This window comes from Triturus cristatus, chromosome 1_1, assembly GCF_964204655.1.
Source record: "Triturus cristatus chromosome 1_1, aTriCri1.1, whole genome shotgun sequence".
Lineage (NCBI taxonomy): Eukaryota > Metazoa > Chordata > Amphibia > Caudata > Salamandridae > Triturus > Triturus cristatus.
The window spans coordinates 890,917,336-890,984,029 of NC_140579.1; positions in this window are offsets into that span (position 1 = coordinate 890,917,336).

Here is a 66,694-nt window from a genome sequence, read left to right on the forward strand (position 1 = left end):
TTGGGTAGTGAAAGGGGTCATGCTGGGGGTAGTGTTTTAGGGTAGTGCAGTGGTGTTTGTGAAGTGTAGGTGGTAGTGTTTTACGGTTTATGGTAGTGCAGTGGTATTTGTATAGTGAAGGGGTCGTGCTGGGGGTAGTGTTTTAGGGTTTAGGGTACTGCAGCAGTGTTTGTGTAGTGTAGGGGGTCGTGTTTTAGGGTTTAGGGTAGTGCAGTGGTCTTTGGGTAGTGTAGGGGGTCATGCGGGGGTAGTGTTTTAGGGTTTAGGGTAGTGCAGTGGTGTTTGGGTAGTGTAGGGGGTCGTGATGGGTGTGATGTTTTATGGATTAGGCTAGTGCAGTGGTGTTTGTGTAGTGTAGGGGTTCGTGCCGGGGGTGGTGTTTTAGTGTTTAGGGCAGTGCAGTGGTATTCGTGCAGTGTAGGAGGTCATGTGGGGGTGGTGTTTCACGGTTTAGGGCAGTGCAGTGGTGTTCGGGCAATGTAGGGGGTCATGCTGGGGTAGTGTTGTAGGGTTTAGGGCAGTGATGTTTGTGTAGTTTAGGGGGTCGTGCTGGGGGTGGTGTTTTAGGGTTTAGGGCAGTGCAGTGGTGTTTGTGTAGTGTTGGGGGTCATGCTGGGGGTAGTGTTTTAGGGTTTAGGGTAGTGTAGTGGTGTTTGGGTAGTGTAGGGGGTCCTGCTGGGGGCAGTGTTTTAGGGTTTACGGTAGTGCACTGGTGTTTGGGTACTGTAGGGGGTCATGCGGGGGTTATGTTTTAGGGCTTAGGGTAGTGCAGTGGTGTTGGTGTAGTGTAGGGGGTCGTGCTGGGGGTAGTGTTTTACGGTTTAGGGTAGTGCAGTGGTGTTTGGGTAGTGCAGGGGGTCGTGCTGAGGGTAGATTTAGGGGTTACTTTAGTGCAGTGGTGTTTGGGTAGTGTAGCGGGTCGTGATGGGGTAGATTTAGGGTTTAGGGTTGTGCAGTGGTGTTTGGGTAGTGTAGGGGGTCATGCTGGGGGTAGATTTAGGGTTTAGGGTAGTGCAGAGGTGTTTGGGTAGTGTAGGGAGTCATGCTGGGGGAGTGTTTTAGGGTTTAGGGTACTGCAGCAGGGTTTGGGTAGTGTAGGGGATCGTGCTGGGGTATTGATTTAGGGTTTAGGGGAGTGCAGTGGTGTTTGGGTAGTGTAGGGGGTCGTGATGGGGTAGATTTAGGGTTTAGGGTAGTGCAGTGGTGTTTGGGTAGTGTAGGGTGTCGTGCTGGGGTAGATGTTTGGTTTAGGGTAGTGCAGTGGTGTTTGGGTAGTGTAGGGAGTCATGATGGGGGAGTGTTTTAGGGTTTAGGGTAGTGCAGCTGGGTTTGGGTAGTGTAGGAAATCATGCTCGTGTAGTGGTTTAGGGTTTAGGGGAGTGCAGTGGTATATTGGTAGTGTAGGGGGTACTGCTGGGGTAGTGTTTTAGGGTTTAGAGTAGTGCAATGGTGTTTGGGTAGTATAGGCGGTACTGCTGGGGGTAGTGTTTTAGAGTTTAGGGCAGTGCGGTGGTGTTTGGGTAGTGTAGGGAGTACTGCTTGGGATAGTGTTTTAGGGTTTAGGGTAGTGCAGTGGTGTTTGGGTAGAGAAGGGGGTCATGCTGGAGGTAGTGATTTAGGGTTTAGGGTAGTGCAGTGGTTTTTGTGAAGTGTAGGGGGTAGTGTTTTAGGGTTTAGGGTAGCGCAGTGGTATTTGTGTAGTGAAGGGGGTCGTGCTGGGGTAGTGTTTTAGGGTTTAGGGTACTGCAGTGGTGTTTGTGTAGTGTAGGGGGCCGTGTTTTAGGGTTTAGGGTAGTGCAGTCGTCTTTGGGTAGTGTAGGAGGTCGTGCGGGGGTAGTGTTTTAGGGTTTAGGATAGTGCAGTGGTGTTTGGGTAGTGTAGGGGGTCATGCTGGGTGTGGTGTTTTAGGGTTTCGGGTATTGCAGTGGTGTTTGGGTAGTGTAGGGGGTCGTGCTGGGGGTAGATTTAGGGTTTAGGGTAGTGCAGTGGTGTTTGGGTAGTGTAGGGGGTCCTGCTGGGGGCAGTGTTTTAGGGTTTACGGTAGTGCACTGGTGTTTGGGTACTGTAGGGATCATGCGGGGTTGTGTTTTAGGGTTTAGGGTAGTGCAGTGGTGTTGGTGTAGTGCAGGGGGTTGTGCTGGGGGTAGTGTTTTAGGGTTTAGGGTAGTGCAGTGGTGTTTGGGTAGTGCAGGGGGTCGTGCTGAGGGTAAATTTAGTGGTTACGGTAGTGCAGTGGTGTTTGGGTAGTGTAGTGGGTCGTGATGGGGTAGATTTAGGATTTAGGGTTGTGCAGGGGTGTTTGGGTAGTGTAGGGGTCGTGCTGGGGGTGTTGTTTTAGGGTTTAGGGTAGTGTAGTGGTGTTTGGGTAGTGTAGGGGGTCCTGCTGGGGGCAGTGTTTTAGGGTTTACGGTAGTGCACTGGTGTTTGGGTACTGTAGGGGTCATGCGGGGTTGTGTTTTAGGGTTTAGGGTAGTGCAGTGGTGTTTGGGTAGTGCAGGGGGTCGTGCTGAGGGTAGATTTAGTGGTTACGGTAGTGCAGTGGTGTTTGGGTAGTGTAGTGGGTCGTGATGGGGTAGATTTAGGGTTTAGGGTAGTGCAGTGGTATTTGGGTAGTGTAGGGGGTCGTGCTGGGGGTAGATTTAGGCCTTAGGGTAGTGCAGTGGTGTTTGGATAGTGTAGTGGGTCGTGATGGGGTTGATTTAGGGTTTAGGGTAGTGCAGTGGTGTTTGGGTAGTGTAGGGGGTCGTGCTGGGGAGTGTTTTAGGGTTTAGGGTCGTGCAGCATTGTTTGGGGGTAGTGTAGAGGATCATGCTGGGGTAGTGATTTAGGGTTTAGGGTAGTGCAGTGGTGTTTGGGTAGTGTAGGGGTCGTGATGGGGTAGATTTAATGTTCAGGGTAGTACAGTGGTGTTTGGGTAGTGTAGGGGGTCATGCTGGGTGTAGTGGTTTAGGGTTAAGGGGAGTGCAATGGTGTATGGTTAGTGTAGGGGGTGCTGCTGGGGGTAGTGTTTTAGGGTTCAGGGTAGCGCAATGGTGTTTGTGTAGTATAGGGGTTACTGCTGGGGCAGTGTTTTAGGGTTTAGGGTAGTGCGGTGGTGTTTGGGTAGTGTAGGGGGTTCTGCTTGGGGTATTGTTTTAGGGTTTAGGGGGTGCAGTGGTATTTGGGTAGTGAAAGGGGTCATGCTGGGGGTAGTGTTTTATGGTTTAGGGTAGTGCAGTGGTGTTTGTGAAGTGTAGGTGGTAGTGTTTTACGGTTTATGGTAGTGCAGTGGTATTTGTATAGTGAAGGGGTCGTGCTGGGGGTAGTGTTTTAGGGTTTAGGGTACTGCAGCAGTGTTTGTGTAGTGTAGGGGATCGTGTTTTAGGGTTTAGGGTAGTGCAGTGGTCTTTGGGTAGTGTAGGGGGTCGTGCCGGGGGTGGTGTTTTAGTGTTTAGGGCAGTGCAGTGGTATTCGTGCAGTGTAGGAGGTCGTGTGGGGGTGGTGTTTCACGGTTTATGGCAGTTCAGTGGTGTTCGGGCAATGTAGGGGGTCATGCTGGGGTAGTGTTGTAGGGTTTAGGGCAGTGATGTTTGTGTAGTGTAGGGGGTCGTGCTGGGGGTGGTGTTTTAGGGTTTAGGGCAGTGCAGTGGTGTTTGTGTAGTGTTGGGGGTCATGCTGGGGGTAGTGTTTTAGGGTTTAGGGTAGTGTAGTGGTGTTTGGGTAGTGTAGGGGGTCCTGCTGGGGGCAGTGTTTTAGGGTTTACGGTAGTGCACTGGTGTTTGGGTACTGTAGGGGGTCATGCGGGGGTTATGTTTTAGGGTTTAGGGTAGTGCAGTGGTGTTGGTGTAGTGTAGGGGGTCGTGCTGGGGGTAGTGTTTTACGGTTTAGGGTAGTGCAGTGGTGTTTGGGTAGTGCAGGGGGTCGTGCTGAGGGTAGATTTAGGGGTTACTTTAGTGCAGTGGTGTTTGAGTAGTGTAGCGGGTCGTGATGGGGTAGATTTAGGGTTTAGGGTTGTGCAGTGGTGTTTGGGTAGTGTAGGGGGTCATGCTGGGGGTAGATTTAGGGTTTAGGGTAGTGCAGAGGTGTTTGGGTAGTGTAGGGAGTCATGCTGGGGGAGTGTTTTAGGGTTTAGGGTACTGCAGCAGGGTTTGGGTAGTGTAGGGGATCGTGCTGGGGTATTGATTTAGGGTTTAGGGGAGTGCAGTGGTGTTTGGGTAGTGTAGGGGGTCGTGATGGGGTAGATTTAGGGTTTAGGGTAGTGCAGTGGTGTTTGGGTAGTGTAGGGTGTCGTGCTGGGGTAGATGTTTGGTTTAGGGTAGTGCAGTGGTGTTTGGGTAGTGTAGGGAGTCATGATGGGGGAGTGTTTTAGGGTTTAGGGTAGTGCAGCTGGGTTTGGGTAGTGTAGGAAATCATGCTCGTGTAGTGGTTTAGGGGAGTGCAGTGGTGTTTGGGTAGTGTAGGGGGTCATGCTGGGTGTAGTGGTTTAGGGTTAAGGGGAGTGCAATGGTGTATGGTTAGTGTAGGGGGTGCTGCTGGGGGTAGTGTTTTAGGGTTCAGGGTAGCGCAATGGTGTTTGTGTAGTATAGGGGTTACTGCTGGGGCAGTGTTTTAGGGTTTAGGGTAGTGCGGTGGTGTTTGGGTAGTGTAGGGGGTTCTGCTTGGGGTATTGTTTTAGGGTTTAGGGGGGTGCAGTGGTATTTGGGTAGTGAAAGGGGTCATGCTGGGGGTAGTGTTTTATGGTTTAGGGTAGTGCAGTGGTGTTTGTGAAGTGTAGGTGGTAGTGTTTTACGGTTTATGGTAGTGCAGTGGTATTTGTATAGTGAAGGGGTCATGCTGGGGGTAGTGTTTTAGGGTTTAGGGTACTGCAGCAGTGTTTGTGTAGTGTAGGGGGTCGTGTTTTAGGGTTTAGGGTAGTGCAGTGGTCTTTGGGTAGTGTAGGGGGTCATGCGGGGGTAGTGTTTTAGGGTTTAGGGTAGTGCAGTTGTGTTTGGGTAGTGTAGGGGGTCGTGATGGGTGTGATGTTTTATGGATTAGGCTAGTGCAGTGGTGTTTGTGTAGTGTAGGGGGTCGTGCCGGGGGTGGTGTTTTAGTGTTTAGGGCAGTGCAGTGGTATTCGTGCAGTGTAGGAGGTCGTGTGGGGGTGGTGTTTCACGGTTTATGGCAGTTCAGTGGTGTTCGGGCAATGTAGGGGGTCATGCTGGGGTAGTGTTGTAGGGTTTAGGGCAGTGATGTTTGTGTAGTGTAGGGGGTCGTGCTGGGGGTGGTGTTTTAGGGTTTAGGGCAGTGCAGTGGTGTTTGTGTAGTGTTGAGGGTCATGCTGGGGGTAGTGTTTTAGGGTTTAGGGTAGTGTAGTGGTGTTTGGGTAGTGTAGGGGGTCCTGCTGGGGGCAATGTTTTAGGGTTTACGGTAGTGCACTGGTGTTTGGGTACTGTAGGGGGTCATGCGGGGGTTATGTTTTAGGGTTTAGGGTAGTGCAGTGGTGTTGGTGTAGTGTTGAAAGTCGTGCTGGGGGTAGTGTTTTACGGTTTAGGGTAGTGCAGTGGTGTTTGGGTAGTGCAGGGGGTCGTGCTGATGGTAGATTTAGGGGTTACTTTAGTGCAGTGGTGTTTGGGTAGTGTAGCGGGTCGTGATGGGGTAGATTTAGGGTTTAGGGTTGTGCAGTGGTGTTTGGGTAGTGTAGGGGGTCGTGCTGGGGGTAGATTTAGGGTTTAGGGTAGTGCAGAGGTGTTTGGGTAGTGTAGGGAGTCGTGCTGGGGGAGTGTTTTAGGGTTTAGGGTAGTGCAGCAGGGTTTGGTTAGTGTAGGGGATCATGCTGGGGTATTGATTTAGGGTTTAGGGTAGTGCAGTGGTGTTTGGGTAGTGTAGGGGGTCGTGCTGGGGTAGATTTAGAGTTTAGGGTAGTGCAGTGGTGTTTGGGTAGTGTAGGGTGTCGTGCTGGGGGTAGATGTTTGGTTTAGGGTAGTGCAGTGGTGTTTGGGTAGTGTAGGGAGTCATGATGGGGGAGTGTTTTAGGGTTTAGGGTAGTGCAGCTGGGTTTGGGTAGTGTAGGAAATCATGCTTGTGTAGTGGTTTAGGGTTTAGGGGAGTGCAGTGGTGTATTGGTAGTGTAGGGGGTACTGCTGGGGTAGTGTTTTAGGGTTTAGAGTAGTGCAATGGTGTTTGGGTAGTGTAGGGGATCATGCTGGGTGTGGTGTTTTAGGGTTTCGGGTATTGCAGTGGTGTTTGGGTAGTGTAGGGGGTCGTGCTGGGGGTAGATTTAGGGTTTAGGGTAGTGCAGTGGTGTTTGGGTCGTGTAGGGAGTCGTGCTGGGGGAGTGTTTTAGGGTTTAGGGTAGTGCAGCAGGGTATGGGTAGTGTAGGGGATCGTGCTGGGGTAGTGATTTAGGGTTTAGGGTAGTGCAGTGGTGTTTGGGTAGTGTAGGGGTCGTGATGGGGTAGATTTAGGGTTTAGGGTAGTGCAGTGGTGTTTGGGTAGTGTAGGGGGTCATGCTGGGGGTAGATTTATTGTTTAGGGTAGTGCAGCGGTGTTTGGGTAGTGTAGCGGGTCGTGATGGGGTAGATTTAGGGTTTAGGGTAGTGCAGTTGTGTTTGGGTAGTGTAGGGGGTCATGCCGGGGGTGGTATTTTAGTGTTTAGGGCAGTGCAGTGGAATTCGTGCAGTGTAGGGGGTTGTGTGGGGGTGGTGTTTCACGGTTTAGGGCAGTGCAGTGGTGTTTGGGCAGCGTAGGGGGTCATGCTGGGGTAGTGTTGTAAGGTTTAGGGCAGTGCAGTGATGTTTGTGTAGTGTTGGGGGTCGTGCTGGGGCTAGTGTTTTAGGGTTTAGGGTAGTGTAGTGGTGTTTGGGTAGTGTAGGGGGTCCTGCTGGGGGCAGTGTTTTAGGGTTTACGGTAGTGCACTGGTGTTTGGGTACTGTAGGGATCATGCGGGGTTGTGTTTTAGGGTTTAGGGTAGTGCAGTGGTGTTGGTGTAGTGCAGGGGGTTGTGCTGGGGGTAGTGTTTTAGGGTTTAGGGTAGTGCAGTGGTGTTTGGGTAGTGCAGGGGGTCGTGCTGAGGGTAGATTTAGTGGTTACAGTAGTGCAGTCGTGTTTGGGTAGTGTAGTGGGTCGGGATGGGGTAGATTTAGGATTTAGGGTTGTGCAGTGGTGTTTGGGTAGTGTAGGGGTCATGCTGGGGGTGTTGTTTTAGGGTTTAGGGTAGTGTAGTGGTGTTTGGGTAGTGTAGGGGGTCCTGCTGGGGGCAGTGTTTTAGGGTTTACGGTAGTGCACTGGTGTTTGGGTACTGTAGGGGTCATGCGGGGTTGTGTTTTAGGGTTTAGGGTAGTGCAGTGGTGTTTGGGTAGTGCAGGGGGTCGTGCTGAGGGTAGATTTAGTGGTTACGGTAGTGCAGTTGTGTTTGGGTAGTGTAGTGGGTCGTGATGGGGTAGATTTAGGGTTTAGGGTAGTGCAGTGGTATTTGGGTAGTGTAGGGGGTCGTGCTGGGGGTAGATTTAGGGCTTAGGGTAGTGCAGTGGTGTTTGGGTAGTGTAGTGGGTCGTGATGGGGTTGATTTAGGGTTTAGGGTAGTGCAGTGGTGTTTGGGTAGTGTAGGGGGTCGTGCTGGGGGTAGATTTAGGGTTTAGGGTAGTGCAGCGGTGTTTGGGTAGTGTAGCGGGTCGTGATGGGGTAGATTTAGGGTTTAGGGTAGTGCAGTTGTGTTTGGGTAGCGTAGGGGGTCGTGCCGGGGGTGGTGTTTTAGTGTTTAGGGCAGTGCAGTGGAATTCGTGCAGTGTAGGGGGTTGTGTGGGGGTGGTGTTTCACGGTTTAGGGCAGTGCAGTCGTGTTCGGGCAGCGTAGGGGGTCATGCTGGGGTAGTGTTGTAGGGTTTAGGGCAGTGCAGTGATGTTTGTGTTGTGTTGGGGTCGTTCTGGGGCTAGTGTTTTAGGGTTTAGGGTAGTGTAGTGGTGTTTGGGTAGTGTAGGGGGTCCTGCTGGGGGCAGTGTTTTAGGGTTTACGGTAGTGCACTGGTGTTTGGGTACTGTAGGGATCATGTGGGGTTGTGTTTTAGGGTTTAGGGTAGTGCAGTGGTGTTGGTGTAGTGCAGGGGGTTGTGCTGGGGGTAGTGTTTTAGGGTTTAGGGTAGTGCAGTGGTGTTTGGGTAGTGCAGGGGGTCGTGCTGAGGGTAGATTTAGTGGTTACGGTAGTGCAGTGGTGTTTGGGTAGTGTAGTGGGTCGTGATGGGGTAGATTTAGGATTTAGGGTTGTGCAGTGGTGTTTGGGTAGTGTAGGGGTCATGCTGGGGGTGTTGTTTTAGGGTTTAGGGTAGTGTAGTGGTGTTTGGGTAGTGTAGGGGGTCCTGCTGGGGGCAGTGTTTTAGGGTTTACGGTAGTGCACTGGTGTTTGGGTACTGTAGGGTCATGCGGGGTTGTGTTTTAGGGTTTAGGGTAGTGCAGTGGTGTTTGGGTAGTGTAGTGGGTCGTGATGGGGTAGATTTAGGGTTTAGGGTAGTGCAGTGGTATTTGGGTAGTGTAGGGGGTCGTGCTGGGGGTAGATTTAGGGCTTAGGGTAGTGCAGTGGTGTTTGGGTAGTGTAGTGGGTCGTGATGGGGTTGATTTAGGGTTTAGGGTAGTGCAGTGGTGTTTGGGTAGTGTAGGGGGTCGTGCTGGGGGTAGATTTAGGGTTTAGGGTAGTGCAGTGATGTTTGGGTAGTGTAGTGAGTCATGCTGTGGAGTGTTTTAGGGTTTACGGTCGTGCAGCAGGGTTTGGGGGTAGTGTAGAGGATCATGCTGGGGTAGTGATTTAGGGTTTAGGGTAGTGCAGTAGTGTTTGGGTTGTGTAGGGGGTCGTGCCGGGGGTGGTGTTTTAGTGTTTAGGGCAGTGCAGTGGAATTCGTGCAGTGTAGGGGGTTGTGTGGGGGTGGTGTTTCACGGTTTAGGGCAGTGCAGTGGTGTTCGGGCAGCGTAGGGGGTCATGCTGGGGTAGTGTTGTAGGGTTTAGGGCAGTGCAGTGATGTTTGTGTAGTGTTGGGGGTCGTGCTGGGGCTAGTGTTTTAGGGTTTAGGGTAGTGTAGTGGTGTTTGGGTAGTGTAGGGGGTCCTGCTGGGGGCAGTGTTTTAGGGTTTACGGTAGTGCACTGGTGTTTGGGTACTGTAGGGATCATGCGGGGTTGTGTTTTAGGGTTTAGGGTAGTGCAGTGGTGTTGGTGTAGAGCAGGGGGTTGTGCTGGGGGTAGTGTTTTAGGGTTTAGGGTAGTGCAGTGGTGTTTGGGTAGTGCAGGGGGTCGTGCTGAGGGTAGATTTAGTGGTTACGGTAGTGCAGTGGTGTTTGGGTAGTGTAGTGGGTCGTGATGGGGTAGATTTAGGATTTAGGGTTGTGCAGTGGTGTTTGGGTAGTGTAGGGGTCATGCTGGGGGTGTTGTTTTAGGGTTTAGGGTAGTGTAGTGGTGTTTGAGTAGTGTAGGGGGTCCTGCTGGGGGCAGTGTTTTAGGGTTTACGGTAGTGCACTGGTGTTTGGGTACTGTAGGGGTCATGCGGGGTTGTGTTATAGGGTTTAGGGTAGTGCAGTGGTGTTTGGGTAGTGCAGGGGGTCGTGCTGAGGGTAGATTTAGTGGTTACGGTAGTGCAGTGGTGTTTGGGTAGTGTAGTGGGTCGTGATGGGGTAGATTTAGGGTTTAGGGTAGTGCAGTGGTATTTGGGTAGTGTAGGGGGTCGTGCTGGGGGTAGTGTTTTAGGGTTCAGGGTAGCGCAATGGTGTTTGTGTAGTATAGGGGTTACTGCTGGGGCAGTGTTTTAGGGTTTAGGGTAGTGCGGTGGTGTTTGGGTAGTGTAGGGGGTTCTGCTTGGGGTATTGTTTTAGGGTTTAGGGGGTGCAGTGGTATTTGGGTAGTGAAAGGGGTCATGCTGGGGGTAGTGTTTTATGGTTTAGGGTAGTGCAGTGGTGTTTGTGAAGTGTAGGTGGTAGTGTTTTACGGTTTATGGTAGTGCAGTGGTATTTGTATAGTGAAGGGGTCGTGCTGGGGGTAGTGTTTTAGGGTTTAGGGTACTGCAGCAGTGTTTGTGTAGTGTAGGGGATCGTGTTTTAGGGTTTAGGGTAGTGCAGTGGTCTTTGGGTAGTGTAGGGGGTCGTGCCGGGGGTGGTGTTTTAGTGTTTAGGGCAGTGCAGTGGTATTCGTGCAGTGTAGGAGGTCGTGTGGGGGTGGTGTTTCACGGTTTATGGCAGTTCAGTGGTGTTCGGGCAATGTAGGGGGTCATGCTGGGGTAGTGTTGTAGGGTTTAGGGCAGTGATGTTTGTGTAGTGTAGGGGGTCGTGCTGGGGGTGGTGTTTTAGGGTTTAGGGCAGTGCAGTGGTGTTTGTGTAGTGTTGGGGGTCATGCTGGGGGTAGTGTTTTAGGGTTTAGGGTAGTGTAGTGGTGTTTGGGTAGTGTAGGGGGTCCTGCTGGGGGCAGTGTTTTAGGGTTTACGGTAGTGCACTGGTGTTTGGGTACTGTAGGGGGTCATGCTGGGGGTTATGTTTTAGGGTTTAGGGTAGTGCAGTGGTGTTGGTGTAGTGTAGGGGGTCGTGCTGGGGGTAGTGTTTTACGGTTTAGGGTAGTGCAGTGGTGTTTGGGTAGTGCAGGGGGTCGTGCTGAGGGTAGATTTAGGGGTTACTTTAGTGCAGTGGTGTTTGAGTAGTGTAGCGGGTCGTGATGGGGTAGATTTAGGGTTTAGGGTTGTGCAGTGGTGTTTGGGTAGTGTAGGGGGTCATGCTGGGGGTAGATTTAGGGTTTAGGGTAGTGCAGAGGTGTTTGGGTAGTGTAGGGAGTCATGCTGGGGGAGTGTTTTAGGGTTTAGGGTACTGCAGCAGGGTTTGGGTAGTGTAGGGGATCGTGCTGGGGTATTGATTTAGGGATTAGGGGAGTGCAGTGGTGTTTGGGTAGTGTAGGGGGTCGTGATGGGGTAGATTTAGGGTTTAGGGTAGTGCAGTGGTGTTTGGGTAGTGTAGGGTGTCGTGCTGGGGTAGATGTTTGGTTTAGGGTAGTGCAGTGGTGTTTGGGTAGTGTAGGGAGTCATGATGGGGGAGTGTTTTAGGGTTTAGGGTAGTGCAGCTGGGTTTGGGTAGTGTAGGAAATCATGCTCGTGTAGTGGTTTAGGGGAGTGCAGTGGTGTTTGGGTAGTGTAGGGGGTCATGCTGGGTGTAGTGGTTTAGGGTTAAGGGGAGTGCAATGGTGTATGGTTAGTGTAGGGGGTGCTGCTGGGGGTAGTGTTTTAGGGTTCAGGGTAGCGCAATGGTGTTTGTGTAGTATAGGGGTTACTGCTGGGGCAGTGTTTTAGGGTTTAGGGTAGTGCGGTGGTGTTTGGGTAGTGTAGGGGGTTCTGCTTGGGGTATTGTTTTAGGGTTTAGGGGGGTGCAGTGGTATTTGGGTAGTGAAAGGGGTCATGCTGGGGGTAGTGTTTTATGGTTTAGGGTAGTGCAGTGGTGTTTGTGAAGTGTAGGTGGTAGTGTTTTACGGTTTATGGTAGTGCAGTGGTATTTGTATAGTGAAGGGGTCATGCTGGGGGTAGTGTTTTAGGGTTTAGGGTACTGCAGCAGTGTTTGTGTAGTGTAGGGGGTCGTGTTTTAGGGTTTAGGGTAGTGCAGTGGTCTTTGGGTAGTGTAGGGGGTCATGCGGGGGTAGTGTTTTAGGGTTTAGGGTAGTGCAGTTGTGTTTGGGTAGTGTAGGGGGTCGTGATGGGTGTGATGTTTTATGGATTAGGCTAGTGCAGTGGTGTTTGTGTAGTGTAGGGGGTCGTGCCGGGGGTGGTGTTTTAGTGTTTAGGGCAGTGCAGTGGTATTCGTGCAGTGTAGGAGGTCGTGTGGGGGTGGTGTTTCACGGTTTATGGCAGTTCAGTGGTGTTCGGGCAATGTAGGGGGTCATGCTGGGGTAGTGTTGTAGGGTTTAGGGCAGTGATGTTTGTGTAGTGTAGGGGGTCGTGCTGGGGGTGGTGTTTTAGGGTTTAGGGCAGTGCAGTGGTGTTTGTGTAGTGTTGAGGGTCATGCTGGGGGTAGTGTTTTAGGGTTTAGGGTAGTGTAGTGGTGTTTGGGTAGTGTAGGGGGTCCTGCTGGGGGCAATGTTTTAGGGTTTACGGTAGTGCACTGGTGTTTGGGTACTGTAGGGGGTCATGCGGGGGTTATGTTTTAGGGTTTAGGGTAGTGCAGTGGTGTTGGTGTAGTGTTGAAAGTCGTGCTGGGGGTAGTGTTTTACGGTTTAGGGTAGTGCAGTGGTGTTTGGGTAGTGCAGGGGGTCGTGCTGATGGTAGATTTAGGGGTTACTTTAGTGCAGTGGTGTTTGGGTAGTGTAGCGGGTCGTGATGGGGTAGATTTAGGGTTTAGGGTTGTGCAGTGGTGTTTGGGTAGTGTAGGGGGTCGTGCTGGGGGTAGATTTAGGGTTTAGGGTAGTGCAGAGGTGTTTGGGTAGTGTAGGGAGTCGTGCTGGGGGAGTGTTTTAGGGTTTAGGGTAGTGCAGCAGGGTTTGGTTAGTGTAGGGGATCATGCTGGGGTATTGATTTAGGGTTTAGGGTAGTGCAGTGGTGTTTGGGTAGTGTAGGGGGTCGTGCTGGGGTAGATTTAGAGTTTAGGGTAGTGCAGTGGTGTTTGGGTAGTGTAGGGTGTCGTGCTGGGGGTAGATGTTTGGTTTAGGGTAGTGCAGTGGTGTTTGGGTAGTGTAGGGAGTCATGATGGGGGAGTGTTTTAGGGTTTAGGGTAGTGCAGCTGGGTTTGGGTAGTGTAGGAAATCATGCTTGTGTAGTGGTTTAGGGTTTAGGGGAGTGCAGTGGTGTATTGGTAGTGTAGGGGGTACTGCTGGGGTAGTGTTTTAGGGTTTAGAGTAGTGCAATGGTGTTTGGGTAGTGTAGGGGATCATGCTGGGTGTGGTGTTTTAGGGTTTCGGGTATTGCAGTGGTGTTTGGGTAGTGTAGGGGGTCGTGCTGGGGGTAGATTTAGGGTTTAGGGTAGTGCAGTGGTGTTTGGGTCGTGTAGGGAGTCGTGCTGGGGGAGTGTTTTAGGGTTTAGGGTAGTGCAGCAGGGTATGGGTAGTGTAGGGGATCGTGCTGGGGTAGTGATTTAGGGTTTAGGGTAGTGCAGTGGTGTTTGGGTAGTGTAGGGGTCGTGATGGGGTAGATTTAGGGTTTAGGGTTGTGCAGTGGTGTTTGGGTAGTGTAGGGGGTCGTGCTGGGGGTAGATTTAGGGTTTAGGGTAGTGCAGAGGTGTTTGGGTAGTGTAGGGAGTCGTGCTGGGGGAGTGTTTTAGGGTTTAGGGTAGTGCAGCAGGGTTTGGTTAGTGTAGGGGATCATGCTGGGGTATTGATTTAGGGTTTAGGGTAGTGCAGTGGTGTTTGGGTAGTGTAGGGGGTCGTGCTGGGGTAGATTTAGAGTTTAGGGTAGTGCAGTGGTGTTTGGGTAGTGTAGGGTGTCGTGCTGGGGGTAGATGTTTGGTTTAGGGTAGTGCAGTGGTGTTTGGGTAGTGTAGGGAGTCATGATGGGGGAGTGTTTTAGGGTTTAGGGTAGTGCAGCTGGGTTTGGGTAGTGTAGGAAATCATGCTTGTGTAGTGGTTTAGGGTTTAGGGGAGTGCAGTGGTGTATTGGTAGTGTAGGGGGTACTGCTGGGGTAGTGTTTTAGGGTTTAGAGTAGTGCAATGGTGTTTGGGTAGTGTAGGGGATCATGCTGGGTGTGGTGTTTTAGGGTTTCGGGTATTGCAGTGGTGTTTGGGTAGTGTAGGGGGTCGTGCTGGGGGTAGATTTAGGGTTTAGGGTAGTGCAGTGGTGTTTGGGTCGTGTAGGGAGTCGTGCTGGGGGAGTGTTTTAGGGTTTAGGGTAGTGCAGCAGGGTATGGGTAGTGTAGGGGATCGTGCTGGGGTAGTGATTTAGGGTTTAGGGTAGTGCAGTGGTGTTTGGGTAGTGTAGGGGTCGTGATGGGGTAGATTTAGGGTTTAGGGTAGTGCAGTGGTGTTTGGGTAGTGTAGGGGGTCATGCTGGGGGTAGATTTATTGTTTAGGGTAGTGCAGCGGTGTTTGGGTAGTGTAGCGGGTCGTGATGGGGTAGATTTAGGGTTTAGGGTAGTGCAGTTGTGTTTGGGTAGTGTAGGGGGTCATGCCGGGGGTGGTATTTTAGTGTTTAGGGCAGTGCAGTGGAATTCGTGCAGTGTAGGGGGTTGTGTGGGGGTGGTGTTTCACGGTTTAGGGCAGTGCAGTGGTGTTTGGGCAGCGTAGGGGGTCATGCTGGGGTAGTGTTGTAAGGTTTAGGGCAGTGCAGTGATGTTTGTGTAGTGTTGGGGGTCGTGCTGGGGCTAGTGTTTTAGGGTTTAGGGTAGTGTAGTGGTGTTTGGGTAGTGTAGGGGGTCCTGCTGGGGGCAGTGTTTTAGGGTTTACGGTAGTGCACTGGTGTTTGGGTACTGTAGGGATCATGCGGGGTTGTGTTTTAGGGTTTAGGGTAGTGCAGTGGTGTTGGTGTAGTGCAGGGGGTTGTGCTGGGGGTAGTGTTTTAGGGTTTAGGGTAGTGCAGTGGTGTTTGGGTAGTGCAGGGGGTCGTGCTGAGGGTAGATTTAGTGGTTACAGTAGTGCAGTCGTGTTTGGGTAGTGTAGTGGGTCGTGATGGGGTAGATTTAGGATTTAGGGTTGTGCAGTGGTGTTTGGGTAGTGTAGGGGTCATGCTGGGGGTGTTGTTTTAGGGTTTAGGGTAGTGTAGTGGTGTTTGGGTAGTGTAGGGGGTCCTGCTGGGGGCAGTGTTTTAGGGTTTACGGTAGTGCACTGGTGTTTGGGTACTGTAGGGGTCATGCGGGGTTGTGTTTTAGGGTTTAGGGTAGTGCAGTGGTGTTTGGGTAGTGCAGGGGGTCGTGCTGAGGGTAGATTTAGTGGTTACGGTAGTGCAGTTGTGTTTGGGTAGTGTAGTGGGTCGTGATGGGGTAGATTTAGGGTTTAGGGTAGTGCAGTGGTATTTGGGTAGTGTAGGGGGTCGTGCTGGGGGTAGATTTAGGGCTTAGGGTAGTGCAGTGGTGTTTGGGTAGTGTAGTGGGTCGTGATGGGGTTGATTTAGGGTTTAGGGTAGTGCAGTGGTGTTTGGGTAGTGTAGGGGGTCGTGCTGGGGGTAGATTTAGGGTTTAGGGTAGTGCAGCGGTGTTTGGGTAGTGTAGCGGGTCGTGATGGGGTAGATTTAGGGTTTAGGGTAGTGCAGTTGTGTTTGGGTAGCGTAGGGGGTCGTGCCGGGGGTGGTGTTTTAGTGTTTAGGGCAGTGCAGTGGAATTCGTGCAGTGTAGGGGGTTGTGTGGGGGTGGTGTTTCACGGTTTAGGGCAGTGCAGTCGTGTTCGGGCAGCGTAGGGGGTCATGCTGGGGTAGTGTTGTAGGGTTTAGGGCAGTGCAGTGATGTTTGTGTTGTGTTGGGGGTCGTTCTGGGGCTAGTGTTTTAGGGTTTAGGGTAGTGTAGTGGTGTTTGGGTAGTGTAGGGGGTCCTGCTGGGGGCAGTGTTTTAGGGTTTACGGTAGTGCACTGGTGTTTGGGTACTGTAGGGATCATGTGGGGTTGTGTTTTAGGGTTTAGGGTAGTGCAGTGGTGTTGGTGTAGTGCAGGGGGTTGTGCTGGGGGTAGTGTTTTAGGGTTTAGGGTAGTGCAGTGGTGTTTGGGTAGTGCAGGGGGTCGTGCTGAGGGTAGATTTAGTGGTTACGGTAGTGCAGTGGTGTTTGGGTAGTGTAGTGGGTCGTGATGGGGTAGATTTAGGATTTAGGGTTGTGCAGTGGTGTTTGGGTAGTGTAGGGGTCATGCTGGGGGTGTTGTTTTAGGGTTTAGGGTAGTGTAGTGGTGTTTGGGTAGTGTAGGGGGTCCTGCTGGGGGCAGTGTTTTAGGGTTTACGGTAGTGCACTGGTGTTTGGGTACTGTAGGGTCATGCGGGGTTGTGTTTTAGGGTTTAGGGTAGTGCAGTGGTGTTTGGGTAGTGTAGTGGGTCGTGATGGGGTAGATTTAGGGTTTAGGGTAGTGCAGTGGTATTTGGGTAGTGTAGGGGGTCGTGCTGGGGGTAGATTTAGGGCTTAGGGTAGTGCAGTGGTGTTTGGGTAGTGTAGTGGGTCGTGATGGGGTTGATTTAGGGTTTAGGGTAGTGCAGTGGTGTTTGGGTAGTGTAGGGGGTCGTGCTGGGGGTAGATTTAGGGTTTAGGGTAGTGCAGTGATGTTTGGGTAGTGTAGTGAGTCATGCTGTGGAGTGTTTTAGGGTTTACGGTCGTGCAGCAGGGTTTGGGGGTAGTGTAGAGGATCATGCTGGGGTAGTGATTTAGGGTTTAGGGTAGTGCAGTAGTGTTTGGGTTGTGTAGGGGGTCGTGCCGGGGGTGGTGTTTTAGTGTTTAGGGCAGTGCAGTGGAATTCGTGCAGTGTAGGGGGTTGTGTGGGGGTGGTGTTTCACGGTTTAGGGCAGTGCAGTGGTGTTCGGGCAGCGTAGGGGGTCATGCTGGGGTAGTGTTGTAGGGTTTAGGGCAGTGCAGTGCAGTGATGTTTGTGTAGTGTTGGGGGTCGTGCTGGGGCTAGTGTTTTAGGGTTTAGGGTAGTGTAGTGGTGTTTGGGTAGTGTAGGGGGTCCTGCTGGGGGCAGTGTTTTAGGGTTTACGGTAGTGCACTGGTGTTTGGGTACTGTAGGGATCATGCGGGGTTGTGTTTTAGGGTTTAGGGTAGTGCAGTGGTGTTGGTGTAGAGCAGGGGGTTGTGCTGGGGGTAGTGTTTTAGGGTTTAGGGTAGTGCAGTGGTGTTTGGGTAGTGCAGGGGGTCGTGCTGAGGGTAGATTTAGTGGTTACGGTAGTGCAGTGGTGTTTGGGTAGTGTAGTGGGTCGTGATGGGGTAGATTTAGGATTTAGGGTTGTGCAGTGGTGTTTGGGTAGTGTAGGGGTCATGCTGGGGGTGTTGTTTTAGGGTTTAGGGTAGTGTAGTGGTGTTTGAGTAGTGTAGGGGGTCCTGCTGGGGGCAGTGTTTTAGGGTTTACGGTAGTGCACTGGTGTTTGGGTACTGTAGGGGTCATGCGGGGTTGTGTTATAGGGTTTAGGGTAGTGCAGTGGTGTTTGGGTAGTGCAGGGGGTCGTGCTGAGGGTAGATTTAGTGGTTACGGTAGTGCAGTGGTGTTTGGGTAGTGTAGTGGGTCGTGATGGGGTAGATTTAGGGTTTAGGGTAGTGCAGTGGTATTTGGGTAGTGTAGGGGGTCGTGCTGGGGGTTGATTTAGGGTTTAGGGCAGTGCAGTGGTGTTTGTGTAGTGTTGAGGGTCATGCTGGGGGTAGTGTTTTAGGGTTTAGGGTAGTGTAGTGGTGTTTGGGTAGTGTAGGGGGTCCTGCTGGGGGCAATGTTTTAGGGTTTACGGTAGTGCACTGGTGTTTGGGTACTGTAGGGGGTCATGCGGGGGTTATGTTTTAGGGTTTAGGGTAGTGCAGTGGTGTTGGTGTAGTGTTGAAAGTCGTGCTGGGGGTAGTGTTTTACGGTTTAGGGTAGTGCAGTGGTGTTTGGGTAGTGCAGGGGGTCGTGCTGATGGTAGATTTAGGGGTTACTTTAGTGCAGTGGTGTTTGGGTAGTGTAGCGGGTCGTGATGGGGTAGATTTAGGGTTTAGGGTTGTGCAGTGGTGTTTGGGTAGTGTAGGGGGTCGTGCTGGGGGTAGATTTAGGGTTTAGGGTAGTACAGAGGTGTTTGGGTAGTGTAGGGAGTCGTGCTGGGGGAGTGTTTTAGGGTTTAGGGTAGTGCAGCAGGGTTTGGTTAGTGTAGGGGATCATGCTGGGGTATTGATTTAGGGTTTAGGGTAGTGCAGTGGTGTTTGGGTAGTGTAGGGGGTCGTGCTGGGGTAGATTTAGAGTTTAGGGTAGTGCAGTGGTGTTTGGGTAGTGTAGGGTGTCGTGCTGGGGGTAGATGTTTGGTTTAGGGTAGTGCAGTGGTGTTTGGGTAGTGTAGGGAGTCATGATGGGGGAGTGTTTTAGGGTTTAGGGTAGTGCAGCTGGGTTTGGGTAGTGTAGGAAATCATGCTTGTGTAGTGGTTTAGGGTTTAGGGGAGTGCAGTGGTGTATTGGTAGTGTAGGGGGTACTGCTGGGGTAGTGTTTTAGGGTTTAGAGTAGTGCAATGGTGTTTGGGTAGTGTAGGGGATCATGCTGGGTGTGGTGTTTTAGGGTTTCGGGTATTGCAGTGGTGTTTGGGTAGTGTAGGGGGTCGTGCTGGGGGTAGATTTAGGGTTTAGGGTAGTGCAGTGGTGTTTGGGTCGTGTAGGGAGTCGTGCTGGGGGAGTGTTTTAGGGTTTAGGGTAGTGCAGCAGGGTATGGGTAGTGTAGGGGATCGTGCTGGGGTAGTGATTTAGGGTTTAGGGTAGTGCAGTGGTGTTTGGGTAGTGTAGGGGTCGTGATGGGGTAGATTTAGGGTTTAGGGTAGTGCAGTGGTGTTTGGGTAGTGTAGGGGGTCATGCTGGGGGTAGATTTATTGTTTAGGGTAGTGCAGCGGTGTTTGGGTAGTGTAGCGGGTCGTGATGGGGTAGATTTAGGGTTTAGGGTAGTGCAGTTGTGTTTGGGTAGTGTAGGGGGTCATGCCGGGGGTGGTATTTTAGTGTTTAGGGCAGTGCAGTGGAATTCGTGCAGTGTAGGGGGTTGTGTGGGGGTGGTGTTTCACGGTTTAGGGCAGTGCAGTGGTGTTTGGGCAGCGTAGGGGGTCATGCTGGGGTAGTGTTGTAAGGTTTAGGGCAGTGCAGTGATGTTTGTGTAGTGTTGGGGGTCGTGCTGGGGCTAGTGTTTTAGGGTTTAGGGTAGTGTAGTGGTGTTTGGGTAGTGTAGGGGGTCCTGCTGGGGGCAGTGTTTTAGGGTTTACGGTAGTGCACTGGTGTTTGGGTACTGTAGGGATCATGCGGGGTTGTGTTTTAGGGTTTAGGGTAGTGCAGTGGTGTTGGTGTAGTGCAGGGGGTTGTGCTGGGGGTAGTGTTTTAGGGTTTAGGGTAGTGCAGTGGTGTTTGGGTAGTGCAGGGGGTCGTGCTGAGGGTAGATTTAGTGGTTACAGTAGTGCAGTTGTGTTTGGGTAGTGTAGTGGGTCGTGATGGGGTAGATTTAGGATTTAGGGTTGTGCAGTGGTGTTTGGGTAGTGTAGGGGTCATGCTGGGGGTGTTGTTTTAGGGTTTAGGGTAGTGTAGTGGTGTTTGGGTAGTGTAGGGGGTCCTGCTGGGGGCAGTGTTTTAGGGTTTACGGTAGTGCACTGGTGTTTGGGTACTGTAGGGGTCATGCGGGGTTGTGTTTTAGGGTTTAGGGTAGTGCAGTGGTGTTTGGGTAGTGCAGGGGGTCGTGCTGAGGGTAGATTTAGTGGTTACGGTAGTGCAGTTGTGTTTGGGTAGTGTAGTGGGTCGTGATGGGGTAGATTTAGGGTTTAGGGTAGTGCAGTGGTATTTGGGTAGTGTAGGGGGTCGTGCTGGGGGTAGATTTAGGGCTTAGGGTAGTGCAGTGGTGTTTGGGTAGTGTAGTGGGTCGTGATGGGGTTGATTTAGGGTTTAGGGTAGTGCAGTGGTGTTTGGGTAGTGTAGGGGGTCGTGCTGGGGGTAGATTTAGGGTTTAGGGTAGTGCAGCGGTGTTTGGGTAGTGTAGCGGGTCGTGATGGGGTAGATTTAGGGTTTAGGGTAGTGCAGTTGTGTTTGGGTAGCGTAGGGGGTCGTGCCGGGGGTGGTGTTTTAGTGTTTAGGGCAGTGCAGTGGAATTCGTGCAGTGTAGGGGGTTGTGTGGGGGTGGTGTTTCACGGTTTAGGGCAGTGCAGTCGTGTTCGGGCAGCGTAGGGGGTCATGCTGGGGTAGTGTTGTAGGGTTTAGGGCAGTGCAGTGATGTTTGTGTTGTGTTGGGGGTCGTTCTGGGGCTAGTGTTTTAGGGTTTAGGGTAGTGTAGTGGTGTTTGGGTAGTGTAGGGGGTCCTGCTGGGGGCAGTGTTTTAGGGTTTACGGTAGTGCACTGGTGTTTGGGTACTGTAGGGATCATGTGGGGTTGTGTTTTAGGGTTTAGGGTAGTGCAGTGGTGTTGGTGTAGTGCAGGGGGTTGTGCTGGGGGTAGTGTTTTAGGGTTTAGGGTAGTGCAGTGGTGTTTGGGTAGTGCAGGGGGTCGTGCTGAGGGTAGATTTAGTGGTTACGGTAGTGCAGTGGTGTTTGGGTAGTGTAGTGGGTCGTGATGGGGTAGATTTAGGATTTAGGGTTGTGCAGTGGTGTTTGGGTAGTGTAGGGGTCATGCTGGGGGTGTTGTTTTAGGGTTTAGGGTAGTGTAGTGGTGTTTGGGTAGTGTAGGGGGTCCTGCTGGGGGCAGTGTTTTAGGGTTTACGGTAGTGCACTGGTGTTTGGGTACTGTAGGGTCATGCGGGGTTGTGTTTTAGGGTTTAGGGTAGTGCAGTGGTGTTTGGGTAGTGTAGTGGGTCGTGATGGGGTAGATTTAGGGTTTAGGGTAGTGCAGTGGTATTTGGGTAGTGTAGGGGGTCGTGCTGGGGGTAGATTTAGGGCTTAGGGTAGTGCAGTGGTGTTTGGGTAGTGTAGTGGGTCGTGATGGGGTTGATTTAGGGTTTAGGGTAGTGCAGTGGTGTTTGGGTAGTGTAGGGGGTCGTGCTGGGGGTAGATTTAGGGTTTAGGGTAGTGCAGTGATGTTTGGGTAGTGTAGTGAGTCATGCTGTGGAGTGTTTTAGGGTTTACGGTCGTGCAGCAGGGTTTGGGGGTAGTGTAGAGGATCATGCTGGGGTAGTGATTTAGGGTTTAGGGTAGTGCAGTAGTGTTTGGGTTGTGTAGGGGGTCGTGCCGGGGGTGGTGTTTTAGTGTTTAGGGCAGTGCAGTGGAATTCGTGCAGTGTAGGGGGTTGTGTGGGGGTGGTGTTTCACGGTTTAGGGCAGTGCAGTGGTGTTCGGGCAGCGTAGGGGGTCATGCTGGGGTAGTGTTGTAGGGTTTAGGGCAGTGCAGTGCAGTGATGTTTGTGTAGTGTTGGGGGTCGTGCTGGGGCTAGTGTTTTAGGGTTTAGGGTAGTGTAGTGGTGTTTGGGTAGTGTAGGGGGTCCTGCTGGGGGCAGTGTTTTAGGGTTTACGGTAGTGCACTGGTGTTTGGGTACTGTAGGGATCATGCGGGGTTGTGTTTTAGGGTTTAGGGTAGTGCAGTGGTGTTGGTGTAGAGCAGGGGGTTGTGCTGGGGGTAGTGTTTTAGGGTTTAGGGTAGTGCAGTGGTGTTTGGGTAGTGCAGGGGGTCGTGCTGAGGGTAGATTTAGTGGTTACGGTAGTGCAGTGGTGTTTGGGTAGTGTAGTGGGTCGTGATGGGGTAGATTTAGGATTTAGGGTTGTGCAGTGGTGTTTGGGTAGTGTAGGGGTCATGCTGGGGGTGTTGTTTTAGGGTTTAGGGTAGTGTAGTGGTGTTTGAGTAGTGTAGGGGGTCCTGCTGGGGGCAGTGTTTTAGGGTTTACGGTAGTGCACTGGTGTTTGGGTACTGTAGGGGTCATGCGGGGTTGTGTTATAGGGTTTAGGGTAGTGCAGTGGTGTTTGGGTAGTGCAGGGGGTCGTGCTGAGGGTAGATTTAGTGGTTACGGTAGTGCAGTGGTGTTTGGGTAGTGTAGTGGGTCGTGATGGGGTAGATTTAGGGTTTAGGGTAGTGCAGTGGTATTTGGGTAGTGTAGGGGGTCGTGCTGGGGGTTGATTTAGGGTTTAGGGTAGTGCAGTGGTGTTTGGGTAGTGTAGAGGGTCGTGCTGGGGGTAGATTTAGGGTTTAGGGTAATGCAGCGGTGTTTGGGTAGTGTAGCGGGTCGTGATGGGGTAGATTTAGGGTTTAGGGTAGTGCAGTTGTGTTTGGGTAGTGTAGGGGGTCGTGCCGGGGGTGGTGTTTTAGTGTTTAGGGCAGTGCAGTGGAATTCGTGCAGTGTAGGGGGTTGTGTGGGGGTGGTGTTTCACGGTTTAGGGCAGTGCAGTGGTGTTCGGGCAGCGTAGGGGGTCATGCTGGGGTAGTGTTGTAGGGTTTAGGGCAGTGCAGTGATGTTTGTGTAGTGTTGGGGGTCGTGCTGGGGCTAGTGTTTTAGGGTTTAGGGTAGTGTAGTGGTGTTTGGGTAGTGTAGGGGGTCCTGCTGGGGGCAGTGTTTTAGGGTTTACGGTAGTGCACTGGTGTTTGGGTACTGTAGGGATCATGTGGGGTTGTGTTTTAGGGTTTAGGGTAGTGCAGTGGTGTTGGTGTAGTGCAGGGGGTTGTGCTGGGGGTAGTGTTTTAGGGTTTAGGGTAGTGCAGTGGTGTTTGGGTAGTGCAGGGGGTCGTGCTGAGGGTAGATTTAGTGGTTACGGTAGTGCAGTGGTGTTTGGGTAGTGTAGTGGGTCGTGATGGGGTAGATTTAGGATTTAGGGTTGTGCAGTGGTGTTTGGGTAGTGTAGGGGTCATGCTGGGGGTGTTGTTTTAGGGTTTAGGGTAGTGTAGTGGTGTTTGGGTAGTGTAGGGGGTCCTGCTGGGGGCAGTGTTTTAGGGTTTACGGTAGTGCACTGGTGTTTGGGTACTGTAGGGTCATGCGGGGTTGTGTTTTAGGGTTTAGGGTTGTGCAGTGGTGTTTGGGTAGTGTAGTGGGTCGTGATGGGGTAGATTTAGTGTTTAGGGTAGTGCAGTGGTATTTGGGTAGTGTAGGGGGTCGTGCTAGGGGTAGATTTAGGGCTTAGGGTAGTGCAGTGGTGTTTGGGTAGTGTAGTGGGTCGTGATGGGGTTGATTTAGGGTTTAGGGTAGTACAGTGGTGTTTGGGTAGTGTAGGGGGTCGTGCTGGGGGTAGATTTAGGGTTTAGGGTAGTGCAGTGATGTTTGGGTAGTGTAGGGGTCGTGATGGAGTAGATTTAGGGTTCAAGGTAGTACAGTGGTGTTTGGGTAGTGTAGGGGGTCATGCTGGGTGTAGTGGTTTAGGGTTAAGGGGAGTGCAATGGTGTATGGTTAGTGTAGGGGGTGCTGCTGGGGGTAGTTTTTAGGGTTCAGGGTAGCGCAATGGTGTTTGTGTAGTATAGGGGTTACTGCTGGGGCTGTGTTTTAGGGTTTAGGGTAGTGCGGTGGTGTTTGGGTAGTGTAGGGGGTTCTGCTTGGGGTATTGTTTTAGGGTTTAGGGGGGTGCAGTGGTATTTGGGTAGTGAAAGGGGTCATGCTGGGGGTAGTGTTTTAGGGTAGTGCAGTGGTGTTTGTGAAGTGTAGGTGGTAGTGTTTTACGGTTTATGGTAGTGCAGTGGTATTTGTATAGTGAAGGGGTCGTGCTGGGGGTAGTGTTTTAGGGTTTAGGGTACTGCAGCAGTGTTTGTGTAGTGTAGGGGGTCGTGTTTTAGGGTTTAGGGTAGTGCAGTGGTCTTTGGGTAGTGTAGGGGGTCATGCGGGGGTAGTGTTTTAGGGTTTAGGGTAGTGCAGTGGTGTTTGGGTAGTGTAGGGGGTCGTGATGGGTGTGATGTTTTATGGATTAGGCTAGTGCAGTGGTGTTTGTGTAGTGTAGGGGGTTGTGTGGGGGTGGTGTTTCACGGTTTAGGGCAGTGCAGTGGTGTTTGGGCAGCGTAGGGGGTCATGCTGGGGTAGTGTTGTAAGGTTTAGGGCAGTGCAGTGATGTTTGTGTAGTGTTGGGGGTCGTGCTGGGGCTAGTGTTTTAGGGTTTAGGGTAGTGTAGTGGTGTTTGGGTAGTGTAGGGGGTCCTGCTGGGGGCAGTGTTTTAGGGTTTACGGTAGTGCACTGGTGTTTGGGTACTGTAGGGATCATGCGGGGTTGTGTTTTAGGGTTTAGGGTAGTGCAGTGGTGTTGGTGTAGTGCAGGGGGTTGTGCTGGGGGTAGTGTTTTAGGGTTTAGGGTAGTGCAGTGGTGTTTGGGTAGTGCAGGGGGTCGTGCTGAGGGTAGATTTAGTGGTTACAGTAGTGCAGTCGTGTTTGGGTAGTGTAGTGGGTCGTGATGGGGTAGATTTAGGATTTAGGGTTGTGCAGTGGTGTTTGGGTAGTGTAGGGGTCATGCTGGGGGTGTTGTTTTAGGGTTTAGGGTAGTGTAGTGGTGTTTGGGTAGTGTAGGGGGTCCTGCTGGGGGCAGTGTTTTAGGGTTTACGGTAGTGCACTGGTGTTTGGGTACTGTAGGGGTCATGCGGGGTTGTGTTTTAGGGTTTAGGGTAGTGCAGTGGTGTTTGGGTAGTGCAGGGGGTCGTGCTGAGGGTAGATTTAGTGGTTACGGTAGTGCAGTTGTGTTTGGGTAGTGTAGTGGGTCGTGATGGGGTAGATTTAGGGTTTAGGGTAGTGCAGTGGTATTTGGGTAGTGTAGGGGGTCGTGCTGGGGGTAGATTTAGGGCTTAGGGTAGTGCAGTGGTGTTTGGGTAGTGTAGTGGGTCGTGATGGGGTTGATTTAGGGTTTAGGGTAGTGCAGTGGTGTTTGGGTAGTGTAGGGGGTCGTGCTGGGGGTAGATTTAGGGTTTAGGGTAGTGCAGCGGTGTTTGGGTAGTGTAGCGGGTCGTGATGGGGTAGATTTAGGGTTTAGGGTAGTGCAGTTGTGTTTGGGTAGCGTAGGGGGTCGTGCCGGGGGTGGTGTTTTAGTGTTTAGGGCAGTGCAGTGGAATTCGTGCAGTGTAGGGGGTTGTGTGGGGGTGGTGTTTCACGGTTTAGGGCAGTGCAGTCGTGTTCGGGCAGCGTAGGGGGTCATGCTGGGGTAGTGTTGTAGGGTTTAGGGCAGTGCAGTGATGTTTGTGTTGTGTTGGGGGTCGTTCTGGGGCTAGTGTTTTAGGGTTTAGGGTAGTGTAGTGGTGTTTGGGTAGTGTAGGGGGTCCTGCTGGGGGCAGTGTTTTAGGGTTTACGGTAGTGCACTGGTGTTTGGGTACTGTAGGGATCATGTGGGGTTGTGTTTTAGGGTTTAGGGTAGTGCAGTGGTGTTGGTGTAGTGCAGGGGGTTGTGCTGGGGGTAGTGTTTTAGGGTTTAGGGTAGTGCAGTGGTGTTTGGGTAGTGCAGGGGGTCGTGCTGAGGGTAGATTTAGTGGTTACGGTAGTGCAGTGGTGTTTGGGTAGTGTAGTGGGTCGTGATGGGGTAGATTTAGGATTTAGGGTTGTGCAGTGGTGTTTGGGTAGTGTAGGGGTCATGCTGGGGGTGTTGTTTTAGGGTTTAGGGTAGTGTAGTGGTGTTTGGGTAGTGTAGGGGGTCCTGCTGGGGGCAGTGTTTTAGGGTTTACGGTAGTGCACTGGTGTTTGGGTACTGTAGGGTCATGCGGGGTTGTGTTTTAGGGTTTAGGGTAGTGCAGTGGTGTTTGGGTAGTGTAGTGGGTCGTGATGGGGTAGATTTAGGGTTTAGGGTAGTGCAGTGGTATTTGGGTAGTGTAGGGGGTCGTGCTGGGGGTAGATTTAGGGCTTAGGGTAGTGCAGTGGTGTTTGGGTAGTGTAGTGGGTCGTGATGGGGTTGATTTAGGGTTTAGGGTAGTGCAGTGGTGTTTGGGTAGTGTAGGGGGTCGTGCTGGGGGTAGATTTAGGGTTTAGGGTAGTGCAGTGATGTTTGGGTAGTGTAGTGAGTCATGCTGTGGAGTGTTTTAGGGTTTACGGTCGTGCAGCAGGGTTTGGGGGTAGTGTAGAGGATCATGCTGGGGTAGTGATTTAGGGTTTAGGGTAGTGCAGTAGTGTTTGGGTTGTGTAGGGGGTCGTGCCGGGGGTGGTGTTTTAGTGTTTAGGGCAGTGCAGTGGAATTCGTGCAGTGTAGGGGGTTGTGTGGGGGTGGTGTTTCACGGTTTAGGGCAGTGCAGTGGTGTTCGGGCAGCGTAGGGGGTCATGCTGGGGTAGTGTTGTAGGGTTTAGGGCAGTGCAGTGCAGTGATGTTTGTGTAGTGTTGGGGGTCGTGCTGGGGCTAGTGTTTTAGGGTTTAGGGTAGTGTAGTGGTGTTTGGGTAGTGTAGGGGGTCCTGCTGGGGGCAGTGTTTTAGGGTTTACGGTAGTGCACTGGTGTTTGGGTACTGTAGGGATCATGCGGGGTTGTGTTTTAGGGTTTAGGGTAGTGCAGTGGTGTTGGTGTAGAGCAGGGGGTTGTGCTGGGGGTAGTGTTTTAGGGTTTAGGGTAGTGCAGTGGTGTTTGGGTAGTGCAGGGGGTTGTGCTGAGGGTAGATTTAGTGGTTACGGTAGTGCAGTGGTGTTTGGGTAGTGTAGTGGGTCGTGATGGGGTAGATTTAGGATTTAGGGTTGTGCAGTGGTGTTTGGGTAGTGTAGGGGTCATGCTGGGGGTGTTGTTTTAGGGTTTAGGGTAGTGTAGTGGTGTTTGAGTAGTGTAGGGGGTCCTGCTGGGGGCAGTGTTTTAGGGTTTACGGTAGTGCACTGGTGTTTGGGTACTGTAGGGGTCATGCGGGGTTGTGTTATAGGGTTTAGGGTAGTGCAGTGGTGTTTGGGTAGTGCAGGGGGTCGTGCTGAGGGTAGATTTAGTGGTTACGGTAGTGCAGTGGTGTTTGGGTAGTGTAGTGGGTCGTGATGGGGTAGATTTAGGGTTTAGGGTAGTGCAGTGGTATTTGGGTAGTGTAGGGGGTCGTGCTGGGGGTTGATTTAGGGTTTAGGGCAGTGCAGTGGTGTTTGTGTAGTGTTGAGGGTCATGCTGGGGGTAGTGTTTTAGGGTTTAGGGTAGTGTAGTGGTGTTTGGGTAGTGTAGGGGGTCCTGCTGGGGGCAATGTTTTAGGGTTTACGGTAGTGCACTGGTGTTTGGGTACTGTAGGGGGTCATGCGGGGGTTATGTTTTAGGGTTTAGGGTAGTGCAGTGGTGTTGGTGTAGTGTTGAAAGTCGTGCTGGGGGTAGTGTTTTACGGTTTAGGGTAGTGCAGTGGTGTTTGGGTAGTGCAGGGGGTCGTGCTGATGGTAGATTTAGGGGTTACTTTAGTGCAGTGGTGTTTGGGTAGTGTAGCGGGTCGTGATGGGGTAGATTTAGGGTTTAGGGTTGTGCAGTGGTGTTTGGGTAGTGTAGGGGGTCGTGCTGGGGGTAGATTTAGGGTTTAGGGTAGTGCAGAGGTGTTTGGGTAGTGTAGGGAGTCGTGCTGGGGGAGTGTTTTAGGGTTTAGGGTAGTGCAGCAGGGTTTGGTTAGTGTAGGGGATCATGCTGGGGTATTGATTTAGGGTTTAGGGTAGTGCAGTGGTGTTTGGGTAGTGTAGGGGGTCGTGCTGGGGTAGATTTAGAGTTTAGGGTAGTGCAGTGGTGTTTGGGTAGTGTAGGGTGTCGTGCTGGGGGTAGATGTTTGGTTTAGGGTAGTGCAGTGGTGTTTGGGTAGTGTAGGGAGTCATGATGGGGGAGTGTTTTAGGGTTTAGGGTAGTGCAGCTGGGTTTGGGTAGTGTAGGAAATCATGCTTGTGTAGTGGTTTAGGGTTTAGGGGAGTGCAGTGGTGTATTGGTAGTGTAGGGGGTACTGCTGGGGTAGTGTTTTAGGGTTTAGAGTAGTGCAATGGTGTTTGGGTAGTGTAGGGGATCATGCTGGGTGTGGTGTTTTAGGGTTTCGGGTATTGCAGTGGTGTTTGGGTAGTGTAGGGGGTCGTGCTGGGGGTAGATTTAGGGTTTAGGGTAGTGCAGTGGTGTTTGGGTCGTGTAGGGAGTCGTGCTGGGGGAGTGTTTTAGGGTTTAGGGTAGTGCAGCAGGGTATGGGTAGTGTAGGGGATCGTGCTGGGGTAGTGATTTAGGGTTTAGGGTAGTGCAGTGGTGTTTGGGTAGTGTAGGGGTCGTGATGGGGTAGATTTAGGGTTTAGGGTAGTGCAGTGGTGTTTGGGTAGTGTAGGGGGTCATGCTGGGGGTAGATTTATTGTTTAGGGTAGTGCAGCGGTGTTTGGGTAGTGTAGCGGGTCGTGATGGGGTAGATTTAGGGTTTAGGGTAGTGCAGTTGTGTTTGGGTAGTGTAGGGGGTCATGCCGGGGGTGGTATTTTAGTGTTTAGGGCAGTGCAGTGGAATTCGTGCAGTGTAGGGGGTTGTGTGGGGGTGGTGTTTCACGGTTTAGGGCAGTGCAGTGGTGTTTGGGCAGCGTAGGGGGTCATGCTGGGGTAGTGTTGTAAGGTTTAGGGCAGTGCAGTGATGTTTGTGTAGTGTTGGGGGTCGTGCTGGGGCTAGTGTTTTAGGGTTTAGGGTAGTGTAGTGGTGTTTGGGTAGTGTAGGGGGTCCTGCTGGGGGCAGTGTTTTAGGGTTTACGGTAGTGCACTGGTGTTTGGGTACTGTAGGGATCATGCGGGGTTGTGTTTTAGGGTTTAGGGTAGTGCAGTGGTGTTGGTGTAGTGCAGGGGGTTGTGCTGGGGGTAGTGTTTTAGGGTTTAGGGTAGTGCAGTGGTGTTTGGGTAGTGCAGGGGGTCGTGCTGAGGGTAGATTTAGTGGTTACAGTAGTGCAGTTGTGTTTGGGTAGTGTAGTGGGTCGTGATGGGGTAGATTTAGGATTTAGGGTTGTGCAGTGGTGTTTGGGTAGTGTAGGGGTCATGCTGGGGGTGTTGTTTTAGGGTTTAGGGTAGTGTAGTGGTGTTTGGGTAGTGTAGGGGGTCCTGCTGGGGGCAGTGTTTTAGGGTTTACGGTAGTGCACTGGTGTTTGGGTACTGTAGGGGTCATGCGGGGTTGTGTTTTAGGGTTTAGGGTAGTGCAGTGGTGTTTGGGTAGTGCAGGGGGTCGTGCTGAGGGTAGATTTAGTGGTTACGGTAGTGCAGTTGTGTTTGGGTAGTGTAGTGGGTCGTGATGGGGTAGATTTAGGGTTTAGGGTAGTGCAGTGGTATTTGGGTAGTGTAGGGGGTCGTGCTGGGGGTAGATTTAGGGCTTAGGGTAGTGCAGTGGTGTTTGGGTAGTGTAGTGGGTCGTGATGGGGTTGATTTAGGGTTTAGGGTAGTGCAGTGGTGTTTGGGTAGTGTAGGGGGTCGTGCTGGGGGTAGATTTAGGGTTTAGGGTAGTGCAGCGGTGTTTGGGTAGTGTAGCGGGTCGTGATGGGGTAGATTTAGGGTTTAGGGTAGTGCAGTTGTGTTTGGGTAGCGTAGGGGGTCGTGCCGGGGGTGGTGTTTTAGTGTTTAGGGCAGTGCAGTGGAATTCGTGCAGTGTAGGGGGTTGTGTGGGGGTGGTGTTTCACGGTTTAGGGCAGTGCAGTCGTGTTCGGGCAGCGTAGGGGGTCATGCTGGGGTAGTGTTGTAGGGTTTAGGGCAGTGCAGTGATGTTTGTGTTGTGTTGGGGGTCGTTCTGGGGCTAGTGTTTTAGGGTTTAGGGTAGTGTAGTGGTGTTTGGGTAGTGTAGGGGGTCCTGCTGGGGGCAGTGTTTTAGGGTTTACGGTAGTGCACTGGTGTTTGGGTACTGTAGGGATCATGTGGGGTTGTGTTTTAGGGTTTAGGGTAGTGCAGTGGTGTTGGTGTAGTGCAGGGGGTTGTGCTGGGGGTAGTGTTTTAGGGTTTAGGGTAGTGCAGTGGTGTTTGGGTAGTGCAGGGGGTCGTGCTGAGGGTAGATTTAGTGGTTACGGTAGTGCAGTGGTGTTTGGGTAGTGTAGTGGGTCGTGATGGGGTAGATTTAGGATTTAGGGTTGTGCAGTGGTGTTTGGGTAGTGTAGGGGTCATGCTGGGGGTGTTGTTTTAGGGTTTAGGGTAGTGTAGTGGTGTTTGGGTAGTGTAGGGGGTCCTGCTGGGGGCAGTGTTTTAGGGTTTACGGTAGTGCACTGGTGTTTGGGTACTGTAGGGTCATGCGGGGTTGTGTTTTAGGGTTTAGGGTAGTGCAGTGGTGTTTGGGTAGTGTAGTGGGTCGTGATGGGGTAGATTTAGGGTTTAGGGTAGTGCAGTGGTATTTGGGTAGTGTAGGGGGTCGTGCTGGGGGTAGATTTAGGGCTTAGGGTAGTGCAGTGGTGTTTGGGTAGTGTAGTGGGTCGTGATGGGGTTGATTTAGGGTTTAGGGTAGTGCAGTGGTGTTTGGGTAGTGTAGGGGGTCGTGCTGGGGGTAGATTTAGGGTTTAGGGTAGTGCAGTGATGTTTGGGTAGTGTAGTGAGTCATGCTGTGGAGTGTTTTAGGGTTTACGGTCGTGCAGCAGGGTTTGGGGGTAGTGTAGAGGATCATGCTGGGGTAGTGATTTAGGGTTTAGGGTAGTGCAGTAGTGTTTGGGTTGTGTAGGGGGTCGTGCCGGGGGTGGTGTTTTAGTGTTTAGGGCAGTGCAGTGGAATTCGTGCAGTGTAGGGGGTTGTGTGGGGGTGGTGTTTCACGGTTTAGGGCAGTGCAGTGGTGTTCGGGCAGCGTAGGGGGTCATGCTGGGGTAGTGTTGTAGGGTTTAGGGCAGTGCAGTGCAGTGATGTTTGTGTAGTGTTGGGGGTCGTGCTGGGGCTAGTGTTTTAGGGTTTAGGGTAGTGTAGTGGTGTTTGGGTAGTGTAGGGGGTCCTGCTGGGGGCAGTGTTTTAGGGTTTACGGTAGTGCACTGGTGTTTGGGTACTGTAGGGATCATGCTGGGTTGTGTTTTAGGGTTTAGGGTAGTGCAGTGGTGTTGGTGTAGAGCAGGGGGTTGTGCTGGGGGTAGTGTTTTAGGGTTTAGGGTAGTGCAGTGGTGTTTGGGTAGTGCAGGGGGTCGTGCTGAGGGTAGATTTAGTGGTTACGGTAGTGCAGTGGTGTTTGGGTAGTGTAGTGGGTCGTGATGGGGTAGATTTAGGATTTAGGGTTGTGCAGTGGTGTTTGGGTAGTGTAGGGGTCATGCTGGGGGTGTTGTTTTAGGGTTTAGGGTAGTGTAGTGGTGTTTGAGTAGTGTAGGGGGTCCTGCTGGGGGCAGTGTTTTAGGGTTTACGGTAGTGCACTGGTGTTTGGGTACTGTAGGGGTCATGCGGGGTTGTGTTATAGGGTTTAGGGTAGTGCAGTGGTGTTTGGGTAGTGCAGGGGGTCGTGCTGAGGGTAGATTTAGTGGTTACGGTAGTGCAGTGGTGTTTGGGTAGTGTAGTGGGTCGTGATGGGGTAGATTTAGGGTTTAGGGTAGTGCAGTGGTATTTGGGTAGTGTAGGGGGTCGTGCTGGGGGTTGATTTAGGGTTTAGGGTAGTGCAGTGGTGTTTGGGTAGTGTAGAGGGTCGTGCTGGGGGTAGATTTAGGGTTTAGGGTAATGCAGCGGTGTTTGGGTAGTGTAGCGGGTCGTGATGGGGTAGATTTAGGGTTTAGGGTAGTGCAGTTGTGTTTGGGTAGTGTAGGGGGTCGTGCCGGGGGTGGTGTTTTAGTGTTTAGGGCAGTGCAGTGGAATTCGTGCAGTGTAGGGGGTTGTGTGGGGGTGGTGTTTCACGGTTTAGGGCAGTGCAGTGGTGTTCGGGCAGCGTAGGGGGTCATGCTGGGGTAGTGTTGTAGGGTTTAGGGCAGTGCAGTGATGTTTGTGTAGTGTTGGGGGTCGTGCTGGGGCTAGTGTTTTAGGGTTTAGGGTAGTGTAGTGGTGTTTGGGTAGTGTAGGGGGTCCTGCTGGGGGCAGTGTTTTAGGGTTTACGGTAGTGCACTGGTGTTTGGGTACTGTAGGGATCATGTGGGGTTGTGTTTTAGGGTTTAGGGTAGTGCAGTGGTGTTGGTGTAGTGCAGGGGGTTGTGCTGGGGGTAGTGTTTTAGGGTTTAGGGTAGTGCAGTGGTGTTTGGGTAGTGCAGGGGGTCGTGCTGAGGGTAGATTTAGTGGTTACGGTAGTGCAGTGGTGTTTGGGTAGTGTAGTGGGTCGTGATGGGGTAGATTTAGGATTTAGGGTTGTGCAGTGGTGTTTGGGTAGTGTAGGGGTCATGCTGGGGGTGTTGTTTTAGGGTTTAGGGTAGTGTAGTGGTGTTTGGGTAGTGTAGGGGGTCCTGCTGGGGGCAGTGTTTTAGGGTTTACGGTAGTGCACTGGTGTTTGGGTACTGTAGGGTCATGCGGGGTTGTGTTTTAGGGTTTAGGGTTGTGCAGTGGTGTTTGGGTAGTGTAGTGGGTCGTGATGGGGTAGATTTAGTGTTTAGGGTAGTGCAGTGGTATTTGGGTAGTGTAGGGGGTCGTGCTAGGGGTAGATTTAGGGCTTAGGGTAGTGCAGTGGTGTTTGGGTAGTGTAGTGGGTCGTGATGGGGTTGATTTAGGGTTTAGGGTAGTACAGTGGTGTTTGGGTAGTGTAGGGGGTCGTGCTGGGGGTAGATTTAGGGTTTAGGGTAGTGCAGTGATGTTTGGGTAGTGTAGGGGTCGTGATGGAGTAGATTTAGGGTTCAAGGTAGTACAGTGGTGTTTGGGTAGTGTAGGGGGTCATGCTGGGTGTAGTGGTTTAGGGTTAAGGGGAGTGCAATGGTGTATGGTTAGTGTAGGGGGTGCTGCTGGGGGTAGTTTTTAGGGTTCAGGGTAGCGCAATGGTGTTTGTGTAGTATAGGGGTTACTGCTGGGGCTGTGTTTTAGGGTTTAGGGTAGTGCGGTGGTGTTTGGGTAGTGTAGGGGGTTCTGCTTGGGGTATTGTTTTAGGGTTTAGGGGGGTGCAGTGGTATTTGGGTAGTGAAAGGGGTCATGCTGGGGGTAGTGTTTTAGGGTAGTGCAGTGGTGTTTGTGAAGTGTAGGTGGTAGTGTTTTACGGTTTATGGTAGTGCAGTGGTATTTGTATAGTGAAGGGGTCGTGCTGGGGGTAGTGTTTTAGGGTTTAGGGTACTGCAGCAGTGTTTGTGTAGTGTAGGGGGTCGTGTTTTAGGGTTTAGGGTAGTGCAGTGGTCTTTGGGTAGTGTAGGGGGTCATGCGGGGGTAGTGTTTTAGGGTTTAGGGTAGTGCAGTGGTGTTTGGGTAGTGTAGGGGGTCGTGATGGGTGTGATGTTTTATGGATTAGGCTAGTGCAGTGGTGTTTGTGTAGTGTAGGGGTTCGTGCCGGGGGTGGTGTTTTAGTGTTTAGGGCAGTGCAGTGGTATTCGTGCAGTGTAGGAGGTCATGTGGGGGTGGTGTTTCACGGTTTAGGGCAGTGCAGTGGTGTTCGGGCAATGTAGGGGGTCATGCTGGGGTAGTGTTGTAGGGTTTAGGGCAGTGATGTTTGTGTAGTTTAGGGGGTCGTGCTGGGGGTGGTGTTTTAGGGTTTAGGGCAGTGCAGTGGTGTTTGTGTAGTGTTGGGGGTCATGCTGGGGGTAGTGTTTTAGGGTTTAGGGTAGTGTAGTGGTGTTTGGGTAGTGTAGGGGGTCCTGCTGGGGGCAGTGTTTTAGGGTTTACGGTAGTGCACTGGTGTTTGGGTACTGTAGGGGGTCATGCGGGGGTTATGTTTTAGGGCTTAGGGTAGTGCAGTGGTGTTGGTGTAGTGTAGGGGGTCGTGCTGGGGGTAGTGTTTTACGGTTTAGGGTAGTGCAGTGGTGTTTGGGTAGTGCAGGGGGTCGTGCTGAGGGTAGATTTAGGGGTTACTTTAGTGCAGTGGTGTTTGGGTAGTGTAGCGGGTCGTGATGGGGTAGATTTAGGGTTTAGGGTTGTGCAGTGGTGTTTGGGTAGTGTAGGGGGTCATGCTGGGGGTAGATTTAGGGTTTAGGGTAGTGCAGAGGTGTTTGGGTAGTGTAGGGAGTCATGCTGGGGGAGTGATTTAGGGTTTAGGGTACTGCAGCAGGGTTTGGGTAGTGTAGGGGATCGTGCTGGGGTATTGATTTAGGGTTTAGGGGAGTGCAGTGGTGTTTGGGTAGTGTAGGGGGTCGTGATGGGGTAGATTTAGGGTTTAGGGTAGTGCAGTGGTGTTTGGGTAGTGTAGGGTGTCGTGCTGGGGTAGATGTTTGGTTTAGGGTAGTGCAGTGGTGTTTGGGTAGTGTAGGGAGTCATGATGGGGGAGTGTTTTAGGGTTTAGGGTAGTGCAGCTGGGTTTGGGTAGTGTAGGAAATCATGCTCGTGTAGTGGTTTAGGGTTTAGGGGAGTGCAGTGGTATATTGGTAGTGTAGCGGGTACTGCTGGGGTAGTGTTTTAGGGTTTAGAGTAGTGCAATGGTGTTTGGGTAGTATAGGCGGTACTGCTGGGGGTAGTGTTTTAGAGTTTAGGGCAGTGCGGTGGTGTTTGGGTAGTGTAGGGAGTACTGCTTGGGATAGTGTTTTAGGGTTTAGGGTAGTGCAGTGGTGTTTGGGTAGAGAAGGGGGTCATGCTGGAGGTAGTGATTTAGGGTTTAGGGTAGTGCAGTGGTTTTTGTGAAGTGTAGGGGGTAGTGTTTTAGGGTTTAGGGTAGCGCAGTGGTATTTGTGTAGTGAAGGGGGTCGTGCTGGGGTAGTGTTTTAGGGTTTAGGGTACTGCAGTGGTGTTTGTGTAGTGTAGGGGGCCGTGTTTTAGGGTTTAGGGTAGTGCAGTCGTCTTTGGGTAGTGTAGGAGGTCGTGCGGGGGTAGTGTTTTAGGGTTTAGGATAGTGCAGTGGTGTTTGGGTAGTGTAGGGGGTCATGCTGGGTGTGGTGTTTTAGGGTTTCGGGTATTGCAGTGGTGTTTGGGTAGTGTAGGGGGTCGTGCTGGGGGTAGATTTAGGGTTTAGGGTAGTGCAGTGGTGTTTGGGTAGTGTAGGGGGTCCTGCTGGGGGCAGTGTTTTAGGGTTTACGGTAGTGCACTGGTGTTTGGGTACTGTAGGGATCATGCGGGGTTGTGTTTTAGGGTTTAGGGTAGTGCAGTGGTGTTGGTGTAGTGCAGGGGGTTGTGCTGGGGGTAGTGTTTTAGGGTTTAGGGTAGTGCAGTGGTGTTTGGGTAGTGCAGGGGGTCGTGCTGAGGGTAAATTTAGTGGTTACGGTAGTGCAGTGGTGTTTGGGTAGTGTAGTGGGTCGTGATGGGGTAGATTTAGGATTTAGGGTTGTGCAGGGGTGTTTGGGTAGTGTAGGGGTCGTGCTGGGGGTGTTGTTTTAGGGTTTAGGGTAGTGTAGTGGTGTTTGGGTAGTGTAGGGGGTCCTGCTGGGGGCAGTGTTTTAGGGTTTACGGTAGTGCACTGGTGTTTGGGTACTGTAGGGGTCATGCGGGGTTGTGTTTTAGGGTTTAGGGTAGTGCAGTGGTGTTTGGGTAGTGCAGGGGGTCGTGCTGAGGGTAGATTTAGTGGTTACGGTAGTGCAGTGGTGTTTGGGTAGTGTAGTGGGTCGTGATGGGGTAGATTTAGGGTTTAGGGTAGTGCAGTGGTATTTGGGTAGTGTAGGGGGTCGTGCTGGGGGTAGATTTAGGGCTTAGGGTAGTGCAGTGGTGTTTGGATAGTGTAGTGGGTCGTGATGGGGTTGATTTAGGGTTTAGGGTAGTGCAGTGGTGTTTGGGTAGTGTAGGGGGTCGTGCTGGGGAGTGTTTTAGGGTTTAGGGTCGTGCAGCATTGTTTGGGGGTAGTGTAGAGGATCATGCTGGGGTAGTGATTTAGGGTTTAGGGTAGTGCAGTGGTGTTTGGGTAGTGTAGGGGTCGTGATGGGGTAGATTTAATGTTCAGGGTAGTACAGTGGTGTTTGGGTAGTGTAGGGGGTCATGCTGGGTGTAGTGGTTTAGGGTTAAGGGGAGTGCAATGGTGTATGGTTAGTGTAGGGGGTGCTGCTGGGGGTAGTGTTTTAGGGTTCAGGGTAGCGCAATGGTGTTTGTGTAGTATAGGGGTTACTGCTGGGGCAGTGTTTTAGGGTTTAGGGTAGTGCGGTGGTGTTTGGGTAGTGTAGGGGGTTCTGCTTGGGGTATTGTTTTAGGGTTTAGGGGGTGCAGTGGTATTTGGGTAGTGAAAGGGGTCATGCTGGGGGTAGTGTTTTATGGTTTAGGGTAGTGCAGTGGTGTTTGTGAAGTGTAGGTGGTAGTGTTTTACGGTTTATGGTAGTGCAGTGGTATTTGTATAGTGAAGGGGTCGTGCTGGGGGTAGTGTTTTAGGGTTTAGGGTACTGCAGCAGTGTTTGTGTAGTGTAGGGGATCGTGTTTTAGGGTTTAGGGTAGTGCAGTGGTCTTTGGGTAGTGTAGGGGGTCGTGCCGGGGGTGGTGTTTTAGTGTTTAGGGCAGTGCAGTGGTATTCGTGCAGTGTAGGAGGTCGTGTGGGGGTGGTGTTTCACGGTTTATGGCAGTTCAGTGGTGTTCGGGCAATGTAGGGGGTCATGCTGGGGTAGTGTTGTAGGGTTTAGGGCAGTGATGTTTGTGTAGTGTAGGGGGTCGTGCTGGGGGTGGTGTTTTAGGGTTTAGGGCAGTGCAGTGGTGTTTGTGTAGTGTTGGGGGTCATGCTGGGGGTAGTGTTTTAGGGTTTAGGGTAGTGTAGTGGTGTTTGGGTAGTGTAGGGGGTCCTGCTGGGGGCAGTGTTTTAGGGTTTACGGTAGTGCACTGGTGTTTGGGTACTGTAGGGGGTCATGCGGGGGTTATGTTTTAGGGTTTAGGGTAGTGCAGTGGTGTTGGTGTAGTGTAGGGGGTCGTGCTGGGGGTAGTGTTTTACGGTTTAGGGTAGTGCAGTGGTGTTTGGGTAGTGCAGGGGGTCGTGCTGAGGGTAGATTTAGGGGTTACTTTAGTGCAGTGGTGTTTGAGTAGTGTAGCGGGTCGTGATGGGGTAGATTTAGGGTTTAGGGTTGTGCAGTGGTGTTTGGGTAGTGTAGGGGGTCATGCTGGGGGTAGATTTAGGGTTTAGGGTAGTGCAGAGGTGTTTGGGTAGTGTAGGGAGTCATGCTGGGGGAGTGTTTTAGGGTTTAGAGTACTGCAGCAGGGTTTGGGTAGTGTAGGGGATCATGCTGGGGTATTGATTTAGGGTTTAGGGGAGTGCAGTGGTGTTTGGGTAGTGTAGGGGGTCGTGATGGGGTAGATTTAGGGTTTAGGGTAGTGCAGTGGTGTTTGGGTAGTGTAGGGTGTCGTGCTGGGGTAGATATTTGGTTTAGGGTAGTGCAGTGGTGTTTGGGTAGTGTAGGGAGTCATGATGGGGGAGTGTTTTAGGGTTTAGGGTAGTGCAGCTGGGTTTGGGTAGTGTAGGAAATCATGCTCGTGTAGTGGTTTAGGGGAGTGCAGTGGTGTATTGGTAGTGTAGGGGGTACTGCTGGGGTAGTGTTTTAGGGTTTAGAGTAGTGCAATGGTGTTTGGGTAGTATAGGCGGTACTGCTGGGGGTAGTGTTTTAGGGTTTAGGGTAGTGCAGTGGTGTTTGGGTAGAGAAGGGGGTCATGCTGGAGGTAGTGATTTAGGGTTTAGGGTAGTGCAGTGGTTTTTGTGAAGTGTAGGGGGTAGTGTTTTAGGGTTTAGGGTAGTGCAGTGGTATTTGTGTAGTGAAGGGGGTCGTGCTGGGGGTAGTGTTTTAGGGTTTAGGGTACTGCAGTGGTGTTTGTGTAGTGTAGGGGGCCGTGTTTTAGGGTTTAGGGTAGTGCAGTCGTCTTTGGGTAGTGTAGGGGGTCGTGCGGGGGTAGTGTTTTAGGGTTTAGGATCGTGCAGTGGTGTTTGGGTAGTGTAGGGGGTCATGCTGGGTGTGGTGTTTTAGGGTTTCGGGTATTGCAGTGGTGTTTGGGTAGTGTAGGGGGTCGTGCTGGGGGTAGATTTAGGGTTTAGGGTAGTGCAGTGGTGTTTGGGTAGTGTAGGGGGTCCTGCTGGGGGCAGTGTTTTAGGGTTTACGGTAGTGCACTGGTGTTTGGGTACTGTAGGGATCATGCGGGGTTGTGTTTTAGGGTTTAGGGTAGTGCAGTGGTGTTGGTGTAGTGCAGGGGGTTGTGCTGGGGGTAGTGTTTTAGGGTTTAGGGTAGTGCAGTGGTGTTTGGGTAGTGCAGGGGGTCGTGCTGAGGGTAAATTTAGTGGTTACGGTAGTGCAGTGGTGTTTGGGTAGTGTAGTGGGTCGTGATGGGGTAGATTTAGGATTTAGGGTTGTGCAGTGGTGTTTGGGTAGTGTAGGGGTCGTGCTGGGGGTGTTTTTTTAGGGTTTAGGGTAGTGTAGTGGTGTTTCGGTAGTGTAGGGGGTCCTGCTGGGGGCAGTGTTTTAGGGTTTACGGTAGTGCACTGGTGTTTGGGTACTGTAGGGGTCATGCGGGGTTGTGTTTTAGGGTTTAGGGTAGTGCAGTGGTGTTTGGGTAGTGCAGGGGGTCGTGCTGAGGGTAGATTTAGTGGTTACGGTAGTGCAGTGGTGTTTGGGTAGTGTAGTGGGTCGTGATGGGGTAGATTTAGGGTTTAGGGTAGTGCAGTGGTATTTGGGTAGTGTAGGGGGCGTGCTGGGGGTAGATTTAGGGCTTAGGGTAGTGCAGTGGTGTTTGGGTAGTGTAGTGGGTCGTGATGGGGTAGATTTAGGATTTAGGGTTGTGCAGTGGTGTTTGGGTAGTGAAGTGGGTCGTGCTGGGGTAGATTTAGGGTTTAGGGTAGTGCAGTGGTGTTTGGTTAGTGTAGGGAGTCGTGCTGGGGGAGGGTTTTAGGGTTTAGTGTAGTGCAGCTGGGTTTGGGTAGTGTAGGAAATCATGCTCGTGTAGTGGTTTAGGGTTTAGGGGAGTGCAGTGGTATATTGGTAGTGTAGGGGGTACTGCTGGGGTAGTGTTTTAGGGTTTAGAGTAGTGCAATGGTGTTTGGGTAGTATAGGCGGTACTGCTGGGGGTAGTGTTTTAGAGTTTAGGGCAGTGCGGTGGTGTTTGGGTAGTGTAGGGAGTACTGCTTGGGATAGTGTTTTAGGGTTTAGGGTAGTGCAGTGGTGTTTGGGTAGAGAAGGGGGTCATGCTGGAGGTAGTGATTTAGGGTTTAGGGTAGTGCAGTGGTTTTTGTGAAGTGTAGGGGGTAGTGTTTTAGGGTTTAGGGTAGCGCAGTGGTATTTGTGTAGTGAAGGGGGTCGTGCTGGGGTAGTGTTTTAGGGTTTAGGGTACTGCAGTGGTGTTTGTGTAGTGTAGGGGGCCGTGTTTTAGGGTTTAGGGTAGTGCAGTCGTCTTTGGGTAGTGTAGGAGGTCGTGCGGGGGTAGTGTTTTAGGGATTAGGATAGTGCAGTGGTGTTTGGGTAGTGTAGGGGGTCATGCTGGGTGTGGTGTTTTAGGGTTTCGGGTATTGCAGTGGTGTTTGGGTAGTGTAGGGGGTCGTGCTGGGGGTAGATTTAGGGTTTAGGGTAGTGCAGTGGTGTTTGGGTAGTGTAGGGGGTCCTGCTGGGGGCAGTGTTTTAGGGTTTACGGTAGTGCACTGATGTTTGGGTACTGTAGGGATCATGCGGGGTTGTGTTTTAGGGTTTAGGGTAGTGCAGTGGTGTTGGTGTAGTGCAGGGGGTTGTGCTGGGGGTAGTGTTTTAGGGTTTAGGGTAGTGCAGTGGTGTTTGGGTAGTGCAGGGGGTCGTGCTGAGGGTAAATTTAGTGGTTACGGTAGTGCAGTGGTGTTTGGGTAGTGTAGTGGGTCGTGATGGGGTAGATTTAGGATTTAGGGTTGTGCAGGGGTGTTTGGGTAGTGTAGGGGTCGTGCTGGGGGTGTTGTTTTAGGGTTTAGGGTAGTGTAGTGGTGTTTGGGTAGTGTAGGGGGTCCTGCTGGGGGCAGTGTTTTAGGGTTTACGGTAGTGCACTGGTGTTTGGGTACTGTAGGGGTCATGCGGGGTTGTGTTTTAGGGTTTAGGGTAGTGCAGTGGTGTTTGGGTAGTGCAGGGGGTCGTGCTGAGGGTAGATTTAGTGGTTACGGTAGTGCAGTGGTGTTTGGGTAGTGTAGTGGGTCGTGATGGGGTAGATTTAGGGTTTAGGGTAGTGCAGTGGTATTTGGGTAGTGTAGGGGGTCGTGCTGGGGGTAGATTTAGGGCTTAGGGTAGTGCAGTGGTGTTTGGATAGTGTAGTGGGTCGTGATGGGGTTGATTTAGGGTTTAGGGTAGTGCAGTGGTGTTTGGGTAGTGTAGGGGGTCGTGCTGGGGAGTGTTTTAGGGTTTAGGGTCGTGCAGCATTGTTTGGGGGTAGTGTAGAGGATCATGCTGGGGTAGTGATTTAGGGTTTAGGGTAGTGCAGTGGTGTTTGGGTAGTGTAGGGGTCGTGATGGGGTAGATTTAATGTTCAGGGTAGTACAGTGGTGTTTGGGTAGTGTAGGGGGTCATGCTGGGTGTAGTGGTTTAGGGTTAAGGGGAGTGCAATGGTGTATGGTTAGTGTAGGGGGTGCTGCTGGGGGTAGTGTTTTAGGGTTCAGGGTAGCGCAATGGTGTTTGTGTAGTATAGGGGTTACTGCTGGGGCAGTGTTTTAGGGTTTAGGGTAGTGCGGTGGTGTTTGGGTAGTGTAGGGGGTTCTGCTTGGGGTATTGTTTTAGGGTTTAGGGGGTGCAGTGGTATTTGGGTAGTGAAAGGGGTCATGCTGGGGGTAGTGTTTTATGGTTTAGGGTAGTGCAGTGGTGTTTGTGAAGTGTAGGTGGTAGTGTTTTACGGTTTATGGTAGTGCAGTGGTATTTGTATAGTGAAGGGGTCGTGCTGGGGGTAGTGTTTTAGGGTTTAGGGTACTGCAGCAGTGTTTGTGTAGTGTAGGGGATCGTGTTTTAGGGTTTAGGGTAGTGCAGTGGTCTTTGGGTAGTGTAGGGGGTCGTGCCGGGGGTGGTGTTTTAGTGTTTAGGGCAGTGCAGTGGTATTCGTGCAGTGTAGGAGGTCGTGTGGGGGTGGTGTTTCACGGTTTATGGCAGTTCAGTGGTGTTCGGGCAATGTAGGGGGTCATGCTGGGGTAGTGTTGTAGGGTTTAGGGCAGTGATGTTTGTGTAGTGTAGGGGGTCGTGCTGGGGGTGGTGTTTTAGGGTTTAGGGCAGTGCAGTGGTGTTTGTGTAGTGTTGGGGGTCATGCTGGGGGTAGTGTTTTAGGGTTTAGGGTAGTGTAGTGGTGTTTGGGTAGTGTAGGGGGTCCTGCTGGGGGCAGTGTTTTAGGGTTTACGGTAGTGCACTGGTGTTTGGGTACTGTAGGGGGTCATGCGGGGGTTATGTTTTAGGGTTTAGGGTAGTGCAGTGGTGTTGGTGTAGTGTAGGGGGTCGTGCTGGGGGTAGTGTTTTACGGTTTAGGGTAGTGCAGTGGTGTTTGGGTAGTGCAGGGGGTCGTGCTGAGGGTAGATTTAGGGGTTACTTTAGTGCAGTGGTGTTTGAGTAGTGTAGCGGGTCGTGATGGGGTAGATTTAGGGTTTAGGGTTGTGCAGTGGTGTTTGGGTAGTGTAGGGGGTCATGCTGGGGGTAGATTTAGGGTTTAGGGTAGTGCAGAGGTGTTTGGGTAGTGTAGGGAGTCATGCTGGGGGAGTGTTTTAGGGTTTAGAGTACTGCAGCAGGGTTTGGGTAGTGTAGGGGATCATGCTGGGGTATTGATTTAGGGTTTAGGGGAGTGCAGTGGTGTTTGGGTAGTGTAGGGGGTCGTGATGGGGTAGATTTAGGGTTTAGGGTAGTGCAGTGGTGTTTGGGTAGTGTAGGGTGTCGTGCTGGGGTAGATATTTGGTTTAGGGTAGTGCAGTGGTGTTTGGGTAGTGTAGGGAGTCATGATGGGGGAGTGTTTTAGGGTTTAGGGTAGTGCAGCTGGGTTTGGGTAGTGTAGGAAATCATGCTCGTGTAGTGGTTTAGGGGAGTGCAGTGGTGTATTGGTAGTGTAGGGGGTACTGCTGGGGTAGTGTTTTAGGGTTTAGAGTAGTGCAATGGTGTTTGGGTAGTATAGGCGGTACTGCTGGGGGTAGTGTTTTAGGGTTTAGGGTAGTGCAGTGGTGTTTGGGTAGAGAAGGGGGTCATGCTGGAGGTAGTGATTTAGGGTTTAGGGTAGTGCAGTGGTTTTTGTGAAGTGTAGGGGGTAGTGTTTTAGGGTTTAGGGTAGTGCAGTGGTATTTGTGTAGTGAAGGGGGTCGTGCTGGGGGTAGTGTTTTAGGGTTTAGGGTACTGCAGTGGTGTTTGTGTAGTGTAGGGGGCCGTGTTTTAGGGTTTAGGGTAGTGCAGTCGTCTTTGGGTAGTGTAGGGGGTCGTGCGGGGGTAGTGTTTTAGGGTTTAGGATCGTGCAGTGGTGTTTGGGTAGTGTAGGGGGTCATGCTGGGTGTGGTGTTTTAGGGTTTCGGGTATTGCAGTGGTGTTTGGGTAGTGTAGGGGGTCGTGCTGGGGGTAGATTTAGGGTTTAGGGTAGTGCAGTGGTGTTTGGGTAGTGTAGGGGGTCCTGCTGGGGGCAGTGTTTTAGGGTTTACGGTAGTGCACTGGTGTTTGGGTACTGTAGGGATCATGCGGGGTTGTGTTTTAGGGTTTAGGGTAGTGCAGTGGTGTTGGTGTAGTGCAGGGGGTTGTGCTGGGGGTAGTGTTTTAGGGTTTAGGGTAGTGCAGTGGTGTTTGGGTAGTGCAGGGGGTCGTGCTGAGGGTAAATTTAGTGGTTACGGTAGTGCAGTGGTGTTTGGGTAGTGTAGTGGGTCGTGATGGGGTAGATTTAGGATTTAGGGTTGTGCAGTGGTGTTTGGGTAGTGTAGGGGTCGTGCTGGGGGTGTTTTTTTAGGGTTTAGGGTAGTGTAGTGGTGTTTCGGTAGTGTAGGGGGTCCTGCTGGGGGCAGTGTTTTAGGGTTTACGGTAGTGCACTGGTGTTTGGGTACTGTAGGGGTCATGCGGGGTTGTGTTTTAGGGTTTAGGGTAGTGCAGTGGTGTTTGGGTAGTGCAGGGGGTCGTGCTGAGGGTAGATTTAGTGGTTACGGTAGTGCAGTGGTGTTTGGGTAGTGTAGTGGGTCGTGATGGGGTAGATTTAGGGTTTAGGGTAGTGCAGTGGTATTTGGGTAGTGTAGGGGGCGTGCTGGGGGTAGATTTAGGGCTTAGGGTAGTGCAGTGGTGTTTGGGTAGTGTAGTGGGTCGTGATGGGGTAGATTTAGGATTTAGGGTTGTGCAGTGGTGTTTGGGTAGTGAAGTGGGTCGTGCTGGGGTAGATTTAGGGTTTAGGGTAGTGCAGTGGTGTTTGGTTAGTGTAGGGAGTCGTGCTGGGGGAGGGTTTTAGGGTTTAGTGTAGTGCAGCAGGGTTTGAGTAGTGTAGGGGATCATGCTGGGGGTCTTGTTTTAGGGTTTAGGGTAGTGCAGTGGTGTTTGGGTAGTGTTGGGGGTCGTGATGGGGTAGATTTAGGGTTTAGGGTAGTGCAGTGGTGTTTGGGTAGTGTAAGGGGTCATGTTGGGGGTAGATTTTGGGTTTAGGGTAGTGCAGTGGTGTTTGGGTAGTGTAGGGAGTCGTGATGGGGGAGTGTTTTAGGGTTTAGGGTAGTGCAGCTGGGTTTGGGTAGTGTAGGAGATTGTGCCGGGGGTAGTGGTTTAGGGTTTAGGTTAGTGCAGTGGTGTTTGGGTAGTGTAGGGGGTCGTGCTGGGTGTGGTCTTTTAGGGTTTAGGGTATTGCAGTGGTGTTTGGGTAGCGTAGGGTGTCGTGCTGGGGGTAGATTTAGGGTTTAGGGTAGTGCAGTTATATTTGGGTAGTGTAGTGAGTCATGCTGTGGAGTGTTTTAGGGTTTAGGGTCGTGCAGCAGGGTTTGGGGGTAGTGTAGAGGATCATGCTGGGGTAGTGATTTAGGGTTTAGGGTAGTGCAGTGGTGTTTGGGTAGTGTAGGGGTCGTGATGGGGTAGATTTAATGTTCAGGGTAGTACAGTGGTGTTTGGGTAGTGTAGGGGGTCATGCTGGGTGTAGTGGTTTAGGGTTAAGGGGAGTGCAATGGTGTATGGTTAGTGTAGGGGGTGCTGCTGGGGGTAGTGTTTTAGGGTTCAGGGTAGCGCAATGGTGTTTGTGTAGTATAGGGGTTACTGCTGGGGCAGTGTTTTAGGGTTTAGGGAAGAGCGGTGGTGTTTGGGTAGTGTAGGGGGTTCTGCTTGGGGTATTGTTTTAGGGTTTAGGGGGGTGCAGTGGTATTTGGGTAGTGAAAGGGGTCATGCTGGGGGTAGTGTTTTATGGTTTAGGGTAGTGCAGTGGTGTTTGTGAAGTGTAGGTGGTAGTGTTTTACGGTTTATGGTAGTGCAGTGGTATTTGTATAGTGAAGGGGTCGTGCTGGGGGTAGTGTTTTAGGGTTTAGGGTACTGCAGCAGTGTTTGTGTAGTGTAGGGGATCGTGTTTTAGGGTTTAGGGTAGTGCAGTGGTCTTTGGGTAGTGTAGGGGGTCATGCGGGGGTAGTGTTTTAGGGTTTAGGGTAGTGCAGTGGTGTTTGGGTAGTGTAGGGGGTCGTGATGGGTGTGATGTTTTATGGATTAGGCTAGTGCAGTGGTGTTTGTGTAGTGTAGGGGGTCGTGCCGGGGGTGGTGTTTTAGTGTTTAGGGCAGTGCAGTGGTATTCGTGCAGTGTAGGAGGTCGTGTGGGGGTGGTGTTTCACGGTTTATGGCAGTTCAGTGGTGTTCGGGCAATGTAGGGGGTCATGCTGGGGTAGTGTTGTAGGGTTTAGGGCAGTGATGTTTGTGTAGTGTAGGGGGTCGTGCTGGGGGTGGTGTTTTAGGGTTTAGGGCAGTGCAGTGGTGTTTGTGTAGTGTTGGGGGTCATGCTGCGGGTAGTGTTTTAGGGTTTAGGGTAGTGTAGTGGTGTTTGGGTAGTGTAGAGGGTCCTGCTGGGGGCAGTGTTTTAGGGTTTACGGTAGTGCACTGGTGTTTGGGTACTGTAGGGGGTCATGCGGGGGTTATGTTTTAGGGTTTAGGGTAGTGCAGTGGTGTTGGTGTAGTGTTGAAAGTCGTGCTGGGGGTAGTGTTTTACGGTTTAGGGTAGTGCAGTGGTGTTTGGGTAGTGCAGGGGGTCGTGCTGAGGGTAGATTTAGGGGTTACTTTAGTGCAGTGGTGTTTGGGTAGTGTAGCGGGTCGTGATGGGGTAGATTTAGGGTTTAGGGTTGTGCAGTGGTGTTTGGGTAGTGTAGGGGGTCGTGCTGGGGGTAGATTTAGGGTTTAGGGTAGTGCAGAGGTGTTTGGGTAGTGTAGGGAATCGTGCTGGGGGAGTGTTTTAGGATTTAGGGTAGTGCAGCAGGGTTTGGTTAGTGTAGGGGATCGTGCTGGGGTATTGATTTAGGGTTTAGGGTAGTGCAGTGGTGTTTGGGTAGTGTAGGGGGTCGTGCTGGGGTAGATTTAGAGTTTAGGGTAGTGCAGTGGTGTTTGGGTAGTGTAGGGTGTCGTGCTGGGGGTAGATTTTTGGTTTAGGGTAGTGCAGTGGTGTTTGGGTAGTGTAGGGAGTCATGATGGGGGAGTGTTTTAGGGTTTAGGGTAGTGCAGCTGGGTTTGGGTAGTGTAGGAAATCATGCTTGTGTAGTGGTTTAGGGTTTAGGGGAGTGCAGTGGTGTATTGGTAGTGTAGGGGGTACTGCTGGGGTAGTGTTTTAGGGTTTATAGTAGTGCAGTGGTGTTTGGGTAGTGTAGGGGGTCATGCTGGGTGTGGTGCTTTAGGGTTTCGGGTATTGCAGTGGTGTTTGGGTAGTGTAGGTGGTCGTGCTGGGGGTAGATTTAGGGTTTAGGGTAGTGCAGTGGTGTTTGGGTCGTGTAGGGAGTCGTGCTGGGGGAGTGTTTTAGGGTTTAGGGTAGTGCAGCAGGGTATGGGTAGTGTAGGGGATCGTGCTGGGGTAGTGATTTAGGGTTTAGGGTAGTGCAGTGGTGTTTGGGTAGTGTAGGGGTTGTGATGGGGTAGATTTAGGGTTTAGGGTAGTGCAGTGGTGTTTGGGTAGTGTAGGGGGTCATGCTGGGGGTAGATTTATTGTTTAGGGTAGTGCAGCGGTGTTTGGGTAGTGTAGCGGGTCGTGATGGGGTAGATTTAGGGGTTAGGGTAGTGCAGTTGTGTTTGGGTTGTGTAGGGGGTCGTGCCGGGGGTGGTGTTTTAGTGTTTAGGGCAGTGCAGTGGAATTCGTGCAGTGTAGGGGGTTGTGTGGGGGTGGTGTTTCACGGTTTAGGGCAGTGCAGTGGTGTTCGGGCAGCGTAGGGGGTCATGCTGGGGTAGTGTTGTAGGGTTTAGGGCAGTGCAGTGATGTTTGTGTAGTGTTGGGGGTCGTGCTGGGGCTAGTGTTTTAGGGTTTAGGGTAGTGTAGTGGTGTTTGGGTAGTGTAGGGGGTCCTGCTGGGGGCAGTGTTTTAGGGTTTACGGTAGTGCACTGGTGTTTGGGTACTGTAGGGATCATGCGGGGTTGTGTTTTAGGGTTTAGGGTAGTGCAGTGGTGTTGGTGTAGTGCAGGGGGTTGTGCTGGGGGTAGTGTTTTAGGGTTTAGGGTAGTGCAGTGGTGTTTGGGTAGTGCAGGGGGTCGTGCTGAGGGTAGATTTAGTGGTTACGGTAGTGCAGTGGTGTTTGGGTAGTGTAGTGGGTCGTGATGGGGTAGAATTAGGATTTAGGGTTGTGCAGTGGTGTTTGGGTAGTGTAGGGGTCGTGCTGGGGGTGTTGTTTTAGGGTTTAGGGTAGTGTAGTGGTGTTTGGGTAGTGTAGGGGGTCCTGCTGGGGGCAGTGTTTTAGGGTTTACGGTAGTGCACTGGTGTTTGGGTACTGTAGGGGTCATGCGGGGTTGTGTTTTAGGGTTTAGGGTAGTGCAGTGGTGTTTGGGTAGTGCAGGGGGTCGTGCTGAGGGTAGATTTAGTGGTTACGGTAGTGCAGTGGTGTTTGGGTAGTGTAGTGGGTCGTGATGGGGTAGATTTAGGGTTTAGGGTAGTGCAGTGGTATTTGGGTAGTGTAGGGGGTCGTGCTGGGGGTAGATTTAGGGCTTAGGGTAGTGCAGTGGTGTTTGGGTAGTGTAGTGCGTCGTGATGGGGTTGATTTAGGGTTTAGGGTAGTGCAGTGGTGTTTGGGTAGTGTAGGGGGTCGTGCTGGGGTTAGATTTAGGGTTTAGGTTAGTGCAGTGATGTTTGGGTAGTGTAGTGAGTCATGCTGTGGAGTGTTTTAGGGTTTAGGGTCGTGCAGCAGGGTTTGGGGGTAGTGTAGAGGATCATGCTGGGGTAGTGATTTAGGGTTTAGGGTAGTGCAGTGGTGTTTGGGTAGTGTAGGGGTCGTGATGGGGTAGATTTAGTGTTCAGGGTAGTACAGTGGTGTTTGGGTAGTGTAGGGGGTCATGCTGGGTGTAGTGGTTTAGGGTTAAGGGGAGTGCAATGGTGTATGGTTAGTGTAGGGGGTGCTGCTGGGGGTAGTGTTTTAGGGTTCAGGGTTGCGCAATGGTGTTTGTGTAGTATAGGGGTTACTGCTGGGGCAGTGTTTCAGGGTTTAGGGTAGTGCGGTGGTGTTTGGGTAGTGTAGGGGGTTCTGCTTGGGGCATTGTTTTAGGGTTTAGGGTGTGCAGTGGTATTTGGGTAGTGAAAGGGGTCATGCTGGGGGTAGTGTTTCAGGGTTTAGGGTAGTGCAGTGGTGTTTGTGAAGTGTAGGTGGTAGTGTTTTACGGTTTATGGTAGTGCAGTGGTATTTGTATAGTGAAGGGGTCATGCTGGGGGTAGTGTTTTAGGGTTTAGGGTACTGCACCAGTGTTTGTGTAGTGTAGGGGGTCGTGTTTTAGGGTTTAGGGTAGTGCAGTGGTCTTTGGGTAGTGTAGGGGGTCATGTGGGGGTAGTGTTTTAGGGTTTAGGGTAGTGCAGTGGTGTTTGGGTAGTGTAGGGGGTCGTGCTGGGTGTGATGTTTTATGGATTAGGCTAGTGCAGTGGTGTTTGTGTAGTGTAGGGGGTCGTGCCGGGGGTGGTGTTTTAGTGTTTAGGGCAGTGCAGTGGTATTCGTGCAGTGTAGGAGGTCGTATGGGGGTGGTGTTTCACGGTTTAGGGCAGTGCAGTGGTGTTCGGGCAACGTAGGGGGTCATGCTGGGGTAGTGTTGTAGGGTTTAGGGCAGTGATGTTTGTGTAGTGTAGGGTTCGTGCTGGGGGTGGTGTTTTAGGGTTTAGGGCAGTGCAGTGGTGTTTGGGTAGTGTAGGGGGTCCTGCTGGGGGCAGTGTTTTAGGGTTTACGGTAGTGCACTGGTGTTTGGGTACTGTAGGGGGTCATGCGGGGGTTATGTTTTAGGGTTTAGGGTAGTGCAGTGGTATTGGTGTAGTGTAGGGGGTCGTGCTGGGGGTAGTGTTTTACAGTTTAGTGTAGTGCAGTGGTGTTTGGGTAGTGCAGGGTGTCGTGCTGAGGGTAGATTTAGGGGTTACTTTAGTGGAGTGGTGTTTGGGTAGTGTAGGGGGTCGTGCTGGGGGTAGATGTAGGGTTTAGGGTAGTGCAGAGGTGTTTGGGTAGTGTAGGGAGTCGTGCTGGGGGAGTGTTTTAGGGTTTAGGATAGTGCAGTGGTGTTTGGGTAGTGTAGGGAGTCATGCTGGGTGTGGTGTTTTAGGGTTTAGGGTATTGCAGTGGTGTTTGGGTAGTGTAGGGGATCGTGCTGGGGTATTGATTTAGGGTTTAGGGTAGTGCAGTGTAGGGGGTAATGCTGGGGGTAGGTTTAGGGTAGTGCAGTGGTGTTTGGGTAGTGTAGGGGTCGTGCTGGGGGTGTTGTTTTAGGGTTTAGGGTAGTGTAGTGGTATTTGGGTAGTGTAGGGGGTCGTACTGGTGGTAGATTTAGGGTTTATGGTAGTGCAGTGGTGTTTGGGTAGTGTAGTGGGTCGTGATGGGGTTGATTTAGGGTTTATGGTAGTGCAGTGGTGTTTGGGTAGTGTAGGGGTCGTGCTGGGGGTAGATTTAGGGGAGTGCAGTGGTGTTTGGGTAGTGTAGGGAGTCGTGCTTTGGGAGTTTTTAAGGGTTTAGGGTAGTGCAGCAGGGTTTGGGTAGTGTAGAGGATCGTGCTGGGTAGTGGTTTAGGTTTCAGGGGAGTGCAGTGGTGTATGGGTAGTTTAGGGGGTACTGCTGGGGGTAGAGTTTTAGGGTTTAGGGTAGTGCAATGGTGTTTGGATAGTATAGGGGGTACTGCTGGGGGTAGTGTTTTAGTGTTTAGGGTAGTGCGGTGGTGTTTGGGTAGTGTAGGGGTTACTGCTTGGGGTAGTTTTTTTAGGGTTTAGGGTAGTGCATTGGTATTTGTGTAGTGAAGGGGGTCGTGCTGGGGGTAGTGTTTTAGGGTTTAGGGTACTGCAGCGGTGTTTGTGTAGTGTAGGGGGTCGTGTTTTAGTGTTTAGGGTAGTGCAGTGGTGTTCGGGCAGTGTAGGGGGTCGTGCTGGGGGTGGTGTTTCAGTGTTTAGGGCAGTGCAGTGGTGTTCGGGCAGTGTAGGGGGTCGTGTTGGGGGTGGTGTTTCAGGGTTTAGGGCAGGGCAGTGGTGTTCGGGCAGTGTAGGGGGTCTTGCTGAGGGTGGTGATTCAGGGTTTAGGGTAGTGCAGTGGTGTTCGGGCAGTGTAGGGTGTCGTGCGGGTGTGGTGTTTCAGGGTTTAGGGCAGTGCAGTGGTGTTCGGGCAGCATAGGGGGTCATGCTCGGGTAGTGTTTTAGGGTTTAAGGCAGTGCAGTGGTGTTTGGGTAGTATAGGGGGTCGTGCGGGGGTAGTGTTTTAGGGTTTAGGATAGTGCAGTGGTGTTTGGGTAGTGTAGGGAGTCATGCTGGGTGTGGTGTTTTAGGGTTTAGGGTATTGCAGTGGTGTTTGGGTAGTGTAGGGGGTCGTGCTGGGGGTAGATTTAGGGTTTAGGGTAGTGCAGTGGTGTTTGGGTCGTGTAGGGAGTCGTGCTGGGGGAGTGTTTTAGGGTTTAGGGTAGTGCAGCAGGGTATGGGTAGTGTAGGGGATCGTGCTGGGGTAATGATTTAGGGTTTAGGGTAGTGCAGTGGTGTTTGGGTAGTGTCGGGGTCGTGATGGGGTAGATTTAGGGTTTAGGGTAGTGCAGTGGTGCTTGGGTAGTGTAGGGGGTCATGCTGGGGGTAGATGTATTGTTTAGGGTAGTGCAGCGGTGTTTGGGTAGTGTAGCGGGTCGTGATGGGGTAGATTTAGGGTTTAGGGTAGTGCAGTGGTGTTTGGGTAGTGTAGGTGGTCGTGCCGGGGGTGGTGTTTTAGTGTTTAGGGCAGTGCAGTGGTATTCGTGCAGTGTAGGGGGTTGTGTGGGGGTGGTGTTTCACGGTTTAGGGCAGTGCAGTGGTGTTCGGGCAGCGTAGGGGGTCATGCTGGGGTAGTGTTGTAGGGTTTAGGGCAGTGCAGTGATGTTTGTGTAGTGTTGGGGTCGTGCTGGGTGTAGTGTTTTAGGGTTTAGGGTAGTGTAGTGGTGTTTGGGTAGTGTAGGGGGTCCTGCTGGGGGCAGTGTTTTAGGGTTTACGGTAGTGCACTGGTGTTTGGGTACTGTAGGGGTCATGCGGGGTTGTGTTTTAGGGTTTAGGGTAGTGCAGTGGTGTTGGTGTAGTGTAGGGGGTTGTGCTGGGGGTAGTGTTTTAGGGTTTAGGGTAGTGCAGTTGTGTTTGGGTAGTGCAGGGGGTCGTGCTGAGGGTAGATTTAGTGGTTACGGTTGTGCAGTGGTGTTTCGGTAGTGTAGTGGGTCGTGATGGGGTAGATTTAGGATTTAGGGTTGTGCAGTGGTGTTTGGGTAGTGTAGGGGGTCATGCTGGGGGTAGATTTAGGGTTTTGGGTAGTGCAGTGGTGTTTGGGTAGTGTAGGGAGTCGTGCTGGGGGAGTGTTTTAGGGTTTAGGGTAGTGCAGCAGGGTTTGGGTAGTGTAGGGGATCGTGCTGGGGGAGTGTTTTAGGGTTTAGGGTAGTGCAGCTGGGTTTAGGTAGTGTAGGAAATCGTGCTGGGGGTAGTGGTTTAGTGTTTAGGGGAGTGCAGTGGTGTATTGGTAGTGTAGGGGGTACTGCTGGGGGTAGTGTTTTAGGGTTGAGAGTAGTGCAATGGTGTTTGGGTAGTATAGGCGATACTGCTGGGGGTAGTGTTTAAGGGTTTAGGGCAGTGTGGTGGTGTTTGGGTAGTGTAGGGGGTACTGCTTGGGATAGTGTTTTAGGGTTTAGGGTAGTGCAGTGGTGTTTGGGTAGTGTTGGAGGTCATGCTGGAGGTAGTGATTTAGGGTTTAGGGTAGTGCAGTGGTGTTTATGAAGTGTAGGGGGTAGTGTTTTAGGGTTTAGGGTAGTGCAGTGGTGTTTGGGTAGTGTAGGGGGTCATGCTGGGTGTGATGTTTTAAGGTTTAGGGTATTGCAGTGGTGTTTGGGTAGTGTATGGGGTCGTGCTGGGGGTAGATTTAGGTTTTAGGGCAGTGCAGTGGTGTTTGAGTCGTGTAGGGAGTCGTACTGGGGGAGTGTTTTAGGGTTTAGGGTAGTGCAGCAGGGTATGGGTAGTGTAGGGGATCGTGCTGGGGTAGTGATTTAGGGTTTAGGGTAGTGCAGTGGTGTTTGGGTAGTGTAGGGAGTCGTGCCGGGGGTGGTGTTTTAGTGTTTAGGGCAGTGCAGTGGTATTCGTGCAGTGTAGGGGGTTGTGTGGGGGTGGTGTTTCACAGTTTAGGCAGTGCAGTGGTGTTCGGGCAGCGTAGGGGGTCATGCTGGGGTAGTGTTGTAGGGTTTAGGGCAGTGCAGTGATGTTTGTGTAGAGTTGGGGTTCGTGCTGGGGGTAGTATTTTAGGGTTTAGGGTAGTGTAGTGCTGTTTGGGTAGTGTAGGGGGTCCTACTGGGGCAGTGTTTTAGGGTTTACGGTAGTGCACTGGTGTTTGGGAACTGTAGGGGTCATGCGGGGTTGTGTTTTAGGGTTTAGGGTAGTGCAGTGGTGTTGGTGTAGTGTAGGGGGTTGTGCTGGAGGTAGTGTTTTAGGGTTTAGGGTAGTGCAGTGGTGTTTGGGTAGTGCAGAGGGTCGTGCTGAGGGTAGATTTAGTGGTTACGGTAGTGCAGTGGTGTTTGGGTAGTGTAGTGGGTCGTGATGGGGTAGATTTAGGATTTAGGGTTGTGCAGTGGTGTTTGGGTAGTGTAGTGGGTCGTGCTGGGGTAGATTTAGGGTTTAGGGTAGTGCAGTGGTGTTTGGGTAGTGTAGGGAGTCGTGCTGGGGGAGGGTTTTAGGGTTTAGTGTAGTGCAGCAGGGTTTGAGTAGTGTAGGGGATCATGCTGGGGGTCTTGTTTTAGGGTTTAGGGTAGTGCAGTGGTGTTTGGGTAGTGTTGGGGGTCGTGATGGGGTAGATTTAGGGTTTAGGGTAGTGCAGTGGTGTTTGGGTAGTGTAAGGGGTCATGTTGGGGGTAGATTTTGGGTTTAGGGTAGTGCAGTGGTGTTTGGGTAGTGTAGGGAGTCGTGATGGGGGAGTGTTTTAGGGTTTAGGGTAGTGCAGCTGGGTTTGGGTAGTGTAGGAGATTGTGCCGGGGGTAGTGGTTTAGGGTTTAGGTTAGTGCAGTGGTGTTTGGGTAGTGTAGGGGGTCGTGCTGGGTGTGGTCTTTTAGGGTTTAGGGTATTGCAGTGGTGTTTGGGTAGCGTAGGGTGTCGTGCTGGGGGTAGATTTAGGGTTTAGGGTAGTGCAGTTATATTTGGGTAGTGTAGTGAGTCATGCTGTGGAGTGTTTTAGGGTTTAGGGTCGTGCAGCAGGGTTTGGGGGTAGTGTAGAGGATCATGCTGGGGTAGTGATTTAGGGTTTAGGGTAGTGCAGTGGTGTTTGGGTAGTGTAGGGGTCGTGATGGGGTAGATTTAATGTTCAGGGTAGTACAGTGGTGTTTGGGTAGTGTAGGGGGTCATGCTGGGTGTAGTGGTTTAGGGTTAAGGGGAGTGCAATGGTGTATGGTTAGTGTAGGGGGTGCTGCTGGGGGTAGTGTTTTAGGGTTCAGGGTAGCGCAATGGTGTTTGTGTAGTATAGGGGTTACTGCTGGGGCAGTGTTTTAGGGTTTAGGGTAGTGCGGTGGTGTTTGGGTAGTGTAGGGGGTTCTGCTTGGGGTATTGTTTTAGGGTTTAGGGGGGTGCAGTGGTATTTGGGTAGTGAAAGGGGTCATGCTGGGGGTAGTGTTTTATGGTTTAGGGTAGTGCAGTGGTGTTTGTGAAGTGTAGGTGGTAGTGTTTTACGGTTTATGGTAGTGCAGTGGTATTTGTATAGTGAAGGGGTCGTGCTGGGGGTAGTGTTTTAGGGTTTAGGGTACTGCAGCAGTGTTTGTGTAGTGTAGGGGATCGTGTTTTAGGGTTTAGGGTAGTGCAGTGGTGTTTGGGTAGTGTAGGGGGTCGTGATGGGTGTGATGTTTTATGGATTAGGCTAGTGCAGTGGTGTTTGTGTAGTGTAGGGGGTCGTGCCGGGGGTGGTGTTTTAGTGTTTAGGGCAGTGCAGTGGTATTCGTGCAGTGTAGGAGGTCGTGTGGGGGTGGTGTTTCACGGTTTATGGCAGTTCAGTGGTGTTCGGGCAATGTAGGGGGTCATGCTGGGGTAGTGTTGTAGGGTTTAGGGCAGTGATGTTTGTGTAGTGTAGGGGGTCGTGCTGGGGGTGGTGTTTTAGGGTTTAGGGCAGTGCAGTGGTGTTTGTGTAGTGTTGGGGGTCATGCTGCGGGTAGTGTTTTAGGGTTTAGGGTAGTGTAGTGGTGTTTGGGTAGTGTAGAGGGTCCTGCTGGGGGCAGTGTTTTAGGGTTTACGGTAGTGCACTGGTGTTTGGGTACTGTAGGGGGTCATGCGGGGGTTATGTTTTAGGGTTTAGGGTAGTGCAGTGGTGTTGGTGTAGTGTTGAAAGTCGTGCTGGGGGTAGTGTTTTACGGTTTAGGGTAGTGCAGTGGTGTTTGGGTAGTGCAGGGGGTCGTGCTGAGGGTAGATTTAGGGGTTACTTTAGTGCAGTGGTGTTTGGGTAGTGTAGCGGGTCGTGATGGGGTAGATTTAGGGTTTAGGGTTGTGCAGTGGTGTTTGGGTAGTGTAGGGGGTCGTGCTGGGGGTAGATTTAGGGTTTAGGGTAGTGCAGAGGTGTTTGGGTAGTGTAGGGAATCGTGCTGGGGGAGTGTTTTAGGATTTAGGGTAGTGCAGCAGGGTTTGGTTAGTGTAGGGGATCGTGCTGGGGTATTGATTTAGGGTTTAGGGTAGTGCAGTGGTGTTTGGGTAGTGTAGGGGGTCGTGCTGGGGTAGATTTAGAGTTTAGGGTAGTGCAGTGGTGTTTGGGTAGTGTAGGGTGTCGTGCTGGGGGTAGATTTTTGGTTTAGGGTAGTGCAGTGGTGTTTGGGTAGTGTAGGGAGTCATGATGGGGGAGTGTTTTAGGGTTTAGGGTAGTGCAGCTGGGTTTGGGTAGTGTAGGAAATCATGCTTGTGTAGTGGTTTAGGGTTTAGGGGAGTGCAGTGGTGTATTGGTAGTGTAGGGGGTACTGCTGGGGTAGTGTTTTAGGGTTTATAGTAGTGCAGTGGTGTTTGGGTAGTGTAGGGGGTCATGCTGGGTGTGGTGCTTTAGGGTTTCGGGTATTGCAGTGGTGTTTGGGTAGTGTAGGTGGTCGTGCTGGGGGTAGATTTAGGGTTTAGGGTAGTGCAGTGGTGTTTGGGTCGTGTAGGGAGTCGTGCTGGGGGAGTGTTTTAGGGTTTAGGGTAGTGCAGCAGGGTATGGGTAGTGTAGGGGATCGTGCTGGGGTAGTGATTTAGGGTTTAGGGTAGTGCAGTGGTGTTTGGGTAGTGTAGGGGTCGTGATGGGGTAGATTTAGGGTTTAGGGTAGTGCAGTGGTGTTTGGGTAGTGAAGGGCGTCATGCTGGGGGTAGATTTATTGTTTAGGGTAGTGCAGCGGTGTTTGGGTAGTGTAGCGGGTCGTGATGGGGTAGATTTAGGGGTTAGGGTAGTGCAGTTGTGTTTGGGTTGTGTAGGGGGTCGTGCCGGGGGTGGTGTTTTAGTGTTTAGGGCAGTGCAGTGGAATTCGTGCAGTGTAGGGGGTTGTGTGGGGGTGGTGTTTCACGGTTTAGGGCAGTGCAGTGGTGTTCGGGCAGCGTAGGGGGTCATGCTGGGGTAGTGTTGTAGGGTTTAGGGCAGTGCAGTGATGTTTGTGTAGTGTTGGGGGTCGTGCTGGGGCTAGTGTTTTAGGGTTTAGGGTAGTGTAGTGGTGTTTGGGTAGTGTAGGGGGTCCTGCTGGGGGCAGTGTTTTAGGGTTTACGGTAGTGCACTGGTGTTTGGGTACTGTAGGGATCATGCGGGGTTGTGTTTTAGGGTTTAGGGTAGTGCAGTGGTGTTGGTGTAGTGCAGGGGGTTGTGCTGGGGGTAGTGTTTTAGGGTTTAGGGTAGTGCAGTGGTGTTTGGGTAGTGCAGGGGGTCGTGCTGAGGGTAGATTTAGTGGTTACGGTAGTGCAGTGGTGTTTGGGTAGTGTAGTGGGTCGTGATGGGGTAGATTTAGGATTTAGGGTTGTGCAGTGGTGTTTGGGTAGTGTAGGGGTCGTGCTGGGGGTGTTGTTTTAGGGTTTAGGGTAGTGTAGTGGTGTTTGGGTAGTGTAGGGGGTCCTGCTGGGGGCAGTGTTTTAGGGTTTACGGTAGTGCACTGGTGTTTGGGTACTGTAGGGGTCATGCGGGGTTGTGTTTTAGGGTTTAGGGTAGTGCAGTGGTGTTTGGGTAGTGCAGGGGGTCGTGCTGAGGGTAGATTTAGTGGTTACGGTAGTGCAGTGGTGTTTGGGTAGTGTAGTGGGTCGTGATGGGGTAGATTTAGGGTTTAGGGTAGTGCAGTGGTATTTGGGTAGTGTAGGGGGTCGTGCTGGGGGTAGATTTAGGGCTTAGGGTAGTGCAGTGGTGTTTGGGTAGTGTAGTGGGTCGTGATGGGGTTGATTTAGGGTTTAGGGTAGTGCAGTGGTGTTTGGGTAGTGTAGGGGGTCGTGCTGGGGTTAGATTTAGGGTTTAGGTTAGTGCAGTGATGTTTGGGTAGTGTAGTGAGTCATGCTGTGGAGTGTTTTAGGGTTTAGGGTCGTGCAGCAGGGTTTGGGGGTAGTGTAGAGGATCATGCTGGGGTAGTGATTTAGGGTTTAGGGTAGTGCAATGGTGTTTGGGTAGTGTAGGGGTCGTGATGGGGTAGATTTAGGGTTCAGGGTAGTACAGTGGTGTTTGGGTAGTGTAGGGGGTCATGCTGGGTGTAGTGGTTTAGGGTTAAGGGGAGTGCAATGGTGTATGGTTAGTGTAGGGGGTGCTGCTGGGGGTAGTGTTTTAGGGTTCAGGGTTGCGCAATGGTGTTTGTGTAGTATAGGGGTTACTGCTGGGGCAGTGTTTCAGGGTTTAGGGTAGTGCGGTGGTGTTTGGGTAGTGTAGGGGGTTCTGCTTGGGGCATTGTTTTAGGGTTTAGGGTGTGCAGTGGTATTTGGGTAGTGAAAGGGGTCATGCTGGGGGTAGTGTTTCAGGGTTTAGGGTAGTGCAGTGGTGTTTGTGAAGTGTAGGTGGTAGTGTTTTACGGTTTATGGTAGTGCAGTGGTATTTGTATAGTGAAGGGGTCGTGCTGGGGGTAGTGTTTTAGGGTTTAGGGTACTGCACCAGTGTTTGTGTAGTGTAGGGGGTCGTGTTTTAGGGTTTAGGGTAGTGCAGTGGTCTTTGGGTAGTGTAGGGGGTCATGTGGGGGTAGTGTTTTAGGGTTTAGGGTAGTGCAGTGGTGTTTGGGTAGTGTAGGGGGTCGTGCTGGGTGTGATGTTTTATGGATTAGGCTAGTGCAGTGGTGTTTGTGTAGTGTAGGGGGTCGTGCCGGGGGTGGTGTTTTAGTGTTTAGGGCAGTGCAGTGGTATTCGTGCAGTGTAGGAGGTCGTATGGGGGTGGTGTTTCACGGTTTAGGGCAGTGCAGTGGTGTTCGGGCAACGTAGGGGGTCATGCTGGGGTAGTGTTGTAGGGTTTAGGGCAGTGATGTTTGTGTAGTGTAGGGTTCGTGCTGGGGGTGGTGTTTTAGGGTTTAGGGCAGTGCAGTGGTGTTTGGGTAGTGTAGGGGGTCCTGCTGGGGGCAGTGTTTTAGGGTTTACGGTAGTGCACTGGTGTTTGGGTACTGTAGGGGGTCATGCGGGGGTTATGTTTTAGGGTTTAGGGTAGTGCAGTGGTATTGGTGTAGTGTAGGGGGTCGTGCTGGGGGTAGTGTTTTACAGTTTAGTGTAGTGCAGTGGTGTTTGGGTAGTGCAGGGTGTCGTGCTGAGGGTAGATTTAGGGGTTACTTTAGTGGAGTGGTGTTTGGGTAGTGTAGGGGGTCGTGCCGGGGGTAGATGTAGGGTTTAGGGTAGTGCAGAGGTGTTTGGGTAGTGTAGGGAGTCGTGCTGGGGGAGTGTTTTAGGGTTTAGGGTAGTGCAGCAGGGTTTGGGTAGTGTAGGGGATCGTGCTGGGGTATTGATTTAGGGTTTAGGGTAGTGCAGTGTAGGGGGTAATGCTGGGGGTAGGTTTAGGGTAGTGCAGTGGTGTTTGGGTAGTGTAGGGGTCGTGCTGGGGGTGTTGTTTTAGGGTTTAGGGTAGTGTAGTGGTATTTGGGTAGTGTAGGGGGTCGTACTGGTGGTAGATTTAGGGTTTATGGTAGTGCAGTGGTGTTTGGGTAGTGTAGTGGGTCGTGATGGGGTTGATTTAGGGTTTATGGTAGTGCAGTGGTGTTTGGGTAGTGTAGGGGTCGTGCTGGGGGTAGATTTAGGGGAGTGCAGTGGTGTTTGGGTAGTGTAGGGAGTCGTGCTTTGGGAGTTTTTAAGGGTTTAGGGTAGTGCAGCAGGGTTTGGGTAGTGTAGAGGATCGTGCTGGGTAGTGGTTTAGGTTTCAGGGGAGTGCAGTGGTGTATGGGTAGTTTAGGGGGTACTGCTGGGGGTAGAGTTTTAGGGTTTAGGGTAGTGCAATGGTGTTTGGATAGTATAGGGGGTACTGCTGGGGGTAGTGTTTTAGTGTTTAGGGTAGTGCGGTGGTGTTTGGGTAGTGTAGGGGTTACTGCTTGGGGTAGTTTTTTTAGGGTTTAGGGTAGTGCATTGGTATCTGTGTAGTGAAGGGGGTCGTGCTGGGGGTAGTGTTTTAGGGTTTAGGGTACTGCAGCGGTGTTTGTGTAGTGTAGGGGGTCGTGTTTTAGTGTTTAGGGTAGTGCAGTGGTGTTCGGGCAGTGTAGGGGGTCGTGCTGGGGGTGGTGTTTCAGTGTTTAGGGCAGTGCAGTGGTGTTCGGGCAGTGTAGGGGGTCGTGTTGGGGGTGGTGTTTCAGGGTTTAGGGCAGGGCAGTGGTGTTCGGGCAGCATAGGGGGTCATGCTCGGGTAGTGTTTTAGGGTTTAAGGCAGTGCAGTGGTGTTTGGGTAGTATAAGGGGTCGTGCGGGGGTAGTGTTTTAGGGTTTAGGATAGTGCAGTGGTGTTTGGGTAGTGTAGGGAGTCATGCTGGGTGTGGTGTTTTAGGGTTTAGGGTATTGCAGTGGTGTTTGGGTAGTGTAGGGGGTCGTGCTGGGGGTAGATTTAGGGTTTAGGGTAGTGCAGTGGTGTTTGGGTCGTGTAGGGAGTCGTGCTGGGGGAGTGTTTTAGGGTTTAGGGTAGTGCAGCAGGGTATGGGTAGTGTAGGGGATCGTGCTGGGGTAATGATTTAGGGTTTAGGGTAGTGCAGTGGTGTTTGGGTAGTGTCGGGGTCGTGATGGGGTAGATTTAGGGTTTAGGGTAGTGCAGTGGTGCTTGGGTAGTGTAGGGGGTCATGCTGGGGGTAGATGTATTGTTTAGGGTAGTGCAGCGGTGTTTGGGTAGTGTAGCGGGTCGTGATGGGGTAGATTTAGGGTTTAGGGTAGTGCAGTGGTGTTTGGGTAGTGTAGGTGGTTGTGCCGGGGGTGGTGTTTTAGTGTTTAGGGCAGTGCAGTGGTATTCGTGCAGCGTAGGGGGTCATGCTGGGGTAGTGTTGTAGGGTTTAGGGCAGTGCAGTGATGTTTGTGTAGTGTTGGGGGTCGTGCTGGGTGTAGTGTTTTAGGGTTTAGGGTAGTGTAGTGGTGTTTGGGTAGTGTAGGGGGTCCTGCTGGGGGCAGTGTTTTAGGGTTTACGGTAGTGCACTGGTGTTTGGGTACTGTAGGGGTCATGCGGGGTTGTGTTTTAGGGTTTAGGGTAGTGCAGTGGTGTTGGTGTAGTGTAGGGGGTTGTGCTGGGGGTAGTGTTTTAGGGTTTAGGGTAGTGCAGTTGTGTTTGGGTAGTGCAGGGGGTCGTGCTGAGGGTAGATTTAGTGGTTACGGTTGTGCAGTGGTGTTTCGGTAGTGTAGTGGGTCGTGATGGGGTAGATTTAGGATTTAGGGTTGTGCAGTGGTGTTTGGGTAGTGTAGGGGGTCATGCTGGGGGTAGATTTAGGGTTTTGGGTAGTGCAGTGGTGTTTGGGTAGTGTAGGGAGTCGTGCTGGGGGAGTGTTTTAGGGTTTAGGGTAGTGCAGCAGGGTTTGGGTAGTGTAGGGGATCGTGCTGGGGGAGTGTTTTAGGGTTTAGGGTAGTGCAGCTGGGTTTAGGTAGTGTAGGAAATCGTGCTGGGGGTAGTGGTTTAGTGTTTAGGGGAGTGCAGTGGTGTATTGGTAGTGTAGGGGGTACTGCTGGGGGTAGTGTTTTAGGGTTGAGAGTAGTGCAATGGTGTTTGGGTAGTATAGGCGATACTGCTGGGGGTAGTGTTTAAGGGTTTAGGGCAGTGTGGTGGTGTTTGGGTAGTGTAGGGGGTACTGCTTGGGATAGTGTTTTAGGGTTTAGGGTAGTGTAGTGGTGTTTGGGTAGTGTTGGAGGTCATGCTGGAGGTAGTGATTTAGGGTTTAGGGTAGTGCAGTGGTGTTTATGAAGTGTAGGGGGTAGTGTTTTAGGGTTTAGGGTAGTGCAGTGGTGTTTGGGTAGTGTAGGGGGTCATGCTGGGTGTGATGTTTTAAGGTTTAGGGTATTGCAGTGGTGTTTGGGTAGTGTATGGGGTCGTGCTGGGGGTAGATTTAGGTTTTAGGGCAGTGCAGTGGTGTTTGAGTCGTGTAGGGAGTCGTACTGGGGAGTGTTTTAGGGTTTAGGGTAGTGCAGCAGGGTATGGGTAGTGTAGGGGATCGTGCTGGGGTAGTGATTTAGGGTTTAGGGTAGTGCAGTGGTGTTTGGGTAGTGTAGGGAGTCGTGCCGGGGGTGGTGTTTTAGTGTTTAGGGCAGTGCAGTGGTATTCGTGCAGTGTAGGGGGTTGTGTGGGGGTGGTGTTTCACAGTTTAGGCAGTGCAGTGGTGTTCGGGCAGCGTAGGGGGTCATGCTGGGGTAGTGTTGTAGGGTTTAGGGCAGTGCAGTGATGTTTGTGTAGAGTTGGGGTTCGTGCTGGGGGTAGTATTTTAGGGTTTAGGGTAGTGTAGTGCTGTTTGGGTAGTGTAGGGGGTCCTACTGGGGCAGTGTTTTAGGGTTTACGGTAGTGCACTGGTGTTTGGGAACTGTAGGGGTCATGCGGGGTTGTGTTTTAGGGTTTAGGGTAGTGCAGTGGTGTTGGTGTAGTGTAGGGGGTTGTGCTGGAGGTAGTGTTTTAGGGTTTAGGGTAGTGCAGTGGTGTTTGGGTAGTGCAGAGGGTCGTGCTGAGGGTAGATTTAGTGGTTACGGTAGTGCAGTGGTGTTTGGGTAGTGTAGTGGGTCGTGATGGGGTAGATTTAGGATTTAGGGTTGTGCAGTGGTGTTTGGGTAGTGTAGTGGGTCGTGCTGGGGTAGATTTAGGGTTTAGGGTAGTGCAGTGGTGTTTGGGTAGTGTAGGGAGTCGTGCTGGGGGAGGGTTTTAGGGTTTAGTGTAGTGCAGCAGGGTTTGAGTAGTGTAGGGGATCATGCTGGGGGTCTTGTTTTAGGGTTTAGGGTAGTGCAGTGGTGTTTGGGTAGTGTTGGGGGTCGTGATGGGGTAGATTTAGGGTTTAGGGTAGTGCAGTGGTGTTTGGGTAGTGTAAGGGGTCATGTTGGGGGTAGATTTTGGGTTTAGGGTAGTGCAGTGGTGTTTGGGTAGTGTAGGGAGTCATGATGGGGGAGTGTTTTAGGGTTTAGGGTAGTGCAGCTGGGTTTGGGTAGTGTAGGAGATTGTGCCGGGGGTAGCGGTTTAGGGTTTAGGTTAGTGCAGTGGTGTTTGGGTAGTGTAGGGGGTCGTGCTGGGTGTGGTCTTTTAGGGTTTAGGGTATTGCAGTGGTGTTTGGGTAGTGTAGGGGGTCGTGCTGGGGGTAGATTTAGGGTTTAGGGTAGTGCAGTGGTGTTTGGGTCGTGTAGGGAGTCGTGCTGGTGGAGTGTTTTAGGGTTTAGGGTAGTGCAGCAGGGTATGGGTAGTGGAGGGGATCGTGCTAGGGTAGTGATTTAGGGTTTAGGGTAGTGCAGTGGTTTTTGGGTAGTGTAGGGGATCGTGCTGGGGGTGTTGTTTTAGGGTTTAGGGTAGTGCAGTGGTGTTTGGGTAGTGTTGGGTGTCGTGATGGGGTAGATTTAGGGTTTAGGGTAGTGCAGTGGTGTTTGGGTAGTGTTGGGGGTCGTGATGGGGTAGATTTAGGGTTTAGGGTAGTGCAGTGGTGTTTGGGTAGTGTAGGGAGTTGTGATGGGGAAGTGTTTTAGGGTTTAGGATAGTGCAGCTGGGTTTGGGTAGTGTAGGAAATTGTGCTGGGGTAGTGGTTTAGGGTTGAGGGGAGTGCAGTGGTGTATTGGTAGTGTAGGGGGTACTGCTGGGGGTAGTGTTTTAGGGTTTAGAGTAGTGCAATGGTGTTTGGGTAGTATAGGCGGTAATGCTGGGGGTAGTGTTTAAGGCTTTAGGGCAGTACGGTGGTGTTTGGGTAGTGTAGGGTGTACTGCTTGGGGTAGTGTTTTAGGGTTTAGGGTAGTGCAGTGGTGTTTGTGAAGTGTAGGGGGTAGTGTTTTAGGGTTTAGGGTAGTGCAGTGGTATTTGTGTAGTGAAGGGGGTCGTGCTGGGGGTAGTGTTTTAGGGTTTAGGGTACTGCAGTGGTGTTTTTGTAGTGTAGGGGGTCATGTTTTAGGGTTTAGGGTAGTGCAGTGGTCTTTGGGTAGTGTAGGGGGTTGTGCAGGGGTAGTGTTTTAGGGTTTAGGGTAGTGCAGTGGTGTTTGGGTAGTGTAGGGGGTCGTGCTGGGTGTGGTGTTTTAGGGTTTGGGGAATTCCAGTGGTGTTTGGGTAGTGTAGGGGGTCATGCTGGGGGTAGATTTAGGGTTTAGGGTAGTGCAGTGGTGTTTGGGTAGTGTAGGGGGTCGTGCTGGTGGTAGATTTAGGGTTTAGGGTAGTGCAGTGGTGTTTGGGTAGTGTAGTGGGTCGTGATGGGGTTGATTTAGGGTTTATGGTAGTGCAGTGGTGTTTGGGTAGTGTAGGGGTCGTGCTGGGGTAGATTTAGGGTTTAGGGGAGTGCAGTGGTGTTTGGGTAGTGCAGGGAGTCGTGCTTTGGGAGTGTTTTAGGGCTTAGGGTAGTGCAGCAGGGTTTGGGTAGTGTAGAGGATCGTGCTGGGGTAGTGGTTTAGGTTTCAGGGGAGTGCAGTGGTGTATGGGTAGTTTAGGGGGTACTGCTGGGGGTAGTGTTTTAGGGTTTAGGGTAGTGCAATGGTGTTTGGATAGTATAGGGGTACTGCTGGGGGTAGTGTTTTAGTGTTTAGGGTAGTGCGGTGGTGTTTGGGTACTGTAGGGGTTACTGCTTGGGGTAGTTTTTTTAGGGTTTAGGGTAGTGCAGTGGTGTTTGGGTAGTGTAGGGGTCATGCTGGGGGTAGTGTTTTAGGGTTTAGGGCAGTGCAGTGGTGTTTGTGAAGTGTAGGGGGTAGTGTTTTAGGGTTTAGAATAGTGCATTGGTATCTGTGTAGTGAAGGGGGTCGTGCTGGGGGTAGTGTTTTAGGGTTTAGGGTACTGCAGCGGTGTTTGTGTAGTGTAGGGGGTCGTGTTTTAGTGTTTAGGGTAGTGCAGTGGTGTTCGGGCAGTGTAGGGGGTCGTGCTGGGGGTGGAGTTTCAGTGTTTAGGGCAGTGCAGTGGTGTTCGGGCAGTGTAGGGGGTCGTGCTGGGGGTGGTGTTTCAGGGTTTAGGGCATCGCAGTGGTGTTCGGGCAGTGTAGGGGGTCTTGCTGAGGGTGGTGATTCAGGGTTTAGGGTAGTGCAGTGGTGTTCGCGCAGTATAGGGTGTCGTGCGGGTGTGGAGTTTCAGGGTTTAGGGCAGTGCAGTGGTGTTCGGGCAGCATAGGGATTCATGCTGGGGTAGTGTTTTAGGGTTTAAGGCAGTGCAGTGGTGTTTGGGTAGTATAGGGGGTCTTGCGGGGGTAGTGTTTTAGGGTTTAGGATAGTGCAGTGGTGTTTGGGTAGTGTAGGGAGTCATGCTGGGCGTGGTGTTTTAGGGTTTAGGGTATTGCAGTGGTCTTTGGGTAGCGTAGGGGATCGTGCTGGGGTAGATTTAGGGTTTAGGGTAGGTCAGTGGTGTTTGGGTCATGTAGGGAGTCGTGCTGGGGGAGTGTTTTAGGGTTTAGGGTAGTGCAGCAGGGTATGGGTAGTGTAGGGGATCGTGCTGGTGTAGTGATTTAGGGTTTAGGGTAGTGCAGTGGTGTTTGGGTAGTGTAGGGGTCGTGATGGGGTAGATTTAGGGTTTAGGGTAGTGCAGTGGTGTTTGGGTAGTGTAGGGGGTCATGCTGGGGGTAGATGTATTGTTTAGGGTAGTGCAGCGGTGTTTGGGTAGTATAGCGGGTCGTGATGGGGTAGATTTAGGGTTTAGGGTAGTGCAGTGGTGTTTGGGTAGTGTAGGGGGTCGTGCCTGGGGTGGTGTTTTAGTGTTTAGGGCAGTGCAGTGGTATTCGTGCAGTGTAGGGGGTTGTGTGGGGGTGGTGTTTCACGGTTTAGGGCAGTGCAGTGGTGTTCGGGCAGCGTAGGGGGTCATGCTGGGGTAGTGTTTTAGGGTTTAGGGTAGTGCAGTGGTGTTGGTGTAGTATATGGGTTGTGCTGGGGGTAGTGTTTTAGGGTTTAGGGTAGTGCAGTGGTGTTTGGGTAGTGCAGGGGGTCATGCTGAGGGTAGATTTAGTGGTTAACGGTAGTACAGTGGTGTTTGGGTAGTGTAGTGGGTCGTGATGGGGTAGATTTAGGATTTAGGGTTGTGCAATGGTGTTTGGGTAGTGTAGGGTGTCATGCTGAGGGTAGATTTAGGGTTTTGGGTAGTGCAGTGGTGTTTGGGTAGTGTAGGGAGTCGTGCTGGGGGAGGGTTTTAGGGTTTAGGGTAGTGCAGCAGGGTTTGGGTAGTGTAGGGGATCGTGCTGGGGGTGTTTTTTTAGGGTTTAGGGTAGTGCAGTGGTGTTTGGGTAGTGTAGGGGGTTGTGCTGGGGTAGATTTTCGGTTTAGGGTAGTGCAGTGGTGTTCGGGTAGTGTAGGGAGTCATGATGGAGGAGTGTTTTAGGGTTTAGGGTAGTGCAGCTGGGTTTGGGTAGTGAAGGAAATCGTGCTGGGGGTAGTGGTTTAGTGTTTAGGGGAGTGCAGTGGTGTATTGGTAGTGTAGGGGGTACTGCTGGGGGTAGTGTTTTAGGATTTAGAGTAGTGCAATGGTGTTTGGGTAGTATAGGCGATACTGCTGGGGGTAGGGTTTTAGGGTTTAAGGCGGTGCGGTGGTGTTTGGGTAGTGTTGGGAGTACTGCTTGGGATAGTGTTTTAGGGTTTAGGGTAGTGCAGTGGTGTTTGGGTAGTGTAGGAGGTCATGCTGGAGGTAGTGATTTAGGGTTTAGGGTAGTGCAGTGTTGTTTGTGAAGTGTAGGGGGTAGTGTTTTAGGGTTTAGGGTAGTGCAGTGGTATTTGTGTAATGAAGGGGGTCATGCTGGGGGTAGTGTTTTAGGGTTTAGGGTGCTGCACTGGTGTTTGTGTAGTGTAGGGGGTCGTGTTTTAGGGTTTAGGGTAGTGCAGTGGTGTTTGGGTAGTGTAGGGGGTCGTGCTGGGTGTGGTGTTTTAGGGTTTAGGGTATTGCAGTGGTGTTTGGGTAGTGTAGGGGTCGTGCTGGGGGTAGATTCAGGTTTTAGGGTAGTGCAGTGGTGTTTGAGTCGTGTAGGGAGTCATGCTGGGGGAGTGTTTTAGGGTTTAGGGTAGTGCAGCAGGGTATGGGTAGTATAGGGGATCGTGCTGGGGTAGTGAAATAACGATGCCTGGTCTGAGTAAGTTTAGAAAGTTTTGTTGTTTTGGTTGTGATAGGGATTCCCGGCTGGAGGACTCTTGTCCAATTCCTCCGGTTGGAACTCCCACTTATGAGCTTTATTCTAAACATGGTGTTGGCCCCATTGCCTTTAATGAGGCATGGATACGATACACGAAGAACGATGGTGTTCTACAGTGGCCAGAGAATGGTAGCTTTGAGCCTGACATATTAGATAATTTGGAAGCAATTTTGTTTAAAAGAAAAGCCCGGCCGGCAATGTTTGACTCTTTCCGCCTCTGGCGTAAGGAAGCCAAACAGAGAGAAATTAAACAGGCAAAACGAGATAAGAAAACACAAAGTATGACGATTATACAGGCTGCCCAGCAGTTTAAAGATAATGAGATTTATCATGAAATGGAAATTTCAGAGAGACAGCATTGTATGGCGATGGATAAATGCTATCCGGTGTTGCCTATTTCCCCTTCTGATAAAAGTAAGGATCCGGAGGAAGACTCTTTGATGTCTCACTTATTGAGATTGCCTCCTCCCTATGTACAAGGTGCTAATGCACCCCCATTGTTACAACCAGTTCAGCCATTAGTTGCGCCTCCGCCTGCTCCGGCTCTTCCGCAATTGCCCCTTCCGGTAGTGCCACCCCCACCTCTTCCGCCACCGACTTCTTTGCCTCCGTTTCCTGAACATCAATCTCCTTTGCCTTCGGTTCCCCTTATAACTGTTAATTCTTCTGTTAGTTCACCTAATACCTTGTCCCCTATTCTTATGTCTAATTCTCCTACTGTGCGCAAACGAATCACAGATACTGTCTCTGGGTTTCTGTCTCCTTTCTTTGAGACTTTGAATATGTCTCCGGCTTTTTCTCGAAGACAGTCTCGTAGTCAGCTCCCAGGTTCCGACGAACGAGTGGTATTGGACTCTCTCGCTCGCAAATGGATCGAGAAGGGTCCCCAGTATAGTGTGAAAGATATCATGACCACCTTTCATCAGTGGGAGGCGCCCACGCAGAGATATGTATTTAATGTTATGTGTCACACTCTCGCTAAAGAATGGGAGGATATGGATTTGGGTTTACTTCCTCAGGGTTTGTTAGATGTTCAGGCTAATTTCGATAAGGAACTCATTGTGGGTTCTAAGGTTGAGGATGCCGTAAGGACACTTGTCACTTTTAGGTCCGTATTTTCCTCACAGACTTTTTTTGATTCCGATCCTGCTGTTAGGCTGACATCCAAACATTATCCCATGAGAGAGGTTCCTCCAGGGTGGAGAGAAGCGGTTGCACAAGCAGGTGCTAATCCAGCTGTTCCCGCGCACTTCCAGCGTATATGGGTACATGTCCCCTGGAAGAGATCTGAAGTTTTGGCTCTTGAACAGTCTCTACCGGATCCCCGTAAAAACCCTGCTGGCTATTATAAGGAGTTGTCCCAGACTGTTGATGCCTGTATTATGAATTTAGCTGATATTGATATGTTGATGGGAAATGTAGTCCCACACGCATTATGGGCTCGGATTCGTAGAGAGGATCACGCCCAAGCATTGGGTGGCGATTGGGCTGCTATAACTGCCGCGGATGCAGCCCAAATGAGTGGTGTTTTGATTTCAGAACTCCCTGGTAGGATTATTACTTTAATGAAAACGATGATGCCCGTCTTGCGAGTTAATTGGGATAAATTAGCTGCGTGTAAGCAGAAGAAAGATGAGAGTGTCTCCGATTTCTTCACTCGTTTTGAGGAGACGTTTATTGATCACAGTGGTCAGGATATGACTACGGTGGGTGGACAGCGATTATTTGTAGATAAATTCGTATTTAATTTGCTTCCCGAACTGTCACATAAGTTGAAAGACTCCGAGAGTTCATGGGCTGTTTCTTCTTCTGCCCAGATATTGGCTACTGCTCAATATTATGAGAACAGGGATAAAGAGGAGAAAGATAAGCAAGAGAAGAAGACGAAAGAATTAAAAACGAAGGTTCTTCTGCAACAAGCTTATCCTCCTCGTTATACTCAGCGCCAGTTTCAACAGCCTCCACAGTTTCAGAGGGTGTATCAAAAGCCTGAGCTCTTTATTCCGCGACCTTTATTAGGTCCTAACCAATGTGCCTATTGTAGAGAGGAAGGTCATTTTAAGAATAGCTGCCCGGTTTTATTGCAACGTAAGGGAGAACTATCTGCTCCACGAGGCCGTGGTGGTTTCCAGATAATATACAGGGGTAGAGGTCGAGGTGTGATGCCTCAAGAACAGCGTTCCTTACCCCCTACAAATTCTACGAACTACTTCGATCAGCAGAATACTCAGTCTACACAGTATTACAATGATGATTATCATGTTGAAGGTGAAAATGAAAGCC